This window comes from Nicotiana sylvestris, chromosome 3, assembly GCF_000393655.2.
Source record: "Nicotiana sylvestris chromosome 3, ASM39365v2, whole genome shotgun sequence".
Classification (NCBI taxonomy): domain Eukaryota; kingdom Viridiplantae; phylum Streptophyta; class Magnoliopsida; order Solanales; family Solanaceae; genus Nicotiana; species Nicotiana sylvestris.
Window position 1 is genome coordinate 10,515,522 of NC_091059.1, and position 72,089 is coordinate 10,587,610.

At 38.0% G+C, this 72,089-nt stretch overlaps 3 protein-coding genes across 3 annotated transcripts; 1 reads left to right on the forward strand and 2 right to left on the reverse strand.

The window, feature by feature from the left end:
* Nucleotides 1-1,767: 1,767 nt before the first annotated feature.
* Nucleotides 1,768-7,038, forward strand: LOC104213647 (GDSL esterase/lipase At1g71691-like). The gene is made up of 5 exons (XM_009763176.2): nt 1,768-2,305; nt 3,701-3,825; nt 4,557-4,796; nt 5,477-5,729; nt 6,693-7,038. The coding sequence occupies exons 1-5, from the start codon at nt 1,924-1,926 to the stop codon at nt 6,911-6,913; spliced, it is 1,221 nt and encodes a 406-aa protein (XP_009761478.1). The 5' UTR covers nt 1,768-1,923; the 3' UTR covers nt 6,914-7,038.
* A 2,927-nt stretch (nt 7,039-9,965) lies between these two features.
* LOC138887035 (uncharacterized) lies at nt 9,966-11,301 on the reverse strand. Its single transcript, XM_070168747.1, has 2 exons — nt 11,137-11,301; nt 9,966-10,397 (listed from the first exon to the last, which is right to left on the reverse strand). Exons 1-2 carry the CDS (start codon nt 11,299-11,301, stop codon nt 9,966-9,968), a joined length of 597 nt encoding a protein of 198 aa, XP_070024848.1.
* Nucleotides 11,302-32,731: 21,430 nt separating this feature from the next.
* On the reverse strand, nt 32,732-33,091 carry LOC104213648 (uncharacterized). Its single transcript, XM_009763177.1, has one exon. The coding sequence runs from the start codon at nt 33,089-33,091 to the stop codon at nt 32,732-32,734; it is 360 nt and encodes a 119-aa protein (XP_009761479.1).
* Nucleotides 33,092-72,089: the final 38,998 nt, after the last annotated feature.

Below are 72,089 nucleotides of genomic sequence, written 5' to 3' on the forward strand. Positions count from 1 at the left end.
ATCTTATTTCTTTATCATTTTTGGATCAAATCATTTCGCTTATCTATAAACTACGTAACAATTTTAACTGTACCGTTTTATGGGTAAACATTATATAAATTACGATTTAATTAATATGTTTTTTATTTTATTGAAATTTTTATACTTATAATACTTATAAATTATACACATTCAAACCACGTGTGCAAAACTTGTCTTAATTATTCAAAATTCAAATTTAGACATATCTTGATAATTAAATATGTATTTTCATATTCAAACTGTTTAATCTAAAAAAAACAACCGATCCCAGCTAAGTCTGACAATAAATTTCGTTTGAGTCGAAAAAAAATGTTAAAATTGGTAGAAAAAGAAAAAGAAATATTAAAAAAGTTAACAGCATAGAGGGTCACACTTTCCTCACTATTGTGCCTAATCAATGGCTACTAGTTGTGTTTGTTGCTTTGTGCCGCATGCGGTGCACGTGTTCTTGATTAGTCTTTTGCTAATAGCCATTAATAAGAATCTAGAAATATATATATAAAATTAAATGAATAATTTCCATAGATTCTATCCAGTTACTTGGGCTATTCTAATCAAGAAGATATCTATATACTGAAAAACACGTACATTCGAACTTTCTATAACATCATCCCTATATAATAATATTTCATTATAAAAGTCAAGCTTTTTCGAAACTAATTTTCATGCTATGTTATAATATATGTTCTATATAACAGCACTTTGCTATAACGTCCAAAAATATTCGGAACAAACGAGGCTGTTATAAAGAGATTTGACCGTACTAATAAGTTTTAAATATGCGTAACGAACTTACGTTATATATGGTGGGATGATGATTTTGTTGTAAATGACAATCTAATGAAGCTGAAGTTTATATATAAATAATATGTGTGTGCGCGCGTGTAAGAAATTCTATTAAAGTTTTAATAAATATTAGATTTAAACCCATAGTTTTAACAGTATAATGAAGTTAGTGTAAGTTTGAACACATTAAATTTAAATTCTGAATTCGCATGTATCCCCGTATATAAACTTAGACTCTAAAAATGATTCACTCAATATTCAAATTCCTTGATGAGTATGAACTTAGATATTTTCTTCTAAGATATTAAATTCAATGTCATCCTTTGCTTAGCAACTAATAAACCTCTAATTGAACAATAATTACTCCACCTGGCATATTTTTCCTTAAATCCTGTAGCAGAGCAAGCAAAATGTGAATGCAATTCAAAATGTTCTACATGACCAAGATTATTGGAATCCAAGCTCATTAACTGAACACAAGAGAACAGACCACGAAAAATAATTCTTCTCTGCTCCCAAATATTGCTTTGGCAAATTAAATTTATTTCAAAATATTTGACTTTAAAAATAAATGAAGAAGTCATTTATTATTGTTTTTTCAAATATATCCTGCTGCTCCATTAGTAAAATGTTAATAAAAATAGGACATTTAAAAGAGATATAAAGGATAATTTAGACAAATGCTATAACAGTTATAAAAAAAAAGCAGCTCGGTACACAAAGCAGGATAATTTAGACAAATGCTATAACAGTTATAAAAAAAAGACAGCTCGGTACACAAAGCATTACGTGTTCATGTAAGATCCGAGAGAGGACCACACTCCAGAGATTTAATGTAGGTAGTCTACCTTGATGCAACATCAGTACTAGAATTAGCAGTTATAAATATATTTATTAAGAAGTGTGCAATACTTGCATTCTTGCAAAACCTTTGGCATATCTTTCAAATAAGCATGTTTTCTCCTCTATAAATTGGGTATCCAAGCCCAAACTCCTGAAACTATCACTCCTCCACCCCCTCCCCCCACAACAACCCCTAGCACCCTACATACAAAGCAAAAAAAAAAAAAAAAAAAAGAAACACTTTAGGACACAAAAACACACACACACACTAACATGGCTAGTTTAAGTGTTTCTTGGTTTTGCATGATGTTATTCTTGTTGACAAGCTCAGCTCTAGCACAAACACAAGGCGATGATGATGATTACGATGATGCATTTGCTCCTGAGTCAAGTCCATCAGATGATGGATCTCCGGCTCCAGTAGCAAACGATATGGAGGCTCCGGCACCAGCACCGGTGCCGGAGGCTCCATCAAGTGGCGAGGAGAGGAGAGCTTTGGTGCCAGCTTTATTTGCCTTTGGAGATTCTTTGATTGACAGTGGAAATAATAATCGCCTATTTTCATTTGCAAAAGCAAATTATTTGCCTTATGGCATTGATTTTGGTGGCCCTACTGGACGTTTCTCTAATGCTTACACCATCCTTGATCAGATTGGTAACTCATTTCATTCCTCACTTCTTCTTTTTCTTTTCTTTTGTTAAATAGATTTAATTTTGCCTGATGTTTTTTTCTTGTTATTATTATTATTATTATTATTATTATTATTATTATTATTATTATTATTATTATTATTATTATTATTATTATTATTATTATTGTTGATGTTATTGTATGTCTCTTAAATCTTTTTGATTCTATGATTTAATATATATGTTTTGACATTTATGATTCACTCTTTCTTTCATTTCTCAGTTGTTTCTTACTGTTTGGCCATAAAAAATTTCACACGTTTCTGGAAAATATTTTCACTTTTATTCGGAATCAGTGTTTGGCCTTAAAATTTTCAAATTGAATTTGAAGATGAATTCTGAAATTTTTCAAAATTTTAAAAAATTTTAAAAAGCTATTTTTAATTTTTTTTGTTTTTCACAATTTTCACTCCAAATAACTCACAAAATTTAAAAATAACTTCGAATTGAATTCATATCCAAACACAATTCCAATTCAACTTGAATTTATCATAATTAAATAATTAATTAATTTGAAGATATAATTAGTTAACTTGGTTGGTAAATGTTTATATATGTGAAAACAAATGTCATGCATTTATTGTTTGATTACACTGACTTAGGGAGCATAAGGCCAATATAAGATTCAAATTCACAACGTATTGACTATTTTGTTTTCACTTTATTTAAGACAAATAGTAATTAATGCATAATCCAAGTCTTTGTAAATCAATAGTGTCAGATTTCACAAAAGAGCTCTCTCATTTACAATTACTAATGGACCAGAGACGGGCGAGCCGTGCCTGAATTTAGACCGGACCAGACTCTTCTTTATTTGAGCTGCTCACAGGCATGCAGACCGAAGATCTCACTTGTCCGGGGCACGTCAGCTTCATTTTATTCTTTTAATAATTAGGAACTAGAATATCATTTTCACAATTTTAAGTATGTTCCATGATAGTCATGTTATAAGTGTAATGCATCTTTACGTCTTTCACTTTTTCAAGTAAAAATATTCTTTTGTAAGGTTAGAGCTCATGTAGCTTGTTTATAGAAAATTTTCCTACTAATTTTATATTTTTCTTATTTTCTTTATAATTTTAAGATATTTTTTTATTTATATGTTTACACTATTTATTTATAAAATATTAATAACTAAATACCTAGGGGCTTACATCCCGCACTTCAAAGCTTGTGCCTCGCTTCACGCTTCTCGCCTTTTAAAACACTGGTCTCAAGTACTCATGATCTTGGTCATGCAATTTTAATCGTTAGGAGAGCTTGATCAAAATTTTAAATTAGTGCTTAAATATAGTGATGTTTTTTGTGAAAATAAGTTTAAACGTACTTTAATTACTTTTTATATTATGTAAAAATGCAGGTGACCTTCTGGGATTGCCACTGCTTCCACCATATTCGGAGATATTCAACGTCGACAAAATGCGTTTCGGAGTTAATTATGCCTCTGCTGCTGCTGGTATTCTTGATATTACCGGCTTTCACTTTGTAAGTATATATAATTAATCAACTCTCTCTTTTATATATATATATATATATATATATATATATATATATATATATATATATATATAGATTTACTTCACACAATTAGTCTAGTTAGAGACAAAGTTATCAATTACTACAATGTTTTTCATAAAGATAATAGTAATTGCATTACAAGTAACCTAGTTGTTTAAATATTTTTTACACCATTAGTCAGGGACGAAGATAGTGTTCTGGCTACAAGTTCGGCGAACCCAGTATATTTGGTTTAATCCATATATTTGTTTTGAACAATTCATTGATTATTTATAATTTTTATTAATTTAGAACCCAGTAATTTAAAATACTTAAAATTTTGAACCCATAAGCTTGAAATTCTAGCTCCGCCTCTGCTATTAATGCATAGAAGAGGAACCTTGGAGCAATGGTCAAGTTGTCACCCCGTGACCTATCGGTCACAGGTTTGAACCGTGAAAATAGCCACTGATACTTGCAACAAGGTAGGTTGCCTACATCACACATTCTTGGGATGCGGCCCTTGCCTTGGATCCTGCAACTTTACATTGCTAGTGTATAAGAATTAAACCAGTAATGCCAATCAATAATCAAATATGTTTAACCAATGTGATTTATAAGTACATTGTGATAATTGGTTATTTTTTTTAAAAAAAAGTCGAATAAAAAATTAAAACCGCAAAAGGTTTTTATTTGAACTAATGATTCTTGTTTTTCAGGTGGAGCGAATCCCATTCAGTTATCAAATCAAAAACTTTGAAAACACGTTGGTGAGTTTGATAAAAAATATGAGTGCACCAATTGTGGAAGAGGCAATTCCCAAGTGCATATTCTTTGTGGGAATGGGCAGCAATGACTACCTCAACAATTACATTATGCCTGCCTACTTTACTCAAGATGAATACACTCCTCAAAAGTATGCTGAATTATTGGTTCATCAATATAAAGAGCAATTGATAGTAAGATCTCTTCATTTCTTTTAATCATTCAACTTAGGCATAGGAACGAGAGTCTCGGAGTGTTGTCTCCGTATGACATATAGGTCACAAGTTCGAGTCGTAAAAGCAGCCACTATTGCTTGCATTAGGTTATAAGGCTGTCTACATCACACCCTTTGAGTTGCAGCCAGAGGCGGGGCCAGAATTTGAAGTTCATGGGTTTTGAATTGACTCTAGATCCATAGCTGGTCATAGTTACTTGGTTCACAATTAAATATTCAGACACATTTATTGAATTTTTTAATAAAAATACAGAGTCTAAATAAAAGTTACTGGATTCGTCCGAACCCATAACTGATGCAGTCCCTCCGCCCCTAGTTGCAACCCTTTCCAGACCTTGCATGAATACATGATGGTTTGTACAGCTGGCTGCTATTGATCAACTTAGCCAATGACGGAGTCAGGATTTTTATCGAGGGGGATCAAAATTTAAAGAAATAAACTCACCAATAAGTCAAAGGGTGTCACTATAAAGTATATATACATATTTTTAAAAAATTACCTAAATATAGAGTGTAATTTTTCAATAAAGAGGTGTCGGTTAACACTCCTAGAGTGCATGTGGCTCCGCCACTGAACTTAACCATAGGTACACACTAATCACACGTAAAAATTTATCCGCGCTCAATGTTACTATGCAGAAATTATATGATCTTGGTGCTCGGAAATTTATAATTGCTGGGATTGGACAAATGGGTTGCATCCCATTCTTGCTAGCAGAAAGTTCAAATGGTGAATGCTCAGAAATGGTGAATCAAATGGTGCACCCATTCAATGCTAAATTAAAGACAATGACCATGAAACTCAACAAGAGTGAACTGCCTGGTGGCCACTTCATTTTCCTTGACATGGAAAATATGTTCAAGGATATCTTTACCAACTACAAGTCCTATGGTATGCCTCATTTATTTCCCTCTCTGTCTTAGTAAATTCCACTTTATATATATGAAAAACATATATGTTCAAGAATATCCCTTTTTTGCTAAATAAACTCCATTCCACATAAAAACGACTCTCTACAAAGGATATTTCGACTCTCGCATCTATGAAGAATGTAACAAAATGTGATATCCCGTGAACCATCGAGTCTTTGAACGTAATTTACGTCCGATGCCATTAGGCCGAGGGCATGTCTGTCTAGGCGTCACACATGCGAAAAAAAGTAAAAGAAAAACTGCATTTCATATTCTTCAACTTCTTTATGACATACTTTGGGCATCTTCACTGCATATTTATACTGCAGATTAAAATACGAAAACGTATTATTTACTTAATTTCTTTTTTCAACCCACTTTGTCCAGCATTTCTCAGCTAAGTCTTTGCCTGAAGATATCGGTCTTAATTTTAGTGCTTCCTTACTAAATTAATAAAGCAATTGATCTACCCAAGTGAAATGGAAAACTAGAGGTAGATTAAAAGAGGGAAAATAACTAACGAGTAGCATCTGTATATTTGATCGTACAAAATATTTTATACTACGGCATCATTTGAAAGATAATTACAGATAACTGCTTATAACAAGTGAAACTAATAGCTTGAAAAATAAAGCACACAATCTTTGTAGATTAGGTTACACTGATAGATAGTGTAAATTTTTTTACACGATATACATGTTAAATGCATATATGATACTCTCTATGTTTCACTTTATGTAACACATTTACTATTTGGAGAGTCAAAGAAGGTTAACTTTGATCACATTTTTTACAAATATTTTTTAAATATTATGACCGGTAGTACTTGTAAAGCTGTATTTAGATATGTAAATTTTATTTCAAAAAAATTAAAGTTTTTTGTCCAAATTCACAATCAAAATTCACAGCGAAAAGTGATTGATTGTGATTTTATTTTGGACAGGGTTTAGTGTGACAGACCGTGGGTGTTGTGGGTCAGGGAAAAACAAAGGGGAAGTAACTTGTCTTCCAATGCAAACACCATGTCCAAACAGAGATGACTACTTATTTTGGGATGCATATCACCCCACTTCTGCTGTCAACCTTTTGCTTGGGGATATGGCTTTCTATGGAGGTCCCAATTTTACTTTTCCTATGAATATTCAGCAACTTGCTACTCTCTGAAATTCAAGAATATGAATTATAATGTAGTAGTCATTTTTTTCAGAAATATAATCCTGGTCTTCCTTGTTATGGATGGTTATTTATAAGGATATTTTCTGGATTCTCTTTTGGACCCTTCTCGAATATCTTGCTTTTTAACCGTCGTTATATTTTAACTGTCGTTTTAGCTATTTTCACGCTCATTAAGAAAAACAACAAATACAAGGTATAGTTTACTAAGTACCTATTAAATACTTTTTCAATATTGAGCAGTATTTAAAAAAACTACTATTTCTTTATTATTAAGAGTATAGTTGGAAATAATTAATAAAATTAGTCTTGAATTTCTAAAGTAATAATTATTTTGGACAATATTTTGAGCTAAAAAGACATCTAAAATGAGATAGAAGAAGTAGTACTCAACGCTTTAATTACAAATTAAAATTATTACTCCCTCTATGGTCCATATTATTTGGTGTTTTTGCCTTCAACACAACCCTTAAGTAACTACCTACTCCTAGGGATTAAGAAGAATTTTGATTAAATTACCGTATTAAATTTACATAAGGAAAAGCGCATATCTTGCGTGAAAGCAGTATGGCATAATATTATGTGCATATCAAATGCCTTTGAAGTAAAGGTAGAGTACCTATTGAATGTATTCATACGAAATTGTAATTTGTAATTGAGAAAGACTTCTTGGGAACGAAGGTGCAAATAAGGGTAAATTTAGAAAAATAAACTTAATATCTTCTTGATCATGTAAAATGGTACTTAGTTAGGACCAAAATAAAAAGGTAAAAACATCAAATAATATGAACCTAGGTGTCACGACCTGGATTTTCCATCATCGGGATCATGATGGCGCCTAACTCTTGAATGTTAGGCAAGCCAACAGATACGGTTCTAACACATTAATCATTAACCAAAACAGTAATAAATATTAATTAAATAAGGGAAAATTTAGAAAAATAAACTTAATATCTTCTTATATTTTTTGGTAATTAAGTATTTTATTTACCAAGTAACAATATTTACAACTCATCTAGACTATTACAAAATTTCCTCTAGCATATCACCTACTGGACATGAAGCCCCAATTTGGTGATACCTATCATTCACTGCTTCTACCGCTTCTTCTTCTACCAATACTGTTTCATACTCTAGCTAACTTCTAGATACCAATTCAACTTAGCCATTGCTCTATCTAGATAAGGGGATTTAGTTGCCCTTATGTGTATTTCCTGGATGATAAGATGAAGTATAGTAGTGTCTGTTCTTCTTTTCTTCTAAAAAATCACATTGTTCCTCTCTTGCCAACAGTGATAGACAGCAGCTGCTAGTGTCATCCTACATATTGTTGCCCTTGCACTTTTTCCTTTGGTCACCCTTGCCAGCCATGTTACTTCTTCCTTCCATGCATGCTGTGTTCTTCGTATTCCTTTCCATTTCGGCAGATCATTCCCTATCTTCCATGTTATCTCACAGTCAATGAACATGTGTTGCACTGTCTCATTTTCCTTGTTACACAAAGAACATGTCTGTTCTGCAATTACACCCCATCTTGCTAGTCTCTCTTTAGTTGTTAGCCTTTATTGAATTGCCAACCTTAGAATGAATATACACTTGGGTTGCCCCTGATTATTGCATACTAACTTCATTCATGGTACTTTTTGAAATCCTCCTTGTATGGTCTTGTATATTTTTTTGACTGAGTATTTCACCATCCTCTGAACATCCTCTTCATTAAGACCTGCCTTAGCAAAGTAATCCTTTGCCTGAAAGATCTTTTGTACCGACCATGAAGGACTCTTTGGCTTTGTACTCCAGACTGTGCGATCCTTGATATAGTAAGTATGTACCCAATGTACCCATAACTTCTCCTTCCTAGTGCAAATACTCCATAGTAGCCTGCAGATAGCAGCTTTGTTCCACAACTCCACAACAATGAAGTTCAAGCCCACTGCAATCTTAGGTGAGCATAGTTTCTCCCAGGCTATCAAAGCCTTTTTGTTGGTTCAGCATTACCTTTCTATAGAAATCTTCTACAGATAGTTTCTATGAACTGGATAACTTTCTTTGGCAATATAAAAAACCGTGCCCAAAAGGTTTATATAGCAAATTGCGCACTTTTAACTAGTACTGCTCTACCTACATATGACAAGAATTTTGTGGTCCATCTCTGAATCTTGCTTAACATCCTCTCTATTAGGGGCTCACGTTGTATAGTAGAAAACCTCTCAGTACTCAAAGGAACCCCTAGGTATCTGAAAGAGAATTCTCCCTTTGTATAGCCTAACATATCCATAATTTGTTGTTGAATCAAGTTGCTCACCCCTCCAAAATAAATGCAACTTTATTTGGATTGGAAATCAGTTCTGATGCTGCAATGAATTGCTAGAAGTGCTTGTGCAGGATCCGTACAGACTGTACATCTCCTCTACAAAATAGTAGTAAGTCATCTGCAAATCCCAGCTGAACTAAGTTAAATCTGGCACACCTTGGGTTGAATCTAAACTTCTTATTTTTTTTCAGTGTCTTCAAAGACCTACTCAAGTATTCCATAGATAAAACAAACATGAAAGGGGAGAGTTGATCTCCCTACCTTAAACCTTTCCTTGCATCAAATGGTGCAGTTGGTCTACCATTGATAAGCACTGAGTAGGATACAGTTATGATGCAAGCCATTATCCACCTCATAAATATTTCAGGAAAGATCAGTAGCCTCAACACTTGTTCTATGTAAATCCATTCCACAAAGTCATAAGCTTTCTGCATGTCTATTTTTAGCATACATCTTTGACATATATTCTTTCTTCCATAACCTTTGACCAATTCATGGCTCATACGTTTATTATCCGTAATCAATCTTCCAGGTACAAAAGCAGCTTGACAATTGTCTATCAAATCTTCCATCACCCCTTGCATTCTTGTAGTAATCACCTTTGAGATGATCTTGTATAAAACTGTACAACATGAAATAGGTCTGAAGTCTCTTATATTTGTTGGATTCTGAATTTTTGGTATTAATGTGATTGTTGTGCAATTGATAGCTTTACACATATATGAATTCTCAAAATTGGACTGCTGCAGTAACTTCTTCTCCCACTATGTACCATGTCTTCTTAAAAAAATAGGAGTTGTACCCATCACACCCTGGTGCCTTGCTGTCATCAATGCCCATTATAGCTTGCTTCACTTCTTCTTTGCTAACAGGTCTAATTAATTGTAATTGTTGCCTCCTACTCAGTACATGCCCATTTTGCATAATCTCTGGATTGATAACTGGTAACTGTGCTGCTGCAGTACCAAGCAGCCCCATATAGAAGCTTAGGATTTCTGCATCCACCTCAGTTAGATTCTGTAGTATATGCCTAGTACTAGTGATTAATCTGCCAATGATGTTCCTTGCTTGCCTGTTTTTCATGAAGGTATCGTAGAAAGTTGTATTAGAATCCCCAAGATTAAGCCACTGTATCCTAGACTTTTGTTTCATGAAGCTTTCCTCCACCATCAATCATTTTTCCAGTTATAATTTAGTAGTTCTTTCAAGTGTAATTTGCTCATCATGTTGACCTGGGATATTCATTTGACTTTGTATATTTTCTAATCTCCCCCTAGCATCTTGTATCTTATTTTCAATTTCACTAAATTCTTCCTTATTTATTTGCTTCAGTGCCCCTTTCAGCTTCTTAAGTTTGTTCCACACAGATAGCAATGTAGGTCTACCCTCTCTAGCTCCCCAAAAATGCTATACTCTCTCTTCAAAAGAACTCAAACTTGCCAAGCAGTTAAGAAATTTGAAACGTCTCCTACCTACTTGGTTGTTGGTATCAAAACTCACATTTAAAGGGCAATGATCCGAAAACCCAGAATTCATAAATATCCTTTCCATGTTTGGCCATTTTTTGTATCCATTCAGCATTAACCAGAATTTTATCAATCCTACTATGTACATGGTTATTAGTCCATGTATATTGTCTTCCCACAGTTTTCAACTCATCTACTTTAGCATCCAATAAGAACAGTTTGAACTAACTCATCTCCACCTCTTGCACATGACTGCCATTAAACCTTTCCTCACTAGTTAGGATAGTATTAAAATCACTCATTATGAGATAGGGACTACTTATATTAAGCATAGACCTCAACAACTCCTCCCATAGATTCTTCCTATCTTGAACGGTATGCTTACCATAAACAACACAATGATAGAAACTGGTGTTTTGCTACATTATAGTTACCTTTCCCAGTATAAATTGCTCATGAGTTCTGATCAGTGCATAGTCCACCTGAGTTGAATCCCATACAATCCATATTCTGCCTCCAGGAGCTTCATTGTAATTGTCCACCCATTTCCAGTTATTTAAGGCCTTCCTTATTACAGAATCAACTTTACTTCTCTTCATTTTATGCTCTATTATGGCTATCAACACCACTTTATTTGTTCTGCAAATTTTTTTTAGTTTTTTTTTTGTTTGTACACTTTATTCAAACCCCTTACATTCCATGCTATAAAGTTCATCATGATACAATAGCTTGTTGTAGAGTTCCTTCCCTAGCCTTCTTGTTCTGCTTCTCCTTAGCTCCTTGGGCTTTAGACAGTTGAACTATCTTTTGAGCAATATCAACTAATGCTTTGAAGGCATTAGCAATGTCCACTTCCTTCTCTCGTATCACTTCTGCACTCTTCTTTGTAGCAGATTTACCTCGAGCTACTTGCCATTGTGACTTAACTTCTGGATTGCTTTGCTGCATAGTTGGAAATTCCTCCAGCTATTCAATGAATCTACCTTGGGCATCAATTTTATCAGCTACAGGTTCAAGTATTCTAACTTTCCTCCACTCTTGTTTCTGCACTCCTTCCCCATTCCTTTGCATCATTCCATCCTGTTTCTACTTCTTTTGGTCCTTACATATATGGTCTAGTTGACAATAACTCTAACAATACTGTGTGGCTTCCAATCATAATGAACCAGCTGCTCTAACACCTTGCCTCTAGGATCATACAACTTGATCTTCTCTGGTAGTGGCCTTGTAACATCCATCTCGATTAGGACCCTAGCATATGAAATTCTTTCTGCAATTGTTGTGCAAGCATCAGCATATAATGGTTTTCTCAGTCCACTTCTAATTTTGCTTAGGGCTTGGTTACTCCAAAAATTAAGTAGCAGATTTGAAAACTTGATCCACAAGGTGATAGTTCTCAGCACTTCTTAATTGAAATCAAAATTCTCTGACCATTACCTCATAATAACTGGCCTACTATTGATTGTATAAGGACCATTCATCATCACCCTCTCCTTCTCTTTATTAGTATTAAGCAGAATAATGAAGTAGCCATCGTTATGGAATAACACCTTAGGTTTCTGCACATTATCTCACTAATTAGTTATGAACCTTTCAATATCTCCAATTGATGGAGTATTCCCCACAACATAGAGTATAACAGGTCAAGTCCACTTTAGGTTTTCCTCTGCAATGTCCTCGTCCATCAATTGCACCACTACTTCACCATCCTTCATCACTAGGGGTATGTAAGTTAGATTCATACCTTTCGCTGCCAATTTGTTCTCCTGAAGTAGTCCTGCCCATGATCGTCCCTTCTCTACTGTTGGTACTGTGCTCTTCTGTTGATTCCTTCTGGTTATCCATAGCATTGGTCCTCTGTTCCTTATTGGGGCTTGCATGCATTGTTCCATCGGTTTTCACTACACTCGAGTTGGGTTGCTATAACGATCCGAACGGTCGTTTTGAGCTCTAGCGAGTCATTTAGTAATTTAAGGCCATGAGTATCTTCACTTCAGGTATTATGACTTGTGCGCACGGTCGGAATTGAATTCCGGAAAGTTCGGAGTTAATTTGGAAAGAGAATTCTCATTTCGGAAGTTTTAAGTTGAAAGAATTGACTAAGGTTGGAGTTTTGAGTAAACGACCTCAGAATCGGGGTTCAAAGGTTCAAGAAAGTTTGTATAATGATTTCAGACTTGGGCGTATGTCTGGACTGGGTTTTTGGAGGACCCAGAACGTTTCAGCGCCTATTGTGGAAGTTAGCATTTGGAAGAATCTCATAAGTTTGGGTTGAAGTGCATTTTAGTGTTACCAATGTCCGTTTGGGATTCCGAGTCTGGGAATAGCTCCATATAGTGATTCTGGTATTGGGAGCGCGATCGGAAGTGAATTCCAGGTCCGTAGGTCCTTTTGGAGTCATTTGGCTAAAAGATAAAAATTTGAAGGTTTTTGGGAAGTTTGACCTATAGTTGACTTTTTGATATCGGGGTCGGATTCCAATTCGGAAGTTGTGGTAGGTCCGTAATATTGAATGTGACTTGTGTGCAAAATTTGAGGTCAATCGGACGTGATTTGATAGGTTTCGGCATCGAGTATAGAAATTTGAAGTTCTAAGTTCATTAAGCTTGAATCGGGTTGTGATTCATGATTTCGATGTTGTTTGAGGTGATTTCAAGGCTCGACTAAGTTCGAATGAGGTATTAGGACTGATTCGTAGGTTTGGTTAAGGTCCCGTGGGCCTCGGGTGTGTTTCGGATGCTCAACAGGCCGATTCTTGCCTTGTGAGGATTGCTGATTTTCTGGTGTGAGTGCAGCAGGTTATTACTCTATGAGATCACGTGAGTGGGTCTGCAATTGCATAGTGCAAGATTGGGAGGCAGCTGGTATTGGCTTATGCGATCGCAGGGGTGTATGTGCGAACGCGCAGAGGAAGAAATTGGAGGCTGCTGGTTTTGGCTTATGCGATCACAAGGGTGTGTTTGCGATCGCATTGTGCAAGAATTTGGAGGCCCTGGGATTGGCTTATGCGATCGCAGAGCATTGTTTGTGATCGCATAGAAGGTCGCCTGGGCAGTGAAGTGTTTTAAAACGGGTTTTGGCTCATTTTTTATCTCAAATCTTTCATGGGAGCCGATTTTGAAGCAACTATGGAGTGCCATTTCATCACCAAGCATGAGGTAAGTGATTTCTACTAGTTTTGACTAAATAAAAGGTTTATATATGGATATAGACAAGGAAATTTATAGAAATTTGGGGATTTTGAGGAAGACCTAGAAATTTGATATTCTTCAATTTTGACCACGATTTTGGGCATGAAATTGAGAGCAAATTATATATTTGGGTTCGTGAGATTATAGGTAAACTTTATCTTCGAAATTTTTTGGAATCCGGGCACGTGGGCCCGAGGGCAATTTTGTCAACTTTTCGATTGGGATTAGGAATTGTTATAAATTGGATTGTAATGAGTAATTGAACATATATTAATGGATTTGCATAATTATTGGCTAGTTTTGGAGCATTTAACATCGATTCGAGTCTTCGGAAGGGCGTGAAATGTCGGTTATGGATCTTCGGAGCGAGGTGAGTCTCTTTTCTAACCTTGTAAGAGGGAATTGTCCCCATAGGTGAAATAATTGATTATGTGATTCTATTTGTGGGGGCTACATACGCACGAGGTGACGAGAGTCCATGCGTAGCTACTATTATATGTAAGTCCGGGTAGTCTAGGCCCCAAAAGCATGCTATACTTGGAATATCTGTAATCTTGTTGGCAGTTGAATTGCTTAAATCCTATCGAATCGATAAATGAATTTCTAAAAGGATTAAAACTTCATTTTCTTAAATCGCTAAAAGAGAATTGGCTTTTATTTGGATAAACGTTCCTTGATAAATTCTTAATTGGCTATTTGAGCATGTATTTCTTTGTGTACCTGCATTGCATGTATGATTCGCGAGTAGGGTAATTGTTTATTTAAAGTTGACTGCGTCACATGTATGATTCGCGAGCGGGGTAATAGATGCATCTATGGTTCGCGTCGTTCGACCCTCGGCAATGCACATTTTACATTTATGTTGGATCAGGCTATACGACCTCACATGATATGCGCACGCTTGTATTGCTTGCCTGAGAATTTTAAATGTTGATAATTGCCCCTCCGAGCCAGAGATAAATTGATAAAGATAATGAAAAGTAAATCTTTGGAAATCCTTTATTATTTGAGAAGTTGTTTACCTGCTTTCTGACTTTATTAGTTAAATTTTGCTTTATGAAATCCATGAATTTCTCACACTTTTACTATATTATCATTGGACCATTAGTAAGTGTCGAAGTCGACCGCTCGTCTCTACTTCTTCGAGATTAGACGGGATACTCATTGGGTACACGTTGTTTTCGTACTCATATACACTTGCTGTGCATTTTTGTTACACATGTTCATATGTGGCTAGTGGCTTAGTGGCATAGCGGTATGGTTGATACAGAGACTTAGTTGAGCTGCATTTATCGAGAGGACCCGCTGCCAGCAGAGTTCCCTTCAGAGTATTTTACTATGTTTTTTATTTCTGTCCACTTTGTATTCCGGACAATTACTATATTTTATTTCATTCCCTAGTAAATGCTCATGCACTTGTGACACCGGATTCTGGGATGATTATGGAGTATATTGTATTAACTTCTTAACATTCATATTTGATTTGAAACGATTATCTTTTACTGGTAAAATTAAAGGAAAATCATAGTTTTCAAAATTATTAAAATGAGATTTTAATTAAGTATTTTTGTTGGCTTGCCTGACAGCGGTGTCCGGCGCCATCACGACCCTTGGTGGAATTTGGGTCGTGACAATATGGTATCAGAGCACTAGGTTCCCTTAGGTCTCACAAGTCATGAGCGAGTCTAGTAGAGTCTTGCGGATCAGTATAGAGACGTCTGTACTTATCTTCGAGAGGCTGCAGGGCTGTTAGGAGCACTTCCCTTCTTGATTCCTCATCGTGCGATTTAATTCCTTGAGACTTATGCCTTTATTTCATTCCTATTCAATCTTATGCGACGCGGACTGCTTGTTATAAATCGAGAATTGAAGAATTGTAATGGTACTACAGATGTGGTGCGGGATGTTTCTCCCGATATAGTTGGTTGGGCTATTGTCGTCGCTTTACGAAAGGATTTTTCTATCGTTTCGGCTCGGTAGTTGTGCTTCCAAGAGCTTGGAGACTATGCACATATTGCTATGATATATTCTTTATGTAAGAGTACTTAAATAAAGGTTTTTTAGTGGAAAAGCTAAATTTTAGTAGATTTTTATCCGTGCACACACTTTTTGGGTTGGTAACTGACGACATGGCTTTTTGTGTGGTTTTCGCTACGAAAAATGAAAGTTAAAAGTACGTAGCTCACAAAGGAAAGTTGTGTAAAAGAATTTTTCATGTGTCAGGATTCGAATTTTTCATCGCCGGGATTGTGATGGCGCCTAACATCGCACTTGCTAGGCAAGCAAACGTTAAAGTTCTATTCGCCTTTTTTCCTTTACATTTTATATTTTTAATTAACTAAACTAAATCAAACTGGGATAATGCGGAAGTACATAATAAACTGATGATCTATATACTATTAAAATACTGAAACTGTTACCACCTAGAAACTGGTGTCATAACCCACGAATATTCTAGGAGTACCTACAAGTATTGGTCTGAAAGAAAAGTACATATGTCTCGAAAGAAAAAAAAATAGGAATGTAGAACATAGGAGGGGATGCCAGAGCATACGGACGCCTGCAGGACTATCTTGGGTCTCCTAGATGAATGCCTGTAACCGACCTCTCGATCAACCACAACCAGCTCTAAAATCTGCACGGAAAGTGCAGTATCAGTACAGCCGACCTCATGTATGGGTAAGTGCCGAGCCTATCCTCGATGAGGTGGGCTACGACAAAGCACCTAGAAAATATAATCTTCATACATTATATAATAAAGAAAAAAGGAAGTACGGAACGAAATGAAATAGTAACTTGCAGTAAATAAATACGGAACCCAGTTATCTTGCCAGTACTTAACTATCACCAATCCTTAAGAGAGTTACAATGCTACAGAATAAAATCACAATAGAAGAAGAATACATAAATAACAAGTTGATGCGGCACGCATCCCGTTCTCACCATATAATCAGTAACAATATGAACATTCTCCCTTATTACTCCTGTTGCGGCGTGCAACCTGATCCCACCAGTCCATCATAATTTCTCCTCAATATATCACCCTTATTCCTCCTGTTGCAGCGTGCAATCCGATCCCACTTGTCCACCCTTATTACTCCTGTTGCGGCATGCAACCCGATCCCACCAGACAATCATATTTCACCCTTATTCCTCATCAATATACCACCCTTATTCCTCCTGGTGCGGCGTGCAACCCGATCCCGCCATATCAGTACCAATCACACAATTAGAACAAGTATATCATATTTTAGCTCAAAACCCTTCACAACATTTATGCCTCAAACCAAAGCAAACGAAAATCTATACAATTATGAAACTTCATCATTTAATACTACACATCGAGACCAATCAAAATATACCACGAAACACGGATAAACCAACTTAAATCAATAATGTGATACAATGAACTATGGAACAATTAATACTTTCAGTAAAGAAGACAACATCTAACAAGAGGCAATTAAATATGGAAGCACTAAAAAGCATGTAGCAGTTAAGACAAGAAAGTAATATATTAGGAACAGGGAAAAGAACAGGCTAAACAGGTAATTTGGCGGCACATCGGTACTCGTGATCTCACCTATATGCCATACACATGGATTTTCACATATCAATTAAGTTGGGGATCCCTAATCCCTCAACTACAAGATAGACACAAAACTTACCTCAAGCCAACAATCAACTCAAAGCTCAATTACCGCTTTTCCTCTAGTATCCACCTCCAATCCACTCATATCTAGTCATAATTAACTTAATAACATCAATTATCACTAAAGAAATAAATTTCAATGCATAATTATAGGTTTCCCAACATTTTTCCCCAAAAGTCAAAAACCTACCCCGGGCCCGCTTGGTTAAAATCCTAAATGCGAACCAAAACCCGATTACACATTCACCCTTGAGCCCGAAATTACAATTGCTTTTGGAATCCGACCTCAATTTGAGGTCTAAATCCCCGAATTTTGAAATCCCTAAGTTTTACCCAAAAATCCGCAATTCCACCATGAAAAATCCTAGATTCTAGGATGAAATCTTGTAAAAACAATTAAAAGATTTAAAGAAATGAGTTAATATTCACGTACATATGATTTGGGGAAGAAATGGTCTTTGGAAAATCGCTTCTTGAGGTTTAGGTTTTGAAAAATAGGAGAATTAATGAAAAATCCCGTCCAAAATCATTTTTGAACAGTTACTGGTATCGCATTGGCGATCAGAGTTCGAAAATGTGAACTCGCAACCGGGGACATTACTTCGCAAATGCAAAGAATGGCCTGGCCTGCTAGCATCGGAAATGCGAACGAATGTTCGCAAATGCGGCATGTTCTTATCGCAATTGTGATCCTAAGCTTCGCAATTGCGAAGGTCCCCCCCCCAGCCCTTGTGATCGCAAAAGCGAAACATCTTCGCAAATGCGATACTCGCATTTGCGAGCCAGACTTCGCAAATGCAAAGTCTGCAGACCTGAAGCATACCAGCAAAATTCCTTAAGTCCAAATCACTCTGTAGCCTATGCAAAACTCACCCGAGCCCTCAGGGCTCCAAACCAAACATGCATGCAAGTCTTAAAACATCATACGAACTTGTTCGTTCGATCAAATCACCAAAATAATATCTAAAACTACGGATTTATCACCAAAACACATAAAATTTTCAAGATAGTGTCAAAACTCATATTTTCTTAACCCAAGGTCCGAAGCACGTCAAATAAACTTTGTTTTTCACCAAATTTCACAGACATAACTTAAATATCATATTAAACCTGTATCAGGCTATGGAATCAAAATACAGGCCCGATACCAACGAGATCAAACATTAATCAATTTCTTTAATTCCTTAGATTTTCAGTCTTACAATTTTCATGAAAAATTCATTTTTCGAGCTTGAGGCCTCGAAATTCGATTCCGGGTATACGCCCAGGTCCCATATTTTACTACGGACCTACCGGAACCGTCAAAACATGGGTCTGGATCCGTTTACCCAAACAAAATCAACTCTTTAGGCCAAAAATTATTATTTCATCAATTTTTCACATAAGGGCTTTCCGGATACACGCCTGGATAGCACACGAGGGATAAAATAAAATTTTAAGGCCCCTAAACACGGATTCGAGTTCTAAAACAGAAGATGACCCTTCGGGTCATCACACCATGCAAGTTAGGGGGTAAAGTATATATAAATACTTTATAATTCTTGTGCTCTTATTGAACAAGTAAATGGTGCTTAACATGATTTTAAGTTCAAAACACTTTTTACATTGTGAGAGTGTGACCATCAAATTTGACTCAACTAGGTTGAACGCTAGGTAAAATTCAGAAATAGCCCCTTTTCAGCTCATTTAGTTGAAAAATAATGATTAGCATGGAGTTTCAAATCTCAGAGGTGAAAATCTAGGACATCATCATGAAATTTCAGCTGTAAAATTTGAAACTCTATGACAGCAGTGCTATTACTACCTGAAGACCATTAATATTGTCAAAGTAAACCTGGGCCATTGACATCAGCTTCTACTATCAAGCCCAAAATGTTGATATTGGGTCTTCACGTGAATGAGTTAGGCCTAAGGGACTGTCTTTGGACCAAATTCACGTTAGAATGGAAACCTATACTTTATAGCCGCTCTAAAAAATAACAGGGAAAACCTATATATATATATATATATATATATATATATATATATATATATATATATAACATTCCCTTTAAAAACGGAACAAATTCACGTTAAGGAGATAAACGGGAATTCTCTGAAGGACTGAAATACCTCAAAGAATAAATTTAGGCACTAGTAACAACACCCTCTTTATGATGATACAAACCAAATTTGGCTACAAACAATAGAATTTCACCGGCAAACTTTGAAACTCTGCGGCATCGGCTATTTTTAATTACAGGAGCTGAAAAGTATAGTTGGGCGTGATCAGCAACGCTCTCCACAAGGCCTACTAGATGGACCAAAGCATCCGGAAGTACCGAGGTAGCTATGAACCCCTCTGGAACCTGAGCTGACCCTGCTGGAATGGTCTGGGCCGGAGCCTCCTCATCAAACTCTATCCGAGGCTCCGCCGCTGGTGCTACTGCTCTAGCTCCGAGCTTAGTCCTGCCCCTACCTCGGCCTCTAGCACGGCCTCGGCTTCGTCCTCTACCCTTCATAGGAGCTGTCACTTGGGGCTCGGGAGGCTGCTCAGCTGATGAAGCAGTACGCGTTCTAGCCATCAACGAAGGAACAAAGTAGAGAGTTCCATTAGCATTGATAGATTAAATCGCACGACAGAGAAGAATAGAAGTGAAATTGTTCCTAACTCTGTAGCCTCTAGGGGATAAGCACAGATGTCTCCGTACTGATCCCTCAGACTTTACTAATCTTGTTCGTGACTTGTGAGACCTAGGCAACCTGGCCCTGATTCCAACTTGTCACGATCCGAATTTCCCACTGTCGGGAACGTAATGGCGCCTAACATCGCACTCGCTAGGCAAGCCAATGTTAGAGTTATAATCACCTTTTTCCTTTAAATTTTCATAGTTAAGATTAACAAAAGCTAATTCAAACAGAAATAAAAGCAGAATCACATATTTAACTGATTTTCCTTATACTATTAACAAAACGAAACAGTTACCACCCAGAAACTGATGTCACAATCCACGAACATTTTTACGAATTACTACAAATACTGGTCTGAAAGAAAAGTACATTTGTCTCGAAATAAAATAAAATAGAAATGTAGAACATAGGAGGGGACGCCAGGGCCTGCAGATTCCTACAAGACTACATTGGGTCTTCTTGATGAATGCTTGCAACTGACCTCTCGATCGGCCACAACCAGCTCCAGAATTTGCACAGAAAGTGCAGAGTGCAGTATCAGTACAACCGACCCCATATACTGGTAAGTGCTGAGCCTAACCTCGACGAGGTAGTGACGAGTCTAACGCAGGGCATTTACAATATAACCTGTATACTAGTAATAATAAAGAAGTACGAAACGAAATGGAAAAGTAATTTGCAGTAAAAATAAAGACAGAACTCAATTATCTTGCTAGTACTCAGCTATAACCAACCCTTAAGAGATTTACAATGCTACAGAATAGAATCACAACAGAGTGAAAATACTTAAACAATATAATGATGTGGCGCACATCCCCATCCCACCATATAATCAGTAACAATATGAACATTCACTCTTATTAATCCTTGTTGCGGCGTGCAACCCGATCCCACTAGTCCACACTTTTTACTAATCAATATATCACCCTTATTCCTTCTGTTGCAGCGTGCAACCCGATCCCACCTGTCCACTCTTATTATTCTTTGTTGTGGCGCGCAACCCGATCACACCAGACAATCACATTTTACCTATATTCCTCCTATTGTGGAGTGCAACCCGATCCCACCATATGAGTACCAATCACACACTAAAACAAGTATTTCACAATTTAGCTCAAATCTTCCTCAACATTTATGCCTCAACCACATCAAACGAAAAGCTATACAATTATGAAATCTCATCAGTTATTACTACACAGCGAGACCAACCAAAATTTATCAAGAAATGGCAATAAACAAACTTAAGCCAATAATGTAATATAATGAAACTACGGAACAATTAATACCTTCAATAAAGAAAACTACATCTAACAAGAAGCAATTAGACATTGAAGCATCAATAAACATGTAGCAATTATGATAGAAAGCCAATATATTGGGAATGGGGAAGGAAACAAGCTGAACAAATAATTTGGCGGTGCATAGGTACTTGTCACCATACCTATATGCCACACACATGGAATTTCACATAGAACTAAGTCGAGGATCCCTAATCCATCGAGTCAAAGTTAGACCAAACACTTACCTCAATCCAATGACCAACTCAAAGCTCAATTACCGCTTTACCTCTTAATTCCACCTCCAATCCACTTTTATCTAGTCATAATTAACTTAATAACGTCAATTATTGCTAAAGAAATTAATTCTAATGCATAATTATAAGTTTCCCAATATTTTTCCCAAAAAGTCAAAACCCGACCCCGGACCCGCTTGGTCAAAACTCGAGGTTCGGGCCAAAACCCATTTACCCATTCACCCATGAGCCCAAGTATGTAATTGATTTTGGAATCCAACCTCAATTTGAGGTCTAAATTCCCAAATTTGAAATTCCTATGTTCTACCCAAAAATCCCTAATTCCACCATGAAAATCCTAGATTCTAGGATGAAATCTTGCAAAAAGAAGTAAAAGATTGAAAGAAATGATTTAAGAATCACTTACTTATGATTTGGGGAAGAAAAAGTATTTGAAAAATCGTCTCTTATGTTTTAGGATTTTTAAAAAATGAAGAATGAATGAAATATCCTATTTATATAGCACAATCTGATCCTCATTACACGGTCTGCTAAATTCCGGGCGCGGCCGCGGACCTCTACCGCGGTCAACAAAATTATGGGTGCGGCCGCGAAATTGAGCCTTATCCTACCGCGTCCGCAAAGTTTCTACCGCGGTCGCGTTATTCTACCTGTGGTCTGCAAAGTTTCCAGCGCAGTCGCGTTCTTCTACCGCGGTCCGCGAATTTCACTCCGCGGCCGCATTCCTAAGAGCTGAGACCGGCAATCTCTGCATCTATCCAACACCAAGTCTTTTTCCAAAGTCTAAACACCTTGTAGCCTATCCAAAACTCATCCGAGCCCTCAGGATCCAAACCAAACACGCACAACAAGTCTTAACACATCATATGAACTTGCTTGGGCGATTAAATCGCCAAAATAACACCTAGAACTACGAATTTAACACCAAATTGCATGAAATCTTCAAGAGAGTTTTGAAACTTCTAACTTTTCAATCAAAGGTCCGAATCATGCCAAATCAGTCCCGTTTCTCACCAAATTTCACAAACAAGGTATAAATATCCTAATGGACCTGTACCGGGTTCCGAAACCAAAATACGGGCCCGATACCAACGAGATCAAACATTAACCAATTTCTTTAAATCATTGGATTTTCAGTATTACAAATTTTCATGAAAAATTCATTTCTCAGGCTTCAGACCTTGAATTTCAATTTCGGGCATAAGCCTAGGTCCCATATTTTACTACGGACTTACCGGGAGCGTTAAAATATGGGCCCGGATCTGTTTACCCAAACATTGACCGAAGTCAACAAAAATTAACTTTTTAGGCCAAAAATCATTATTTCATCAATTTTTGACCTAAAGTCTTTGCGAAAATACGCCCGGACTGCGCATGAAAAACGAGGAGAGAAAATAAGGTTTTTAAGGCCTCCAAATATGTATTCGAGTTCTAAAACGGAAGATGACCCTTTGGGTCATCATAAATCCACTCGTATCTAGTCATAATTAACTTAATAACATCGATTATCGCTAAAGAAATCAATTTCAATGCATAATTATTGATTTTCCAATATTTTCCCCAAAAAGTAAAAAACCGACCCCGGGCCCGCTTGGTCAAAACCCGAAATTTTGACCAAAACTCGATTACCCATTCACCCCTAGCCCAGATATACAATTAATTTTGGAATCCGACCTCAATTTGAGGTCTAAATCCCCAAATTTTGAAATTGTTAAGTTCTACCCAAAAATCCCTAATTTCACCATGAAAAACCCTAGATTCTAGGATTAAATCTTATGAAAAGAAGTAAAAGATTGAAAGAAATGAGTTAAGATTCACTTACATATGATTTGGGAAAGAAATGATCTTTGGAAAATCGCCTCTTGAGGTTTTGGTTTGGAAAAATGGGAGAATGAATGAAAAATCGTGTCCAAAATCGTTTTTGAACAGTTACAAGTATCGCATTTGTGATAAGAGGTTCGCAAATGCGGACATTACTTTGCAAATGCGAAGAATGGCCTGGCCTGCTAGCATCGCAAATGCGGCCTATTCTTATCGCAATTGCGATCCTGAGCTTCACAAATTGCGAAGGTCCCATCCCAGTCCTTCTGCTCGCAAATGCAAAACATCTTCGCAAATGCGATGCGTGCATTTGCGAGCCAGACTTCGCAAATGCGAAATCTGCAGACCATCAAATTCCTTAAGTCCAAATCACTCCGTAGCCTATGCAAAACTCACCTGAACCCTTGGGGCTCCAAACCAAACATGCTCGCAAGTCTTAAAACATCATACAAACTTGTTCGTGCGATCAAATCGGCAAAATAACATCTAAAACTACAGATTTATCACCAAAATACATGAAATTTTCAAGATAGTTTCAAAATTTCTATTTTCTTAACCCAAGGTTCGAATCACGCCAAATAAACTTCGTTTTCACCAAATTTCATAGACATGACTTAAATATCATACTAAACTTGTACCGGACTCCGGAACCAAAATACGGGCCCGATACCAACGAGATCAAATATTAATCAATTTCTTTAGTTCCTTAGATTTTCAATCTTACAATTTTCTTCAAAATTTATTTTTCGGGCTTGGGACATCGGAATTCTATTTCGGACATATTCCCAGGTCCCATATTTTACTACGGATTTACTGGGACCGTCAAAATACGGGTCCAGATCCGTTTACCTAAAACATTGACCGAAGTCAACAAAAATTAACTTTTTAGGCCAAAAATTATTATTTCATCAATTTTTCACATAAGGGCTTTTCCGGATATACGACCGGACTGTGCACGCAAATTAAGGAGGAATAAAATGAGAGTTTTAAGGTCTGGGAACACGGATTCGAGTTCTAAAACAGAAGATAACCCTTTGGGTCATCACACCATGCATGTTAGGGGGGTAAAGTATATATAAATACTTTATAATTCTTGTGCTCTTATTGAACAAGTAAATGGTACTTAACATGATTTTAAGTTCAAAACACTTTTTACATTGTGAGAGTGTGACCATCAAATTTGACTCAACTAGGTTGAACGCTAGGTAAAATTCAGAAATAGCCCCTTTTCAGCTCATTTAGTTAAAAAATAATGATTAGCATGGAAATATGTAACATTCCCTTTAAAGACGGACCAAATTCACGTTAAGGAGATAAACTGAAATTCTCTGAAGGACTGAAATACCTCAAAGAATAAACTTAGGCACAAGTAAAAAAATTCAACAAAGGTATTAAAGAAATTTATCAAACTAGAAAGAGAGAACGGGGTAGGAGGCTTTTTCAGTCACAAACTCTTGAATCTCTGCACTTCAAACCTACCTCTCCACACTTTGAAAATATGTAACAACGCCCTCTTTATGATGATACAAATCAAATTTGACTACAAACAATAGAATTTCACCGGCAAACTTGAAACTCTATGGCATCGGATATTTTTTAATTACAGGGGCTGAAAAGTGGCTAGCCCATACTATTACTACCTGAAGTCCAATATTCGTGGATCGGTTTTCCATTTTTGAGGTACAAAGGAAGATCGATCTCATTAATCACTTAAATCTCCTTCATTTGAATAATATTCTCAAATTCTCAATATGCCTTCTTTTTTAGTAATTTATTATCTTGATATATTGGCTGCCTTATTTGAACTAGTACTATAGTTTTAAACTCCCCTTCAAGCCCTATATATATGAGTTAACTCTACGTATGTAGTATTAAAAGTTCATAATTTGACATCATACAAAAAGATAAGAGTTAAAAAACATGAAGAGTTACATTGTGTTTTCTTTCCTATCTTTGGCAATATTTTTCACCTTTTTTGGCCCTTTGCTAGGTATTAATATTTCTTTTCCAATGCATAAGATTTTTTTCTTCGTCAAACTTATCTTTGACAGATCTTATTTGGTTGTTTTAATACTGCCTCCACTTGTGAGATTACATTGATTTTGCTGTTATTGTTATTAACGTATATACTTGTCATGTTTTAGTGTCAGGTGACATTCAATTTTGCCCGGAAAGTTTCACTGCGGATGGGACGTGTGATGAAATTAGTTGTGGCAATTTAGCTCTATTCCAATGGCCAGCAAGTAAGATGCCTCACAGTTGCAAATGTGCTGTTGGTGGAAGTAATAAGAGCAATTGTACATGTTTAATAGTTTGCTAATAAGCAAATTCGATCATATCAAATATGTACTGAATGATTATGAATGAACTCTGATAAAATTTCTCTTTATTGTGGTTGTTTTTGAAATTTTATAAGCTTATAGTGGGGAGTGTGCAAAGTTTGATCTCAAATCGTGATGAATCAATTTTCATCAATTCTTCAATGAAATCTTTAAAAAAATAATGTAATAATTAGGGGTTTCCATCCATTCTAACCATAATTAGCCAAAATTCAAGCTTAACACTTTGTTTGGATCATTGTTCCCCATCGTTTTATACTGTATTGTATTGTATTGTATCGTATCGTGTTGTATCACATCGTTTTATGAATACAATGTTTGGATAGATTATATTGTTTGTTATTGTTAAATAATATTTTGCTGTTTGGTTTAACTATACCGTACTGTACTATAACTAATAAGTTTACTAAAATACCTTCAATTGTTTAAATATTAAATTTATCAAAAAGTATGCATAAAAATAAATTATTTTTTTAAAAAAAAGAAGAAGGCAAAACACCTTAAGAAAGCAGAAAGAAGCGTGACAGAAGAAGGCAACCAAAGGAGCACAACTAAGTAAAATTGAGTTAAAAGCAAATTAGGAGAAAAAATAAAACAGAAGGCAGCAAAACACCTTTAATGTTGGCGGCAGAAGTTCTGGAAAAAAACAAAGTAGGTCATAGGTTGGAGATTTGGAGTTAAAATAGCAAAAAAGCTAAAGGGTAAAATAGAATAGTGGAGTAATAAGTTAGGGCATAATTGGAAAGAAAAATAGGAAACAATCCTACCACACCAAATCGATTGTTTCAAAAAAGGGGACTTTTCATTGTTTCGGAACAATGGATTTAACAATACAATACAATCAATTTTAATGAAACAATCAAAACAAATATTGTTTTGGGATAACAATACAATACACTACAATGAGGAACAACCATCCAAACAAGTTGTAAGAACCACATCAGCCACTCATGATTGCTCCGATAAAGTTGAGCTTTGGAGCAAAGGTAAAGTTGTCTATGTGTCTTATATGTCATGAGTTTGAGCTGTGAAATCAGTCACTAGGGCGCTGCCTACATCAAGGCCCTTTTAATGCGATCTTCCCCGAACCCTACGTCAATACAAAATACTTCATATACTGCGCCGCCTTTTTCCCCCCCAAGCTTAAGAACTAGAATGTTCTAAATATTATTTTATTTATGGTGAATATCTATATTTTAGAGAGATTCTAGGGATTGTTACTTTGTGGCTAAATCACTCATTCCCTATAAATAGAGGGGTTCTATTCCATTGTAATTGATCCCAACTCAATAAGAGTTCTCTCTCTACTTTTCTCTGCAATACTCTTCTGCTTCTTCTTTATTGTTTCATAACACGTTATCAGCACGAGACTCTAATCAATTGAGTACAAGCTTTGGGATTGAGTATAATGATTGTCAATTGTTCCATGAACTTCCTTCATGATTAAATTCTGGATTTAAGGTAAGTATTTTACTTTATTTTTCGCTTTTAAATACTTGACCTTCTATAATTTGATTTTAAATACAAGCAAAGACGATAAACTTTGGTTGTAACTCTAATGGAGTTTGTAAGAAATTATAACCATCCAAAGTGGTAAAATTTCTATGCCTTGCCGTGATCAAATTCATGTATGTGGGCAAAGAATTGAAAACTCGTTCTATTGAATTTGCTTCATTCTCATTCCCTTAGGAGAATATGATAGCAGTGTGTGATAAGTCTGAAAGAAGACAAAATTATTACTATGAATGAATGTGGACGTGGCAATAGACGAAATTATAATCGTCGCCATGATAACAATAAGGATTCTCAAAATAATCCTTCACTTTGTGAAAGTAATGTTTGTCATCGGTTTGACATGAGATTTTGTAAATCACATATAGATGATTATGGTTCATTCATGATGTGAATGTGACAACATGTGATTTATGAGTACATATTCATTCTTGGAAGAAAATGAACGTGCTAGTGGTAGTTATACCACACTCGCCTCTAGAAAGAGGTTTGAGATGATATAAGAAAATAATGTCATTATTATGGCATGAATGATCATTAGTCACGTACCTAATACACGCCAAAATATTTTGGTAATGTGATTATTAAAGAATAACATTAATGCAAGAAACATATCTTGCATATAATTTTTACCGTAACCATAATGGCATAACTTTCTCTTTAAAAGAGATATTCACCATATGGATGCTGATGAATATGTGGTAGTACATTAATTAAGAGCTCTGGAAGAACCAATTATTACTATTTTTGAGGAATAAAATTGATTATCAATAAGGCATTGTGTTGTAGTAAGTCTCAAAGAAACTTAATTGAGTTTCTAAAGTATTCACGAAAGCGGTTGGTCGTACTGAGACTATAAATAATGGAAAGATTTAATATCTACTATTACTACAACTTGTAGCAGGGTAATATGTATGTGAAAAACTACCCGCTTTATTCTCCAGTTTGTACTACACAAACAAAAGAATACCACAATAAAGTAGAAGGTTATTGATATAAAAACTCATATCATAATAAATTTGGAATTTATTGATAATTGCACACGTCATTGTGTGAATTTGAACTTTATCAATATTGATAATTTATCCAGTTGGCATAATCAGTTTAGCCATATCAATTTTAAGCATGATGTGCAAAAATAAAAAAAAATTCACATGGGTAAATATTAAAGAGTTAGAAAGTTCTTTATGAATTCTCTTATGTTGCATTTTCTCATTAATTAATATACCAACTAAAAATGGGATTAAATCCCACGAATGCTGGAAATATCGAAGGTGAATATGGGCCCATTCACCTGCCATGTATACCACATAAGATGCATCTATGCGATGGTTACATGTGCGATTATTATTAACCCGCAACATGGTGTTTGCGAGGTAACTTGCTCAATAATTTGATTTAGAGCATAATTTCAAGATTTTTTTTTATTCAAGATAGTTCATCTTGATAAGTTGGTTTACATCACAATTGGTTTAGCAAGATGATTTATTTAGTGCCTCCACTTAATAGTTAAACTATTGCTTATGGGAACAAAGTTATATATATCAGTTTGATATACGTTATATATAAAAGTATATTATTTTCTCCCCTCACAAGTAGTTCAGGGTCAGGAACCAAATAATTCCATCTTATTATTCATAATGTATGGTGTATATTTCGATTAACACCATAACGAACAAATGTAGATTTTCAAAGTTGAGGAAGCAAGTTAGTTTTTCTAACATGAGGGGGAGATATGATAAATAGTTGAGAAAAGATTACGTGGAATGAATTATCATGTGTACATCTAGATCCCTCGAATAAAATAATATGAACTTGAAGTTCATAAAAAGATAATTCATTTGCAATATATTGCAAATCATGCCAGACGCATTTGTTGACCAAAGAAAGTAACTATATTCTCATTGCAAATGCTCCTATTAAGTCCTAGAAGGACAAAGTCTATAGTACGTTTAAAACATATAGACAAATCGGTTTCAAATAAACTTCTTGATAAAGAAGATGAGCAAATGATCATAATAAAGGAGGCAAGTGATCTAGAAGATCACATGACATAACACTTCATAAAATCTTAGGAGAGATTCAGGTACCTGAACATATGAATGGAGAGATCTCTATTTTATGTCTATATAAAAATAAGGAGGTTGGAACCGATATAAAATATTTGTCAACGACATCTATAATAGCGCTATATATATATATATATATATATATATATATATATATATATATGAGGATCTTAAGTCTAGAGAAACAATTCAAGTAGAATTGGTTTCATATGAAAACATATTGTTTTGGACCTGCAGTTTAAACACTTGAAAGTATAAAGTCAATGGTGTGTGCAATCACTTTTATTTATCTTATATGTCTAGCATGATATGAAAAGTTGATATGCATCTAAAGTCTCTTTAAATGGTTTATTTGACTATACTTATATGACAATCTCCAAAGGATTTAAACTGCTTAAAGCATATATAATTCTTGATCTTGAAATACCATATCCTAAGTATTATTTGCGCACATATGTATCTTGCTATAACTATAAGTATGATATCCTATATTAAGATCTTTTACATAGTTCAAATAAGGAATAATTTAATAGATAAAACTTTAAGTAATTTTGAAAAGGGGATAACTTTCTTAAGTATATTAAACATTATTTTTATAAAATTAGCACATTACAGTTTGTTCTAATTTTTTCCAAATAAATAAATAAATAATATTATATATTTAAAATAATAATTAATTTTTACTTCCTATTTAAAATTCTCACATGGTTCAAAGTAATGATTAGATAAACAAACTTTAGTTAATTTGGAAAAAAGGATAACTTTTTAAAGTTTTTGCCATTACTCTACGTTTAAAATTTGCACCTTTTGTACACCATACAAGTTTGCTCGGTATTATATTTTGTCGTCCTACATATTTTTACAACTTCCACAAATACTAAACATGGAAAGATAATATTACTCATTTAAAATTCTAAATATTAGGACTTCTTCCCTAGTCCAAATAAGGAAAAGTTTAATAACTAAAATTTTATTTGATTTAGAAGTTCTAAATATTAGAAAAATAATAAAAATTACAATTTTGTCCATTGTAAAATCTATTTTTAAAGGATAAAAAAGGCGAACGGCATTCGCTAAGGGGCTTCGTGCTTTTAATATAGTATAGATAGATAGATATAGATAATACTATTATTTTATTTTAGAAATATAAAAAGTTAAAGATCCATGGGACTTACGCCTCATCCTATATCAAGTAAAACGCCTCAGCTCACGCCCCCACCTTTTAAAACACCATTTGGACTTGCCATGACAAATTAATCTTTAGACTATGGGCATGATAAATTAAAAAAAGGGATAAAAGTAATTAGTTAAGAGAATATTCATAAACTTATTTATTTTTGTTCATTTCTATTGCAACAAGATGAACTTTACCGATGCTAGAACAAGGTGAATTAATGAATAACTTAAAAAAATAGATATTACTGCTATGGATTAGTTGGTCCCTTTTTCCATGAACATCTCTTTTTAAATGGCCTCCTTTCTTTAATTTTTTTTTTTGGTCAATCCTTTCTTTAATTAACATGCACAGGAGAGTAAAATTCCAGTTGCTGAATAAATTTATTTTATTTTAATTCGATCCAAGAAGAAAAAAAATTGACAATAGGTCTGAAAAAAGTATCTAAATTCCAAACCTTACTCTTTAATTTTATTAATTTGGCGAATTTTGAAAACTCAAAGTTTCTGTTCACACGAATCACAGAGTTCATGCAAATTATTTTCATTAATTGAGCATTATGCTCATAAAGTTGCTAACATAATTATATTTATTTTGGAGGTTGGCAAACTATGGAGCAGGAGCATAGGCTGCCACTCCCTTGTGAACTACAACTGCATTTTTGGGGCATCTCACTGGCTGGATAAATTTTTAAGGCTTCTAAAAAGCAATTGATATTGGCACACTGATCGTTCACTTTGAAGCTCGTCGGACATAATTTTGGTTGTTGCCCTACAATTATAAGAACAAATTAATTAATATGGAATAAATTAGCCAGTATATATCACGACGAGAGAATTTGTTGAAGACATAATTAAGTAAATAGAACTAGAAGTTTGCACTCTCTAACATATTAAGCTTTTAGATTAGATGGTCACACACTTCAACATGATATTAGAGCAGATCCTGAGTTCGAGTCTCACTGCCGCTCAATATCAAAAATAATTTCTGCGTGCTTGGCTCAACTAAAAGAATCAAGCCCGGAGGGGTGTGTTGAAGTTCTAATTAAATAAATAGAAGTATGCCCTCTCTAACAGCTTAAGCATTTAAATGAGATGATCACACACTTCAACCGAAATCATTAAATAATCAAATATAAATCTATGAATATCAAGAAGTAAAAAAATTCATACCAAGAGAAGGAGCTGATAAGCTCAAGAGAAGAACAAAAGAAAGTAGGGACAAAATAGTGAAATTCTTCATTATTTATTGGAATTGATTATCACTTTCTGTATGATCGTTGAAAGTTGTTATGAACTGCTTTGTGCTCAATCAATTGATCTTTTATAGTGCCAAAAGAAGAATATAGTCATGGTTGGAAAAAATTAATGTATAAGGTAACAAAATTATCAGTTGATATTGGACTATATTTTTGTTACAAAAGTTTTGGAATTTGAGATAATTAGTAGGGAATATGCAAAAATTTCCTATCTTATAAAGAAATATGGTAAGTTAGCTAACCAAATATTTTTTGGTAACTAATACATACGGTACTTGTAACTTGTAAGGTCATAGACTTTGGATAATTAAGCTTGTAGCTTTTCTGAAGAGAAATTTTGTTCTAAGTTTAGTTGGAAGAAGCATTTTGCCTAATTAAGGATTAAGATGAACTGGTTAATTAATAAGAAATTTAAAATAGAACACTATGAAATTAAAAGCTGGTTATTTTTTTTGGTAAAATAAATAATTTTATTTATGAAGTATAATTATGTACAAATCAACACATCACAGTTTGTTCACTTAGCATAACTCCAACTGGACATGATGCCCCAGCTTGGAGTTACCTAATTTTCACTACCTTTCTACCTCATTCTTCTCGTTCTACCTAGACAAGTTCTGGATACCAATTCAACTATTCCATTGTTCTCACTAGCCTAGGGAACAAACTAGCCCTCACATAAATTTGCTGGATGATCAGTCGTAGGATGGCTTTGGTTGACCTCTTCTTCTTCTGAAAAATGATATAGTTCCTTTTTTGCCAAACGTGGTAGACAGCCGCTACTAGAGTCATTCTGCATACGCAGCCCCTCAACTCTTGCCTTTACCAAATTGTTCTATCCATTGTAGCTCTTCATGCCAAGGTTTCTTCAGTCTCTGTATTCCTTGCCAGTAAAACAATTGTTGCCATATACTTCCAAATACTTCACATTCAAAGAAAAGATGCTGCAATGTTTCATTCTCCTTCTCACATAGGAAACATATCTGATCTGGAATGATGCCCCATTTGGCTAACCTTTCTTTTGTGGATAGCCTGTTATGCAATGCTAGTCGCAAGATGAAAATCCATTTAGGCATTCCCTGATTGTTGCATACTAGCTTCCTCCATGTCACCTTCTCGAAGTTACCTTGCATAGCTTTGCAGATTTGCCTAATTGAGAAGCTCTCCATCTGGTGAACATCCCTTTGTGTAACCAGCTGCCTCGAAGTAATGCTTAGCCTTGAATATCTTCTGCACGATCAGGAAGCACTCTTTTGATCTGTATCTCATACAGCTTGGTCTTTTATGTAATATGAATGTACCCATATCACTCATAATTTCTCCTTGTTTTGTGGGGTCTAGCCCACATTTTAAGAAGTTGTTTTCTTCCTTTCTTCTTTATTTTCAAAGTTGGCAGAAGCAGACAGTCCACGTTTTTCATTTTTCTGTCAAAAATGACTGCAGTAGTTGAAAGGTCAAGGTTGGTAGGCATATTTTGCCTATAAAATACAATCTCAGAGGAAAATATATCTGAGAGCTAGAAAGAAAGAGTGAGGTTTCATAGACAGGGTATAAGAAAATAGTCTGTGAAGAAAATAGAGAGTGTGAGCGATATTGTAGTGAGGTGAAATATCAAAAGAGAGTTATTTCTTTTAAGTATTGTAGTGGTCTTTTTAGTATTTTTACTCGGGTTTACAAAGTGTAAATTCCTTACTATAGTGATATCAGTTGCTCCTCTCGGGGTCGTGGGTTTTCCCTTATTCAGAAGGGTTTTCCACGTAAAAATCTTGGTGTCATTGTTACTCTTTTATTCTTGTTAATTACCGTATCTCGGTGCTACATTATTATTCCGCTTTTATTACCGTGAATATTATTTTGGTAGGGGGTTTATTCCCAACAACTGGTATCAGAGCACAGGTTCTGCTCGTTTACTGAAATACTATTCACTGTCGGTAGTACTATACTTGGTGAAAAATAAAAATGTCCGGAGTAAAGTACGAGGTAGCAAAATTCAACGGAGATAACGGTTTCTCAACATGGCAAAGAAGGATGAGAGATCTGCTCATCCAACAAGGATTACACAAGGTTCTAGATGTTGATTCCAAAAAGCCTGATACCATGAAAGCTGAGGATTGGGCTGACTTGGATGAAAGAGCTGCTAGTGCAATCAGGTTGCACTTATCAGATGATGTGGTAAATAACATCATTGATGAAGACACTGCACGTGGAATTTGGACAAGGTTGGAAAGCCTATACATGTCCAAAACGCTGACAAATAAATTGTACCTGAAGAAGCAGTTATACGCCCTACACATGAGTGAAGGTACGAATTTTTTGTCACATTTAAATGTGTTTAACGGACTAATCACACAGCTTGCCAACCTCGGAGTGAAAATCGAGGAAGAAGATAAAGCCATCTTGCTATTGAACTCGTTGCCATCTTCGTACGATAATTTGGCAACAACCATCCTGCACGGTAAGACTACTATTGAGTTGAAAGATGTCACATCGGCTCTTCTACTCAATGAGAAGATGAGAAAGAAGCCTGAAAATCAAGGACAGGCTCTCATCACAGAAGGTAGAGGCAGGAGTTATCAAAGGAGTTCGAACAACTATGGTAGATCCGGAGCTCGTGGGAAGTCAAAGAACCGATCCAAATCAAGAGTCAGAAATTGCTACAACTGTAATCAACCAGGTCACTTCAAAAGAGATTGCCCAAATCCAAGGAAGGGCAAAGGTGAAACCAGTGGCCAGAAGAATGACGACAACACAGCCGCCATGGTGCAAAATAATGATAATGTTGTCCTCTTTATAAATGAGGAAGAGGAATGCATGCACCTGTCAGGTCCAGAGTCGGAATGGGTGGTTGACACAGCGGCATCTCACCATGCCACACCGGTAAGAGATCTTTTTTGCAGATATGTAGCAGGTGATTTCGGCACAGTGAAAATGGGTAACACAAGTTACTCAAAGATTGCGGGGATTGGTGACATTTGTATCAAGACAAATGTCGGATGCACATTGGTTCTAAAGGATGTGCGGCATGTACCTGATTTGCGGATGAACTTGATCTCGGGAATTGCTTTAGACCGAGATGGATACGAGAGTTATTTTGCAAATCAAAAGTGGAGACTCACTAAGGGATCATTGGTGATTGCAAAGGGAGTTGCTCGTGGCACGTTGTACAGGACAAATGCAGAAATATGCCAAGGTGAATTGAACGCGGCACAAGATGAGATTTCTGTAGATTTGTGGCACAAAAGAATGGGTCATATGAGCGAGAAGGGATTGCAGATTCTTGCCAAGAAATCACTCATTTCTTATGCCAAAGGTACAACGGTAAAACCTTGTGACTACTGTTTATTTGGTAAGCAGCATAGAGTCTCATTTCAGACATCGTCTGAAAGAAAATTGAATATACTTGATTTAGTATATTCTGATGTTTGCGGCCCAATGGAAATTGAATCAATGGGCGGTAACAAATATTTTGTTACTTTTATTGATGATGCTTCACGAAAATTATGGGTTTATATTTTGAAAACCAAAGATCAGGTGTTTCAAGTTTTCCAGAAGTTTCATGCTCTAGTAGAAAGGGAGACGGGTCGAAAGCTAAAGCGTCTCCGAAGTGACAATGGAGGTGAGTACACTTCAAGGGAATTTGAAGAGTATTGTTCAAGTCATGGGATCAGACATGAAAAGACAGTTCCTGGAACCCCACAGCACAATGGCGTAGCCGAGAGGATGAACCGCACCATTGTGGAGAAGGTGAGAAGCATGCTCAGAATGGCTAAACTGCCTAAGTCATTCTGGGGTGAAGCAGTTCAGACAGCCTGTTACCTGATCAATAGGAGTCCATCAGTTCCGTTGGCGTTTGAAATCCCAGAGAGAGTTTGGACCAACAAGGAGGTGTCCTACTCGCATCTGAAGGTGTTCGGTTGCAGAGCTTTTGCACATGTACCAAAAGAGCAGAGAACAAAGCTGGATGATAAATCTGTTCCCTGCATATTTATCGGATATGGAGATGAAGAGTTCGGGTACAGACTGTGGGATCCTGTAAAGAAGAAGGTCATCAGAAGCAGAGATGTAGTCTTCCGAGAAAGTGAAGTTGGAACTGCTGCTGATATGTCAGAAAAGGCGAAGAATGGTATAATTCCTAACTTTGTTACTATTCCTTCTACTTCTAACAATCCCACAAGTGCAGAAAGTACGACCGACGAGGTTGCCGAGCAGGGGGAGCAACCTGGTGAGGTTATTGAGCAGGGGGAGCAACTTGATGAAGGTGTCGAGGAAGTGGAGCACCCCACTCAGGGAGAAGAACAACCTCAACCTCTGAGGAGATCAGAGAGGCCAAGGGTAGAGTCATGCAGGTACCCTTCCACAGAGTATGTCCTCATCAGTGATGAGGGGGAGCCAGAAAGTCTTAAGGAGGTGTTGTCCCATCCAGAAAAGAACCAGTGGATGAAAGCTATGCAAGAAGAGATGGAATCTCTACAGAAAAATGGCACATACAAGCTGGTTGAACTTCCAAAGGGTAAAAGACCACTCAAATGCAAATGGGTCTTTAAACTCAAGAAAGATGGAAATGGCAAGCTGGTCAGATACAAAGCTCGATTGGTGGTTAAAGGCTTCGAACAAAAGAAAGGTATTGATTTTGACGAAATTTTCTCACCTGTTGTCAAAATGACTTCTATTCGAACAATTTTGAGCTTAGCAGCTAGCCTAGATCTTGAAGTGGAGCAGTTGGATGTGAAAACTGCATTTCTTCATGGAGATTTGGAAGAGGAGATTTATATGGAGCAGCCAGAAGGATTTGAAGTAGCTGGAAAGAAACACATGGTGTGCAAATTGAATAAGAGTCTTTATGGATTGAAGCAGGCACCAAGGCAGTGGTACATGAAGTTTGACTCATTCATGAAAAGTCAAACATACCTAAAGACCTATTCTGATCCATGTGTATACTTCAAAAGATTTTCTGAGAATAACTTTATTATATTGTTGTTGTATGTGGATGACATGTTAATTGTAGGAAAAGACAAGGGGTTGATAGCAAAGTTGAAAGGAGATCTGTCCAAGTCATTTGATATGAAGGACTTGGGCCCAGCACAACAAATTCTAGGGATGAAGATAGTTCGAGAGAGAACAAGTAGAAAGTTGTGGCTATCTCAGGAGAAGTACATTGAACGTGTACTAGAACGCTTCAACATGAAGAATGCTAAGCCAGTCAGCACACCTCTTGCTGGTCATCTAAAGTTGAGTAAGAAGATGTGTCCTACAACAGTGGAGGAGAAAGGGAACATGGCTAAAGTTCCTTATTCTTCAGCAGTCGGAAGCTTAATGTATGCAATGGTATGCACTAGACCTGATATTGCTCACGCAGTTGGTGTTGTCAAGCAGGTTTCTTGAAAATCCTGGAAAGGAACATTGGGAAGCAGTCAAGTGGATACTCAGGTACCTGAGAGGTACCACGGGAGATTGTTTGTGCTTTGGAGGATCTGATCCAATCTTGAAGGGCTATACAGATGCTGATATGGCAGGTGACATTGACAACAGAAAATCTACTACTGGATATTTATTTACATTTTCAGGGGGAGCTATATCATGGCAGTCTAAGTTGCAGAAGTGCGTTGCACTTTCAACAACTGAAGCAGAGTACATTGCCGCTACAGAAACTGGCAAGGAGATGATATGGCTCAAGCGATTCCTTCAAGAGCTTGGATTGCATCAGAAGGAGTATGTCGTCTATTGTGACAGTCAAAGTGCAATAGACCTTAGCAAGAACTCTATGTACCATGCAAGGACCAAACACATTGATGTGAGATATCATTGGATTCGAGAAATGGTAGATGATGAATCTCTAAAAGTCTTGAAGATTTCTACAAGTGAGAATCCCGCAGATATGCTGACCAAGGTGGTACCAAGGAACAAGTTCGAGCTATGCAAAGAACTTGTCGGCATGCACTCAAACTAGAAGACAGTGCTACCTCCTCTAGATGAATGAGACTGGAGGGGGAGATTGATGATGTCCATCTCATTGAAGAAGTATTAGGCATGTGCCTAATAAGAGTTTTCTTTGGTTTGGTAGCCAACCTTGTTGACTTGGTTTGGTTGGTAGCCAACCTTGTTGAATTAGTTTGGTTTGGTTGGTAGGCATATTTTGCCTATAAAATGAGAGCTTCGGCTCTCATTCTTTCATCACAATCTCAGAGGAAAATATATCTGAGAGCTAGAAAGAAAGAGTGAGGTTTCACAGACAGGGTATAAGAAAATAGTCTGTGAAGAAAATAGAGAGTGTGAGCGATATTGTAGTGAGGTGAAATATCAAAAGAGGGTTATTTCTTTTGAGTATTGTAGTGGTCTTTGTAGTATTTTTACTCGGGCCTACAAAGTGTAAATTCCTTACTATAGTGATATCAGTTGCTCCTCTCGGGGTCGTGGTTTTTCCCTTATTCAGAAGGGTTTTCCATGTAAAAATCTTGGTGTCATTGTTACTCTTTTATTCTTGTTAATTACCGTATCTCGGTGCTACATTATTATTCCGCTTTTATTACCGTGAATATTATTTTGGTAGGGGGTTTATTCCCAACATGTTTGTACATATGTTTCATAAGAGATTACAAATTGTTGCTTTGTTCCACATCTCTACATTTATAAAGTTAAGGCCCCTTGCTACCTTAGGAGCACATAGATTTTTCCAGGTAATTAGTGCTTTTTTGGTAGGTTCGGTAGCACCTGCCCATAGAAATCTTCTGCATATAGCCTCTATGAACTGTATGATGGCAAGATGAACACCTAATCCCGAAAGGTTTGAATAGCAAACAAGACACTTTTAACTAGCATTTCTCTTCCGGCATAAGATAGTAACTTAGTTGTCCAGTTTTGAATTCTACCTAGTATCTTGTTAAGCAGTGGCTCACATGTATAGTTGTTAGCCTTTTAGTGATCAGATGTACTTTTAGATATCTAAAAGATCACATTTAGAGTATCCTAGCATCTCCATGATTTGTTGCTGGATCAGGCTACTTACTCCACCAAACTAAACATTGCTTTGTTTGAATTTTCTACTAAACTTGAGGCTGTAGAGAATGTTTGGAACTGGTTGTAGATTATGGTCACAGAATGCAGGCCTGCTCTACAAAACAGCAGGAGATCATCAGCAAATCCCAATTGCACCAGGTTGGCCTTTGCACACTTAGGATGGAATTTAAAACTCTTATTATCCGTTAGAGGGTTCAATAGCCTACTCAAGTATTCCATAGCAATCACAAATAAAAATGGAGATAAGGGGTCACGCTGTCTCAGCCCTCTCTTTGACTCAAAAGGTTCAGTTAGTTTGCTATTGATAAGTACTGAATAAGAAACCGTGCATACACATTCTAGGATTCATTTGACAAATAACTCAGGAAATCCCAGTAGCTTCATCACTTGTTCAATGTATACCAATTCAACAGAATCGTAAGAAAATATATCACCAAGATGTTAATACTTTGGATATTAGCTTGTAAAGGACTGTACAACATGAGATTAGCCTGAACTCCTTGATTCTTCACTTTTGATATCAAAGTGATGGTTGTGCAGTTGATGTCTTTGCACATTGTAGTATAGTGAAAGAATTCCATTAATGCTTCAGTGACTTCCTCTCTCAAAATATGCCATGTCTTTTTGAAGAAGAGAACATTGTATCTATCACACCTTGGTGCTTTGTTATTATTAATGTCCATCATTGCATGTTTTATTTCCTCCTTTATAACTGGTTGAATAAGCTGCAGTTGTTGGCTACGATTATGTAATGAACCGACCGGTTGTTTTGAGCTCTAGCGCCTCGTTTGGCAGTTTGAGGTCATGAGTAGCTTCACTTCAGGTATTTTGACTTGTACACGTGGTCAAGATTGAATTTCGGGAAGTTCGGAGTTGATTGGAGAGAGAAAATTCTCATTTCGGAAGATTTAAAATGGAAGAATTGACTAAGGTTGAATTTTTGAGTAAAAAACCTCGGAATAGAGATTTGAAGGTTCCAATAGGTTTGTACAATAATTTTGGACTTGGGCGTATGTCCGGATCGGGTTTTGGATAACTCGGGAGTGTTTCGGCGCCTATTGTGGAAGTTAACATTTTTGAAAGAATTTCATAAATTTGGGTTAAAGTGAATTTCAAAGTAATCAATGTCCATTTGGGATTCGGAGTCCGGAAATAGCTCCGTAAGGTAATTTTGGTATTGGGAGCGCATCCAAAAATGGATTTAGAGGTCCGTAGGTCATTTTGGGGTCGTTTGGCGAAAGTTAGAAATTCGAAGGTTTTCGAGAAGATTGACCGAAAGTGGACCTTTTGATATCGGGGTCGAATTACGATTCCGAAAGTTAGAGTAGGTCCGTAATATCCAATGTGACTTGTATGCAAAATTTGACGTCAATCGGGCGTGATTTGATGGGTTTCAGCATCGAAAGTAGAAATTGAAATTTCAAGTTCTTTAAGTTTGAATTGGAGGGTGATTCGTGATTTTAGCGTTGTTTGATATGATTTGAGGGATCGACTAAGTTCGTATGGTGTTTTAGGACTTTTTGGTATGTTTGGTTGAGGTCTAGTGGGCCTCAGGTTGATTTCGGATGGTTAACGCATCAAGGTTTGAAGTTGAAGAGCTGCTGAAGTTTGAGGATTGCTGGTGTAATCGCACCTGCGGAGTAGGCACCGTAGGTGCGAGCCCGCAGAAGCGGGCAACGGCCAGGAGGAGCAGGGGTTCGTAGGTGCGAAGGTTTTCCTCTACCTGCGAGACTGCAGGTGCGGCTTAGGGGTCATAAAAGCGGAATTGGACTCGGCTTGGCTAGGGCGCAGGTGTGACACAGCTCCCGCAGAAGCGAGATCGTAGGATTTATACATGTAAAGTTTTGAAATTTGGGGTTTTGGTAGAAAACCTAGAAATATGTATTTTTGGATTTTAACCACGAGTTTGGAATAAATGGTATATTTGAGTTCATAATGTAATGGGTAAAGTTTATCTTCGAAAATTTTCGAAATCCGGGCACGTGGGCCCGGGGGTGATTTTATCAACTTTTCGAGCGGAATTGGGAATTTTTTTAAATAGAATTATAAGGAGTATTTGAGTATATATTTATGGGTTTGCACAAATTTTGACTATTCTTGGAGCGTTGGGCATCGGTTGGAGTCGCCGGAAGGGCTTGGGAGCTGAATATGGAACTTTAGAGCGAGGTAAGTCTCCTTTCTAATCTTGTAAGAGGGAATTTACCCCATAGGTGTAATAATTCAATATGTGCTTCTATTTGTGGGGGATACATATACATGAGGTGACAAGAGTTCGTACGTAGCTGCTATTCTTGTTTATGTCCGGGTAGTTTTAGATTTACACCATGCTTTGTGGACACCGTTACTTGATTATATTTGTTAATTGTATCAAATGGAACTAAGTTGAGGATTTTTAAGGATTTAAAAGCTTTAAGTTGAATTGTCTTTATTTTGAAAATAATCAAGAAAGGGTTATGGTTTAATAATAAAATTTATATTTGATCCTATCACAAGTATGATCCGTGAGCGAGGTAATTCCTTAAATTTATAGTTGACCGCATCAAAAGTATGATCCGCGATCGGGGTCATTCCTTAAATTTATGTTTGACCTCATTGCATGTATGATTCGCAAGCGGGGTAATTAGATGCATCTATGGTTCACGTCGTTCAACTCTCGGCAGTGCATAGTTTAAATATTATGTTGGATTGGATCTTACGTCCTCGACATGATTTGCGCATGACTTAATTGATTGTTTTGGATTTTTTGATAATTGATGTGGCCTCATTGGCCGGAGATATAAATTGTTAAAAGATGAAAATAAATTTAGAAATCTCCTATTGACAAAAAAATTGTTTACCTACTTCGTGTTATTGAGTTTACAGTCACCTTATAAAATCCATAATTTATCATATTATCGGTATATTTGTTGGCCATAGTAAGTGTCAGAGTCAAATTCTCGTCACTACTTCTTCGAGATTATGGGATACTTACTGGGCATGCGTTGTTTTCGTACTCATACTACACTTGCTATACATTTTGTTGTACATACACATGTATGTCTAGTGGCCTTGTGGGCACAACGACGTGGTTGATATGAGGACTTAGGTGAGCTGCATCTTATGAGATGATCCGCAGCCAACAGAGTCTCCTTCAGAGTACTTGTATTTTCTTTTCTGTCCAAATTTGTATTCCGAACAGTTACTGTATTGTATTTTAATTCCTAGTAAATGCTCATTTAGCAGCTGGTTATTATTATACCTTCCATCTAATTCGTATTTCTTATATTGTTGTTATTTTATTATGATTATATTGATGGTACTAATATATTGTCTCTTGTTGCTTTCTTGAGCCGAGGGTCTCCTGGAAACAGCCTCTCTTCCCCTCGGGGTAGAGGTAAGGTTTGCGTACATATTACCCTTCCCAGACCCACTTATGGGATTATACTGGGCCGTTGTTGTTGTTATTGTTGATGATGTAAATGCTCATACACTTATGACACCGGGTTCTGGGAATGACTATGGGATATTCAGTATTGAATTTTGGAAAACATTATTATTTATTCTATAAATTTCATCTTTTTACTAATTAAATTGAAGGAAATTTTTGATTTTGAAAATACTAAAATGAGAATTTAATTAACTATTTAGTGTTGGCTTGCCTGATAATGGTGTCCGGCGCCATCACGACCTTTATCAAATTTTGGATCGTGACAATATGGTATCAGAGCACTAGGTTCACTTGGGTCTCACGAGTCATGGTCAATTCTAGTAGAGTCTTGCGGATCGGTACGGAGACGTCTGTACTTATTTTTGAGAGGCTACAGGGCTGTTAGGAGCACTTCCTTTCTTGATTACTCATCGTGCGATTTGATTCTTTTAAGGCTTATGCCCTTTATTTCTTTCCCATTCAATCTTATGCGACGTGAATCGCTTGTTATAGATTGGGAATCAAGGGATTATCATGGTACTACAGATATGGTGCAGGATGTTTCTACTTGCGTATTTGATTGGGCTATTGTCGTCGCCTTGCGGAAGGTCGTCCTGTCATTTTAGCTCAGTATCAGTATTACCTAAGGTTTTGAGATTTAGTATTGATTTGTATGACAATTCGTGTGTTGCTATCGCATAGTGTTTGTGTAATGGTAGTATGCTTGTCTATGCATCAGTACCGTGAATGACTTGAAAGGAGGTTTTACTCAATGTATGATTCAAAGATTCGATATTTTATTTTTGGCGGAAGAAAAGCAATCGGATTACAAATTTTCAGGTTGAGGTTGATAGAGTAATGAGACTTGGTATTTTCGAGTGTGGCGAAATTTTCATTAGTGATGTGGTGCCCTTGTCCTTGTTGAATACGTTAAGTTTGCCGATTTTATTGTTTTTTTCAATTCTCCTTTGAGGCAGAGTAGCATGAAATAGTGCCGAAGAAATGGTCATCAGAGATCGTGGTATACGGTGGTTCAGAATCGAATCGGCGTTCCTAGTGTTGATGGCTCGAAAAAGATGATTCTCTAGGAAAGGTTTAAAGTTAGTAGCAATCTATTGGTTCAAGTGATACAGAGATAGATTTTGATTTAAGGCAACATCTGGGTGGTGAAGAATGAGGAAGGACATGTGGGAGGTGTCTTGCGGCGGTTAAATTTCTAAAAGGCAGGTGGAAGAAGCAGAAGTCGAGTTGTTGCTTAAAGGAGAGGGTTTAACCAAAGTAGGAGAGTGGCAGAGTAGCATGTGTGTTTTGTGATAGGATAGCTACACGCCTTGAGAATAAATTAGAGTGATTTAGGATTATGGTGGACAGTGACTAGGTTTACAGACTTAATTTGGAATATTGGCTATTATATGGTGGGAGATTTGGATACGACAGAAAGGAGTTGCCTGATATAAAGAAGGATACAACATGACTTTGGATTGGAATGTATTGTCTCACCTTTAGTTGATGTCCATAAGGAGTGAACGGGCTTGTACAGCTGGTGAATAGGCACATACCCAGGATGGTTTATTGGTTTCGTAGTAATTATACTCTATGCAACATTGTTGGAAGATTTCGAGGAATTTGGCGGGTCGAGAGCGCGGGGTCATGTCATAGAGGAAGAAAGAATCTTGGTGGGTTCCAGAGTTATGCAATAGTAGCTTCAAGCTAAGTGGGAGAACTCCACCATCTACGAATTTGGATTTGCATGGTTGTTTACTTGTGAGGTTTATGGATATCGGCATATTGATGGTTTATTACGACTAAAGAAAGAGAATATCAATGTTAATTTGAGAAAAGGATTTGAGGAATGTGCGCCATAATTGGCCTTATCAATCCATGTTCAGGCTTTGGGAAGGTTCAGGATTTATGCTTCGTGTAGAGGTGATTTACAAGGAAAGTAATTCAACCGAGTGCTTCTTTGAGAGGGTGTTCATGTGCTAGAAGAGCCTTGGAGTTTGATTATATTCGGGACCAAGTCAAAGTGGGTGACTCTCAACAACGTTCCTAGTGGATTCAAAGGCTAAAATGTGATGCCTAAGGATTTCAAGTCCATAGTATGGTTGAGTCTCGAGTTTTTGCAGGAGAGTGTTCTATGTTATCTTTGGTCTACGGTGTATCATGAGATGAATGGGAGCATATAACTTTGGATTCATAGAAGAATTATTAGAGTAGGTATACCAGTTGAAGATGCGAATATGCACATAAGGAGGGTATGAGACAGTTCGTGGGTTTTGAGATGATGTGATCTCGTGGAATGGGGTCACTTCGGATGAATGTGGATTGAGTTTGTTATGTGTTGAATGAAGCTATCATTATTCCTAAGGCAAGTCTAGGGTAAATTAGAAGAAGTCAGACCGGTTAGCAACGGTTGATCGGTATGATGATGGCAATGATCAGCTCTTTCAGCGTATTGAGTTACCCATGTGATTTGTGACGGTACGTGCGTGGTTTGACGGTTGCTGTAATTTATTTTATTTGGAGGATTTCAAGTATTATGGACTGTTATGTTCAGATGGATTCCGGAAGAGTTATGCTGGTTTAGACCACTACTTGAGGTTGGTATTTTCTACGGATATGAGAATTCAGCCATGTGTTGCAATGACTCTTCTGAAAAGAGTTAAGCAAAAGGTTGCTATATGATGAAGTGTTTAATTCTATTAGTGGTTTGAGAGTTTTGAGGAAATTCCTGTATTGTCGCGTATTGGCATATTACGCACAATGAGTGGCATGAGGATTGGAAGTTGAGGATCAAGGTCACCATTTGGGACTGGCAAGAATAGCACGAGCTCGGATAAGCGAGAAAGGACTCAGATGGTTAGAGTCAGCTGGTATTGTTTTTGGCGTCACCTGAGATCGGTGTCTGGTGTGAAAGGCTTTGCATTCTGATTGCGGATTCTTGAATTGCTTTATAGCGTTCGTGTGGCCGGTGGTATGAGCCTGTCCCACAGAAAGATTGTATAAGTGTGACAGATAGTTGATTGCTGCCGACTCGACACTACACTATGGTAGGAAGAGCGGATCGCAATAGCTTTTACCCGAATAAAGGTCCAGGATCGAATTTCCACAGGGAGCTAGTAGTGGAGTTGTATTTTCTGTCTAGCCTAGAGTTGCGGTTGTGCTTCTAATGTCACTTCAAGCATCTTTTGAGTTTTTGTATTTATAACTACTATTATAAAACTACGGATTAAAGCTAGATTATGCTAGGAGAATATTGCTAAGTTGTAATTAATGGGAAGGAAGAGCACTAGGGTCGTGGCATTACCTTGGTGGCTAATTGACGGGTAGATGTTACTTAGGTTCGATTGACTTATTTGGGGCTTATGCTATAACCGTTGCACAATTTTACCCACTCTCACACCTCTCGGTAGAGAGAGTGATTTTGCCCAATTGACTCTCTCGAGACCAATTGGGTTGGCAAATTAGACCAAGAAACTAGGGTTCAAGTAGGGTGATTACTCTCTCGAGATTTAACCCGTTAATTGGGACTATCATTTCTCATGAGTCCATCCCAATTCCTTGTTGGGTGAATTTTGAGGTCATAGACTCTCTTTCTCAAGAAGAGTTAAACCCACAAAGCTTGAATCGGTGTTTGCAACCACAATTTCTAAATTAAATCATAAAATTAACCCAAATAACAAACACCCATAGTCAATCTAACCCTAGATGGCAACACCTATCAATTACCCACACTAGGGTTGAGCCACAACCCTATCTAATGGGTTTAGCTACACATAATTAAAGAAGAACTTGAAGAAATAGATGAAGAACTACACATATTAATTAATTACTAAGAAGAAACTACAATAATCAATTGTTAATGGGAAGCAAATATGCCAAAAATGGCTACAACACCAAGTGCAGCTGTTCTTCTTTTCTCAGATTTGACCTCCTTACTAAAAAAATAGTAAAATGTTCTATTTATACTAGGCTGGAAAAATTGGATAAAAATACCCTTGTGGGGTCAGTGCGGGCCGCACAAAAAGGACCATGGCCGCACTGGCTCTTGGGCTTCAGTTGTTTGATGACTTGAACTGGGGGATGCGAACCGCGTGGGAGTGTACCGCGGCCGCGAAGGCAACTAGCGCGGTCCGCGCAGACGTGAGCGCGGACCGCATGAGGACAAATGCCCTTTGTTGAACCCTATGAATGCGGACCGCACAGAGTAGGAGTGCAGCCACGAAGCTTCTCCGCGGGCCGCGTGAATCCTACCGCGACCGCGTGACCTTATGCTTGAAAATGTCCAGTGTGTGAACCTCCTAGTGCGGCCGCGGTCATTGTTACGCGGTCCGCCCTAGGCCCCTTTTTCTTCACTTCTCTTGGTCTTTGATACTTGAGCAGGTTTCACTCCTTTTTGAGCCGATCTTTGACATTTTGTCACTTTATCAATCAACCCTGCAATCAAGCACAACTTGTGAGCATTTTGGGACTGTTTTTGTATCAATTTATACACAAAGCATAGGCAAGTAGGGACATAAACACTTTAAAATCCTAACTATCAACTCCCCCAAACTTAAACCTTTGCTTGTCCTCAAGCAAACAAAATAAGACTCACCCCTTAAAAAAACATCCAAGTAATTCCAGCTATCCTAAAATAACCTCAACAAGCATCAATTGAGACTAACAATTGCCCTCAATACAAATGCATCATTAACACATTTAAAACTTTGAAAACTATGGATCAAGTGTGACACAAGAGCATCAAGAGTTGACACATTTCATCAAAGAGCTTTTCTCACTTACTTTGGTCATTGTGGAACCCAAACTCTCACATCCTCAACTCTCCCTAAGCGAACCTCACCTTTTAAATATTGACACAAAAATCGAAGCAAATGAAATTTCACTCATCTCTCTCAAAAAGGAAGGTCACAAGTCCGGCTCTAAGTACCATATGCTTGCCCCTTATGTAAGTATCCACTAATGTAAGCTCCCTTCAACTTGAGATCAAATAGAGCTTTTGTGGAGTCATTGTGAAGGCTTTTAGGCAAGGGTAAGACATATTTTTGTTCACGTGGGTTCAATCTTCCCTTAAGCACTTCTTTTGATTCATTTCGACGCAACTTTCTTGGCTCTTTTTGAGGATTTCACTTCTTCACAAGAGGTTAGAGAGACACATTGTCACTCTTTCTTATACAATTCAAAACATTTCTCCTTTTTCTACTTTCTCCACACCTTTTTCACTTTTGTTTTCCTTGAATCCCTTTTTATTCTTGTTCACATGGGACTTTCTTTTTGTCCTTTTTCTTTTCTTGCTTTTTCATTGCCTTCTTTTCTTTCTTTTGTACCTTACTGCTTTGCTTCCTTTCTTATCTCTCCCCCCAAACTTATATTTATGCCATTACTCAAGGAAAGATTTGGGTGCCGAGAGAGGGTAATCGTTTAGAACGAGTATAGGCTTGTAGCATTGGTTCTTGAAAGAAAAAGGTTTAAGGCTCAAAAGGGTTAACTAGGGATTATTTCATTGGAAGGCTATGAAATTGTTCAACTTAGCATTTGGATCAAGGAGATCCTATAATCATTTCTCAAGTCAAATTTCACCTAGGATTTCGCCTCAACAGACATTCAGGGCAAGTTCTAGACCATTGGCTCGGGACTTGGACTCAAATTTCAATTCCTCACCATACACGCTAGGGATTTGCTAAAGACATCGAGTCGAGGGCCCACAACGACTTTAGTTATGATTTAAACACACAATGGTCCAAAAAGACCACATGATGATCGTTTGGTCAACGCAAGAGTCTCAAAGCCACGACTTTCACCATCATGAACACAACATTATGTCTTTGACCATGGGATCAAAGGCAAATGTGCTAGACCCAAGTGAAGCTTTGCTTGAGGTGCCTATGACTACACTATCAAAAACAAAAGAAAAATCAAAGAAACGGACTCAAACCCTTAAGAAGGTTGTCACGCCATCTATCATTGGGAAGAGCCACCAGGTTCGCACAATACTCCACCCTTGGAAAGAACCGTGACATTAAGAAAACTAAGGGCTTATTGGAAATGCCAAAATTAAAACAAGCGACTATGATCCTAACTACAAAGCTAAAAATGAAAATTTTGCGAAAATAGAAAATAGAATGAATATGTACAATAAGGGAGTGGAATATAACGAGGATGAATATATACAGAAATGTAAAGTTATATATAGCCCAAAGTAAAAAAAAAGCACAAGATCAATAAAAATAGACTAAGAATCTATATATATATATATATACAGTCATCCAGAAAAAAGTAGGGCGCACCCCCATGAATAAAAGCTGACATTGTCCTCAATGCCAACTATCAAATAAATATCAAAACAAAAGAAAGGATATAGGATCTCCCTATGCCTTGTCCGTCTGCATAGGATCATCAGTGGTCCCTAAGTCCTCTGTATGTACGGGAACCTCAGACTGGTTCCCCATCTCCTGATGCTCAGCTGCTGGGACTGGGGTCTGCTCCTGAACCGGCTGACTGATAGGTGCATCACTGGAGGGGGTCTCTTGTGGGTCTGGTAGCTCAATAACTGCACCAACTGAATTGGGGAGCTTCCTCTTCTTTCTTGGGGCCCTGCTTCTGCTGTAGCTGTGGCACTGGTGCTGCTGCTGGGGCTGGTTCTGCTGCTGGGGCTGGATCCCCGAATAACAAATCTAAAGGCATCTGGTCTGTCAATAGCCTGTCCATATCAGTCCGTAGCACTCTCACCGACTCCTTAGACGCCCTTGACTTCCTCATCTTCTTGTGCTCCTTGGCAAGCTCCCTCAAAGCCTTGCCATGTGAATCCACCGCCATAGTCAAGGCGTCCTGAGTCCTCATAATCTTCTCCTAATTTTCTAGGAGCTTCTTCAGTGTGTCCTCAATGGACTGAGGAAACTGAGTAGCGGAAGGTGCTAAATGGGCCTCAACTGTAGCAGACAATTTAGACAACTTGGATGTCGCAGCTGACATCCAGTTGTTCAAACTGGCTAGTGTTCGGCTCAACTGCTGGGCCGTGAAAAGATGAGTCCCGGAAGAAGGGACCCCCGCGTCAACTGAAGTACTGGGGCCATCAGAGGAGGAGGGTCGCGAAGGCAAATCATCTTCAGTGGTGACAGTAAGCATGGTGGAAGGCTCTGTGGGGGGCTCAACCGAAGACACTACAGCCACTAGCTCCTTAGACTGGCCAGCTGGAGTAGAGGAAGGCGGCTTGTAACCTTTGTCTTTGGGGTTGTCTGGCCCCTTCAAACTGTACCAGGAGAATGGAGCCACATGTTTTACCTTGATGTCAAACAGTCTCTTCTCCACCTCCAAGTCCTGGAAATACATAGTAAGGGTGCTGGGAAAAGGGTAGTTCCGGTCATGCTCGACCCCTACTGCAGAAATGGTGCGGGACATCACATTGCCCACGATAGGATAACCTGCCATAATAGAAGCAATAAGAACCGCCCGAGCAAGTGGAATAGTCTGATCATGAGTAGTCGGGTCGAGCCGACTGCATACAAAGGTCAACCACCCTCTAGCCTCGAAGTTGAAAGTTCTCTGAAGTATTTTTGTCCCTGCTTGTAACCATTCTGGAACCGTACCCAGGATTGCCAGGTACGAAGCTAACCATGGACGAACCTCCTTGCCCATTGATAACTTTTCATTGTATAGGGACTCATCTTCGTCAATGAACCCCAAATACTCATTCAACGCCTTCCCGGTGAAAACCACATTTTTGTTTCTCACTTTCGTCACTTTAGTGCCTTTCATGATATGAGCCACGTTGCTGTAAAACTCCTTGACCATATGCTCATTTGCCTTCAAATAATTGTCTTTAAAGAACTCCCAACCCGCTCAAGCCTGGAACTGTCTATGCACATTGGGGTTTAGGGGTAGAAGGTCTTTGTCAATAAAGCTCCGCTCAAGTATCAACTTCCGTGCCGGCCACCATTCTCTAAATTTGTGGAACGACACCTAGCTGACAAATTGATCTTTCCAAACATCAGGTTTTCTAGTTCTCTCAACACCCCCAACCTGGGGCACCCCACTGTCCGGTACCTCATTTTCACTATTAGTCCCGCCTTCTGCACTCTCCCCAGATACTGAAGCTGTGGGGGAGGTGAAGTATTCACCACTGCCTGCTGCTGAGCCATCAAATAACTCAGAAAATATACGTTGTGGGGCTTGGGCAGTATGTGAAGCCGGGACTACAGTAGCTGGCCTTGAATCAGAAGAGATGTCCTGAGAGGGTACGTACTCACTCCCCGATTGGTCGTCTATAACAATTTGTTTCCTTGTTTTCAGTTTAGGTCGGGAAGTGAGTTTAACTTGTTTCCCTTTTCCTCCCCGGTAGGAGTCACCTCGGCCGGGTTGTTTAGCACATCTTCCTCGTTGTTTTACCATTGTCTGCAAACAAACACATCTAACAATGTTAGTTGAAGCACAGGCAGTGAAACATGTGACTGAATTAAAATTGCAGAAGCAAAATGAAAGTTGCATACACTGCTGCAGAACCAGGCACCGTGGATTGCACCATCAGGAATGCGGCCGTGTTGGAGGCACCGCGGACCGGGCTAAGGCGATCGTGGTCCGCACAAAATGGGGTCGCAGCCGTGGTGGGCCAGCGCAGACCGCACAAAACTTACCACGGCCGCACTGAACACAAGTTATTTCTCAGTCATTCAAGCATCGCGGACCGCGTGGAAGCATAACGTGGACCGCGTTAGGGCACCACGGACCGCGGGCCGCACTGGGTTAGGTTAAGTGAGTAAGATAGGGATTGCATGCTTTTGTTCTATTTTTCTTCAACTTTTTACCCCTACTTGTCCCTACTCATGTACCCAATCCTTAGTTATTTCAAACTAACATGGAAACTACCCTAGACTAACAATTCAAAGAGAATTGTGAAGGAAAAGAAGTGACAGACTACTGGCATGCAATTAAAATAAAAAATAAAAGAGTAATAAAAAAAATGCATGAAATGTTACCAGGATTATGAAGAATGAATGAAATCTATTTACACAAGCAAGAATCTCAGTCTTGGACGGGGATGAACAGTAGAATTACGGTTCTGGGTTTCCAATTTGCAAAAAGGGTAAAATGAGACCCTTTGTTTCTATTTATAGAGCCCCAGTAGGACCCGTACTTACCTACCAGCGCGGCAGCATAAAAGTGACCGCGGACCGCGCTGGGTTTATTTGTGTGACCCCTCATGATGAAACCTACGCGGACCGCACAAATGTATACCGCGGCCGTGTCAGCCCACTGCAGACCGCACTAACTTGACCACGGCTACGGTGAAGAACTTCAGAGAGTCCCCCTTTTGACTCATGCCAGTGCGGACTGCACAAAATGCACCGCGGCCGCGCTGGCAATCTTCAGAGACTATGCCATTTTCCAACTTTGTTTTGCACTGCTTCAACACAATCCTTGCAACATCTCATAAATAGTTAGCTCAAAAATCCTAAGATACACATGGGTTGCCTCCCAAGAAGCGCCTGATTTAATATCGTGGCACGATGCATGTTACCACCACATCACTTTAGATGAAGAAGCGCCACTACGTGGCTGCCATCAAACTTTCCGAGATAATGCTTGAAATGGTGATCATTGACTCTGAAGACTTCACCATTTTTGTTTTTAGATCAAGAGCACCAAACGGGGTCACGAACACAACTTCAAATGGCCCACTCCACTTTGACTTGAGGTTACCCAGAAATAGGCGTAACCGGAAATTAAACAAGAGAACCATATCCCCAATTTTGAACTCCTTGCCCTAAGCATATTTGTCGTGAAGGTACTTCGTTTTGTCCTTATACAAGGACGAGCTGGAATATGCATGAAATCTAAACTCATCCAGCTCATTAAGTTGTTCAACCCTCAGATTTGCAGCAACATCCCAATTTAAGTTCAACTTCCTCAAGGCCCACATAGCCTTATGCTCCAATTCCACCAAAAGATGGCAAGCTTTCCCAAACACCAACCGGTATGGAGACATACCAATTGGAGTCTTGTAAGCTGTCCGATAGGCCCAAGGAACATCATCCAATTTTTTTGACCAATCGGTCCTATTTGCATTTACAGTTTTAGACAAGATACTCTTAATTTCTCGGTTGGAGACTTCCACTTGACCGCTAGCTTGAGGATGATAGGGGGTTACTTTGTGATTAACTCCATATTTGGATAGCAATGAATCAAAAGCTTTGTTGCAAAAGTGAGATCCCCCGTCACTAATGATAGCACGGGGAGTGCCAAACCTCGTGAAGATACTCTTTTTAAGAAATGCCACAACACTCCGGGCTTCATTTTTGGGCAAAGCCACGGCTTCAACCCACTTGGAGACATAATCTACCGCCACCAGAATGTAAGTGTTTCCACAAGAGCTCACGAAAGGAACCATGAAGTCGATGCCCCAAACATAAAAAATGTCTACCTCGAGAATTGTATTGAGGGGCATTTTATCCCTTTTTGAAATTCCACCGGCTCGTTGGCTTTCATCACATCTTTTGACCACATCACCTGAATCTTTAAACAAAGTAGGCCAATAAAATCCACAACTAAGCACTTTAGAAGCCGTTCTCGCCCTGCCATGATGGCCATCATAGGGTGAGGAATGGCAAGCTTCCAAAATACCTAATTGCTCCTCTTCCGGGACACATCATCGAATCACACCATCGGTGCAAATCTTAAACAAATAGGGCTCTTCCCAATAGTAATCGAAGCTATCCCGTTTGAGCTTCTTCCTTTGGTTAGAAGAGAGCTCACACGGGATGATTCCGGTAACAAGATAGTTTGCAATATCGGCGAACCACGGTATTCCACTCATTGACACCGCAAGGAGTTGCTCATCGGGAAATGTATTATTGATCTCAAGGCCGTCACAAGTCCTCCCCTCCTCCTCCAAACGGGACAAGTGGTCCGCCACTTGATTCTCGCTACCCTTCCGGTCAACAATTTCTAAATCAAACTCTTGAAGGAGAAGAACCCATCTCATAAATCATGCCTTTGAATCTTTCTTGGTCATCAAATACCTAAGGGCGGCATGGTCGGTGTGCACAATAACTTTAGCCCCATAAGGTAAGGACGGAACTTTTCCATAGCAAAAACAATAGCCAACAACTCCTTTTCGGTGACTGTGTAGTTCCTTTCAGCCTCATTCATGGTCTTGCTTGAGTAGTACACCGGATGGAACATCTTGTTGATCCTTTAGCCTAAAACCGCCCCCACCGCAACGTCACTCGCGTCGCACATGAGCTCGAATGGTAAGCTCCAATTTGGTACGGTGATGATGGGGGTAGTTGTCAACTTTTGTTTAAGGAGCTCAAAAGCCTCCATGCATTTCTCATCAAAAAGAAACTTGGCATCTTTCTCTAGAAATTTGCACAACGGGTTAACTACCTTAGAAAAATCTTTGATGAACCTCCGGTAGAAACCCGCGTGCCCAAGAAAAATCGCTCACTTTATCTTTGCACGAAAACCCTTCGTGTCTTCGGGCAAAGAGGGGCAGCTGTAAGCACGTGATTTTTGCCCTATATGAGAATTACTCCCAAAAAATTCAAAATAAAATGATTTTCCTTGGTGTGCAATTTTGTGAGATTTTGTGATATTTTTGGATAATTATTTGTATTTGTCTGTGCATATTTATTTGTTAAATTAATAAAAAATATAAAAATATGTCGCATTTTGCATTTAAGATTTAATTCTACAATTGTTAGTAATTAAATTTGTTTTACAAAAATTAAAAATCACAAAAATAGGCATCTTTTGCATTTTTAGCACTTAATGTCCAAATGTACAATTTTATGCTTAATTATTACTTAATTGTGCGTTAATTGTTATTGGGAGTTAATTTGCGCTTTTATAACTTAATTTGGTTCTTAATAATAATTTAAGTATTTTTAGAATTTAGTTTTAGGAAAATAAAAGAAGAAAAGAGAGCAAAAATACAAAGAAAAATCGGATTGGGCCACTTCTTCAATTGTAAGCCACAGGCCCAAAAAATTGTCCAATCTTCCCCATGACCCGGGCCACTTCAAACTGGGTCGACCCGGTCCGGCCCATTAACCCAAATACCCAACACCCTTTTTCATTTTTTTTCAAAGCACAAAACACAAAACAAAAGAAAACCCCAAAACCCTAAAACACTAACTCATCCACCCCCCCTCATTTTTCGTCTTCTTCTCCAAACACCAACCTCCCCATCAATGGCTACCCTCCTCTTCATCACACAACCATGGGCTGCCCGCTGCTTCCGTCTCCGACCAAGCGACCACCATCGCGACTTCATCTCCGTCGTTCGACCAAGCTCAAGTTTGAGCTTGACGTCCATGGCTGCCATGGCTAAGCTCCATACTGCTTCATCCCCTTCGTGCTCCGTCAAGCTCGAGCTTGAGCTCGACATCTATGGTTGTGCTACTGCGTTGCCTGCTTCTTTAGTCCATGTTGCTGCTATTTCCAGCTCCTACATGATGCCCTCCTATGGCTGACCCTTTCTTCATCGACGACCACTCATCACCATGGTCGCCTTCTTCTTCGACGAGCAGCTGCTCCCAGCCAAACAACCCCACTGTGCACGTCGAACAGCTGAGGCTAAAACAAATCTCCGCTGGTTGCGTCGTCTACCTCGCCGCTGCTGCTGCCCGTCGAGCAGCCGGTTCGAGGCCACCTCATCGCCGCTGCTTCGTCGTCAACCAAACAGGTCACGCCATTGTGGCTGCTTTCAGCTTCTTCGCGCAAACAAACCAAACGCACCCCCCAGCTGCTTCTGTTTCATCACTTCTGCCGCGTCAACTGCTGCTACTGCTTCGGCGTTGCTTCAGTTGCTTCTTAGGTTCGTGTTCGTCATCGTTTGTTCGAGTTTTGGTCGAGGTTCGTCAAAACAGTCCGTACATATTTCGTTCAATCCGGTTAGTTAGATTTTGAGTTTTATTTTATCCGTATTTCGTTTTGATATTCTCGAATCTAAAATCGGCAAATGTTTGTTTTGTTCATTACTTGGTAAATTTTTCAGTTCGTTTCATGTTTGTTTTATTGTTCTTGTTTATTGTTTAGGTAAAAATTTGTTAGTTAAATGTTTGTTATTTAATTAATTATTTCTTCAATTTGTTTCATGTGTTTTATGTATTTTTCAGAAATTGTTAATGTTGGTTAAATCATTTAATTCGTCATGTTTGTTGTTTAAAAATAGATTTAATTCACGTTCATCTTTGTTTGAAGTTCATTTTTAATCCAGTGATTTAATGTGAGTTTATGTTTTTGATTTGTTGATTTAGTTTGAATCATATATTTTGTTGTTTGTATTATTGTCTCTTTGCTCATTCATTTTTGGTCTAAGTTAACCAGGATTGGTTCCCGATATGGTTAATTTATTTCCATTAATTTAGAGTTGTGTTGTTCATCGTGTTCATGTGATTTGTTGTTCGAATTGGTGTAGAAATTGGTCATGTTGACTATATTTTGGTTAAGTTTGATTAATTGTTTGTTTAGAGCTGATGGGGGTAGTTTGGTAAATTGTAGTACATTCAGGGGTAAATTGGTAATTGCATTAAGGTCGGAGGGGTAGTTTGGTAATTGAAAATTTTGTATAATTTTTTATGTTAAGCATGGGGGATAAGATGTAATGGGGTGTGGGTGATATAATTGTTTAACATAATGGGAGACAAGACATAATGTAGTGGAGAGGAATATTGTAATTGTTTATGTTAGGCATGAGGGACAAGATATAATGGGTTGAAGTTGATGTATTTATTTAATGTAGTGGGGGACAAAGCTTGCCATGAGGGAATATTTGGGGTTGTGGATTCAAGACTAGGGTCTTGTTATAAATAGAGTCATTTGACACATTCTTGAGACCTGAACATTGAAAGAAAAGTAAGACTTGAGAGAAAAAAAAAACTTAGACTAAAACTTGAAAGATTTTTGAGGAGTATTTTGAGAGAGGAACACATTTTGAAAATCTGAAGAGAGTGTGATAGAGTTTAAAAAGAGAAAACAAAAACAAAGTGAGAAACGAGTTTAGTTTTGGGTTTTAATAAACGCGTGGTTTGTTGCTGTTTAGTTGGTTTACAAACTTTGGGTTTGTTCTATTTGAGTTGTTCGTTTTTTCTTCAAAGTTTTCTGGGCCTTGAATCTGATTCGAATTGCTGCTGTTGGGTTGCTGTTGTTGCTGTGTATTTACACTACTGCTGCTTCTACTGATCTTCATCTTCTTTCCTTGCTTTCTAAATACCAGGTACACAAACTAATACACTGGTTCATCTTGTAAGCCACTCGAAGCATGAATGCAAAATGAGAAAGATTTGAAGTTGTAATTTAATGTAGCCTTTTCTTTCTTTTCTGTCTGTATGTAGAATATTCTATGCATTGCCATGCAAACTCCTTAAACAACTCACTTTTGGAACTTAACCATAATAACTCGAAAGTATGTAAATAAAGTAGGACCTTATCTTCATTTATTTTAGAAAACAAAAAATAGAAAATGTAGTCGTGCTAAGATTATCCTTTTAAAAAAAATAATGAGACGAGCCTCGCCAAATAAAAATGCAAATTGCGGGGCCCTCAATAATTGATCATAATAAATACTTAGAATTTGGGATGGACTGTTTAGTGAATTTCACTGCCTTCCCCAAAGATAATAACACGTTAGACTCTTTAGGCGCGACTTAATTAAATTACATTCTTAAATTCGGGTGCGCATTTATGTGACCCAAATTCAAATCTCAACGGAGTCGAAATGTGTTAACAACTACGGGTGCATTGATTGTGACGTGGTTCGAGATGCATTTTCACGACGTTGCAATTCTATAAAAATAAATGATAATAATAAAAGCGGTTTAAACTTAATAAAAGCACATAAGTCACAACATGTATTTAAATCAGATATTTAGCCATTATAACAATTTAAGCGACCGTGCTAGAACCACGGGATTCGAGGGTGCCTAACACCTTCCCTCGGGTCAACAGAATTCCTTACTTAGAATTTCTGGTTCGCAGACTTCATTTGGAAAAGTCGAATATTTTCCTCGATTCGGGATTCAAGATAAACCGGTGACTTGGGACACCAAAAGCCAAACCTTTCCCAAGTGGCGACTCTGAATTAAATAAATAATCCCATTTCGAATATTGTCACTTAAATTGGAAAAACTCCCTCGCGCATTTAACCCTTCAGGGCGGGCGCGCAAAAAGGAGATGTGACAGCTCTAGCGACTCCGCTGGGGATTTAGAACCCAGAAAGTTTGTTCAGAGTTCAGAATTCGAGCTTAGAATAATTGTTATATTTGGCTTTATTATCTGATCTTTTACTATATGTTTGGGCATAACGTGCTAAATGTTGTCTTTTACCGCTTTGATATTATCTGAACTGTATATAAACTGTACCGAAACCCTTCTCTTCTTACCTCCGGGGAGAAGCTCGCTGGTCGAGACTCCCTATTCTGTTAGTGTCAATACCTGAAATAAGAAAGAGGCCGGACAAGTTACAAAGCCGGACGATCTCGCGGGTCCCCGGTACGTAGCCCCCTCCTCGACTCGAGTTGTCCGCTCGGGTACACAGTCTAGAACATATACCCAGGTTATAAACCTAGTATAACGAAACCTCATGCCGGATCCCTAGTAGGAACGCTTATTTGCATCATGTTGCATTTGACATAGGGGACTCAACACAGGGGTTGTGTCCGTCTAGGACAGGCAACCTGAAATGAAAAGACCATCCTGCTGCATCCCGTTTGTTTTGCGCATTTATTTGCTTCAGATCTGCGTGCTGACTGGTTTCTAAAAAAAAAACTTAAAAAAAAAGTAGAAAATAACAATGTAGGGAGATAATTACTTATTTTTGAAAAAATAAAACCAATTTCCAAGTAGTGTCAAAACCTCGCCGAAATTTTCTTAAAAAAAAAAAGGAAAACAAAATTTGTCTTTTAGTTTGATTTATTAAAAAAAAACATATAAATTTTTTTTTTCTTTAATCACTTTCAAAATCCAAAAATATATATATATTTATTTAAAAGTAAAAAAAAAGGAAAGTCAAAATTAAAAAAAAATTTATTTTCTTTTGTAGTATCTCTTTTATACATTCACACTAATAGTCCAAATACTTCCTTAGAAGATTTTGCGAAATTTAAAAAAAAAAAGAGTGAAAAGAAGTTAAAATTCAAAGACAAAATGTTTCTTTAGTCATCGTCTCTTTTCAAAAGATAATAATAAAAAAAAAACAAAAAAAATCGAAATCCAAAAATATTTTCTCCTTTTCCGTGTAAGTATTTTATTCAGAAAAAAGGTTAGTTTATTTCCTCTACGCCTGATCGGACCGAACTACGCGGGTCTGATTCTCACCGGATGTGAGATACGAGGCAAACCTCATCGGTTCCGACCCCAATTTTCAAAAAATCCAAAAAAATAATTTTATTTAATTCATTCGTTAGAAATTAGAAAATTAAAAAAAAAAAAAAGAAGAAGTTTTCAAAACTCAAAAAAAGGTAGTTTCCTTCTTTCTGAAGTATTTCATACGGAAAAAGAGATAAAAGAAAAAAAAAATAAAATCTAAAAGAAAAAATCAAAATCCAAAATACGGGTTCCTTTATTTTGAAGTATTTTTCCCAAAAAAAAATAAAATTAAAAAACCAGAAAAAAAGAGAATCAGTATATATATATATATATATATATATATATATATATTAGTTCTTTTAAAGACTTTCCTTCTTTAAAAGTCTTTCTTTCATAAATGTCATAGAATTAAAAATTAAAAGTCTAAAAATATTTTCATTTTTTCTCCAGAAGTACTTTTGTAAATTCAAAAAAAAAAAAACCCTCAAAAATCCAAAATATTTTCCTAAAAGTGCCTCTTTCGAAAATTAAGAGACGACAGCCAAAATCCAAAGAAAATATTTTCTTTCTTATTTAGAAAAAGAAAGAACAAATGAAAATTCAAACAAAAATATTTTTTTTACTTCTAAAATTATTAAAGTTCCAATCAAAAGAAAAAGATTTTTAGAAGTCTTTCTTTCAAAAATAAAAATGGAGTCAAATTCAAAAATCCAAAAAAAAATATTCTTTTCTTCTTTTAAAGCATTTTTTTTAGAAAAATCCAAAAGAAGCAAAAATCAAAAAAAAAAAACCTTTATTCTTTTTAAGCATTTTAAAAAAAAAAAATATATTCCAAAAAGAAAAAAAAGAGTTTACTTACTCTATTCACGATGGCCCGAACTACGCCGGTTTGATTCTCACAAGGTGTGAGATACGTAGACAACCCTCATCAGGTCCAACTTCCCCTTTTTCAGAAATAGCCAAAATGTCAGAATTTTAATTTATGAGTCAGGGATGCCGTTTTGTCAAGAATAGCCGAATGTTCCCGAAAGGGACGCCGGAAGGCTGACTTTGCATAAACAACTATTTTTGGTCATTTTTTAAAATTTTGACCAAATTGCCCAATGGCCTTAGGATCCTCGTCCCCGAGGCTCTGCGAGGCCATGTTCTCAATGTCGGGTCACCATTCTGAAGAAAGAGTCATAAATAAATCAAGTGAGGCTGTTTTGTCAAAAACAGCGAAATATTCCCGAAAGGGACGGCGGAAGGCTGACTTTGCATAAACGACCACTTTCGATCATCTTTTAGAGTTTTGATCGGTTGACCCTCACAACCTTAAAATCTTCATCCCCGAAGTGCTGAAAGGCCGTGTTCGAAAATCAGGTCTTTCTTTCTAAAATAATAGTCAGGTCATTTTTAGTCAAATCATTTTTGCTTAAATCACTTTAATAAATGTGCAGGATGAGCACAATGCAAAATAAACACTTGTTTCTTTATTTTTGCACTTGTTAGTCCCGAACTACGCAAGATCTGATTCATGCGGGGTCATGATACGTAGGCAATCTCCATCGAATTCGATCATAGCTATAAAATAAATTGAGTGAAAAAAATAAACTGAAAAAAAGAGAAGGAAGAAAATTGAGTGAAAAAGAGAAAAGAAAAAATGAAAAAAAGAAGGAAAAAGAGTGACAAAATAATAATAAAAAAAAAGAGGGTGCAAAAAATAAAAGAGCGGCAAAAACAAGATCAAGAGTGGTTAAAGAGAGGTAGGAATAAAAGAAAAGAGGTACATAGTGAAGAGGGCTAGTTTAAGGCCGGGATGAAATATGTTACCCGTTCAAACACATGGTAAAAACGTTTAACTGTTTAGGTATATTGCATCCCATCGTGAGATTTCCTATATGTTAAATGCCTCAAAACTAACAAGGTTGTGTGTGTGAGTAAATTAGCCAGGTTCTGTTCAGGTGATTGGTTTTGTTGGTATGCGGTGATGAGCATGCAGCCCTGCACGCGGCCACAACATTATACACAAAACTGAGCTCCACCTCCCAGAAACGCCCATCCTTACCAAGCTCCATATAGTCCCCAATCAAATGTCCCTCAATACAATCCTCACCCAAGAGAGTCTTTCAAAAGGAATCAGTTCACCTCTATTGGTGAATCATACTCAGGCTTGTTCCAAAAGCTAGTCAGGCGAAGTCTGCTGCAGCCAGTGGCCCCAAATCAGCCAAACACCGAGTCCCCCCGCATCAAGCTGATACTAGATGTGAATACCACTCTGGAGAAGTGGGACACAGTACAAAGGACTGTTGGTCATTTGGACCCTCAAAATGGCAGTTGAAGGCTATCACGTCCATTGTCGAGACAGAAAAAAGAATCGTTCTCCGGGACGAAAAGGTTCCTAAGATGATGAACATTCCCCTGCCAACTCTCACAAATGGGCCAATAGACGGAATGATCTGTGAAGCAGAGCAATTTGATCCGGTACTGAAGGCTATCGCGTCCATTGCCGAGACAGAAGAAAAGCTAAAAAAAAAATGATTGCCAAGCCTGAAAGTTCCCCATCAGACGGGAGTCTCGGTAGCTAGTCTTGCTATCTTTTCTGCATCTGGATTGTCTCAGGGTGTGATCCAGATGTTTTACTTTATTGTCTTACTTTCCGATGTAAACCCTTCTATCTTCAAAAATTAAAAAAAAATAAAAATAAAAAATCAAAAAAAAAATCAAATGAAGTGATATTTCATTTTCCTGGAATGTCTCTTTTCTTAAATCTTGTCAATTTTCTCATTCTTTTTTAGTTCTGTTAAATGCAGATTTCAATAATATGACATGCATGCGGACTTCATGCCCGGATCTTAAAACTCTGTCAAACCTCGAAATAATGAATCAAGAATTGGGTCGCAATGAAGAATAGCTTAAGGAAACGAGACAAAGATTTGGAAAAGCTGAAAGAAAATTGGGTCCAGATTGGAAAGGTACATACACTGAAACAAGAGTACTGCCAAAATAGTGTGTTGTACTTGGGACACATCGAAGGAAACGCCCTTGAAATAACTGTCAATGCAAATGCAGTCAAAAGGTACTATGTTAGATCCTTTATATAATAAAATCTTTTCTGGTTGAGATGACGAAGGCTTTAATTCTCGCTACCCAAACACTATCAACCCTTTGCAAACCCATTTGAGCTGGTTACTCTTCTTTGATTACCCTCTTTGGAACCTAAAAATATTATTGAAAATAAAATGAAAAAAAAGAAAAGAAATTGAAATGAAAAAAGAAGAAGAAGAAGAAAGAATTGAAAAATAAGAAAATATATATAAAAAAAAAAAGACAATGAAAATGAAAAAAGGGAAGGGAAGTGAAAAACAAAGCAAATCAGAAAAAAAAATCCAAAAAAGAGAGTTGCCTGAACTACGTTTGACTTGATTCCGAAAGGATACGTAGGCAACCTCTCTTTAGGGTTCAGTCAGACCAAAACAAGAATCCAAGAAGTCCCCCAAAAGTGAAACTGTGGCAGAAGTTATAACGGTTCAGCAATGATCCCGCCCAAAAGGTTCCAAAGTTGTATTTCAATCCAAATTCTTTTCACCCCAAACCTTGTTCAAGTCCTTCTGATCAATCAGCAATACGGTTCAAAATGGGAGGATGGATTTATTTGGGTCTGATACAACAAAATGAGAGGAATGAAATGAGAGAGCCTTATTGGTGAAAACCCACACGGGCACCGTAAGGCGACAGTAAGCAAAGGAAATCAAATGAGAGCCTTTTTAGTGCAAACCCAAACGAGCACTATAAGGAGATGGCCAGAAATAAAATAAAAATGCCAGCTTGCGAAAACCCACAAAGGGCGCCCATGATCGAAAATAAGATCCTCACAGCCATCGGCATAAACGGAGTCCTAGCAAGGTTCCTCGGTGTTCAAGGCAAGTTGTGATGAATTTTTGAGAGTCAGACGGTTTGCACAGATCAAGCATCCAGTCCAAAAGGCATGTCATGTTCATTGAAGTCCGCATGTACTCCGGATAAGTCCTTCTTTCCTTTCCCCGAGAGGGACACTTCTAGTTTTAAACTCATTCTCCATTCAATTATTTGTTTCTCTTTGAATCCCTTTTGGTCTAACACTGTTCCAAAACCAAGACAAAGAAAGGATGGCAAGACTGATTTACAGGGCTTTCGTTTGATACACGCTAATGTGCAAAAGGCACCCAGCCTCAGCAGGGGCATCAAGATGACCTCGACTGGCCATGGCAGCCTATAAAGGCAATTGAAGTTGAAAGGGTTGAGTTTCACATGGTTAATCGCCTCAGCGAAGTTGAAAAAAAAAAAACCAAAGTACCCCCAAATGCTCTAAAATTGAAGTTGGAAGAAAGAAGACAGAAAAGAAGGCCTACAAAGGTAAAATAAAGTTGGAAAGGTTAAGTCTCACGCGATTAACCACTGCAGTATAGGTTTGAGGATCAAAAAATCCCTGACACACACATACAAAAAAAAAAAAAAACGACAAATCCCCACAGGGTCTCCCTTTGTAAAAATCCCCACAGAGTCTCCCCTTGTACAATCCCCCAAAGAGTCTGCCCCAGCAAATCCCCAACGAGTCTGCCTTGTACAAATCCCCACAAAGTCTCCCCATTTAAAATCCCCACTGAGTTGGTCTCGTAAAAATCCACAAGCAGAATGGGATGAAAGAACCAAAGCCTTACACGGGCGAATCATCACAAAATCCGGAAATGCGAGTCTGATCAATTTAAAAAGGGTTCTCCTGTGAATCAAATCAATGGCAGAGTTTCTCAACAGGAATTAGGCTGAGACCAAGCAATTGGAACGATCAAGGCCACCGAACCAATCACTGTTTTCAAACTGACAATTTTTCTTTGTTTAGGAAAATTGAGACAGGTGCGATCCAAAGCAACCGTGCAAGAAGCAGGTGTAGCCCAAAAGAAATGAAGTGCGCGAGCGTTGAAACAACTTTGCAGAGGGAAAACGACCAAAAGGAAGTTTCCCCAGAATTCTTTCAAGTATTTTGATAAATAAAAGGAAATATAAAAGGAAAACCAAAAAAAAAAAATTAAAATAAAAATCCCAAAAGAAAAGAAAATCATGGTAGCATAGGACCTCATTCCTCAACTATCCCGATATAAACCATGGATCTCCCTGGCATAACCCAAGGAGCTTTTTCTATACAAATCCTAGGCATAACCCGATGACTCTTTTCCTTTTAGGGCATAACCTGATGATTTCCCCGGCATAACCCGAGGACTCTTTCCCTTTCCCGGCATAACCCGTGGACCTCCCTAGCATAACCCAAGGACCTCTTTCCCTTTTCCGGCATAACCCGATGACTTCCCCGGCATAACCCGAGGACTCTTTCCCCTTTCCGGCATAACCCGAGGACTTTTCCGACATAACCCGATGACTTCCCCGGCATAACCCGAGGACTTTTCCCCTTTTCGGCATAACCCGAGGACTTTTCCGGCATAACCCGATTACTTCCCCGGCATAACTCGAGGACTCTCTCCCTTTTCCGGCATAACCCGATGACTTTCCCGGCATAACCCGTGGACCTCCCTGGCATAACCTAGGGACCTCTTTCCTTTTTCCGGCATAACCCGATGACTTCCCCGGCATAACCTGAGGACCTCTTTCCCTTTTTCGGCATAACCCGATAACTTCCCCGGCATAACCCGAGGACTCTTTTCCTTCTCCAGCATAACCCGATGAATCTTCCGGCATAACCCGATGAATCTTCTGACATAACCCGTGAATCTTCCTGAGCTTTTTCCATTTAGCCAGCATTAGGGCTCCAACCCTGAACTGAGCATTTGTCTGTTAGCCAGCATTAGGGCCCCAAACCTGAACTGAGCTTTTTCCATTTAGCCAGCATTAGAGCTCCAACCCTGAACTGAGCATTGTCTGATAGCCAGCATTAGGGCCCCAACCCTGAATTGAGCTTTTTCCATTTAGCCAACATTAGGGCTCCAACCCTGAACTGAGCATTATCTGTTAGCCAGTATTAAGGCTCCAACCCTGAACTGAGCTTTTTCCATTTAGCCAGCATTAGGGCTCCAACCCTGAACTGAGCATTGTCTGTTAGTCATCATTAGGGCTCCAACCCTGAACTAAGTTTTTTCCATTTAGCCAGCATTAGGGCTCCAACCCTGAACTGAGCTTTTTCCATTTAGCCAGCATTAGGGCTCCAACCCTGAACTGAGCATTTTTCTGTTAGCCAGCATTAGGGCTCCAACCCTGAACTGAGCTTTTTCCATTTAGCCAGCATTAGGGCTCCAACCCTGAACTGAGCTTTTTCCATTTAGCCAGCATTAGGGCTCCAACCCTGAACTGAGCATCTGTCTGTTAGCCAGCATTAGGGCTCCAACCCTGAACTGAGCTTTTTCCATTTAGCCAGCATTAGGGCTCCAACCCTGAACTGAGCTTTTTCCATTTAGCCAGCATTAGGGCTCCAACCCTGAACTGAGCATTGTCTGTTAGCCAGCATTAGGGCTCCAACCTTGAACTGAGCTTTTTCCATTTAGCCAGCATTAGGGCTCCAACCCTGAACTGAGCATTGTCTGTTAGCCAGCATTAGGGCTTCAACCCTGAAATGAGCTTTTTCCACTTAGCCAGCATTAGGGCTCCAACCCTGAACTGAGCATTGTCTGTTAGCCAGCATTAGGGCTCCAACCCTGAATTGAGCTTTTTCCATTTAACCAGCATTAGGACTCCAACCCTGAACTGAGCATCTGTTTGTTAGCCAGAATTAGGGCCCCAACCCTGAACTGAGCATTTTCCGTTTAGCCAGTATTAGGGCCCCAACCCTGAACTGAGTTTTTTTCATTTAGCCAGCATTAGGGCTCCAACCTTGAACTGAGCATTGTCTGTTAGCCAGCATTAGGGCTCCAACCCTGAACTAAGCTTTTTCCATTTAGCCAGCATTAGGGCTCCAACCCTGAACTGAGCATTTGTCTGTTAGCCAGCATTAGGGCTCCAACCCTGAACTGAGCTTTTTCCATTTAGCCAGCATTAGGGCTCCAACCCTGAACTGAGCATTTGTCTGTTAGCCAGCATTAGGGCTCCATGAACTGAGCTTTTTCCATTTAGCCAGCACTAGGGCTCCAACCCTGAACTGAGCATCTGTCTGTTAGCCAGCATTAGGGCTCCAACCTTGAACTGAGCATTTTCCATTTATCCAGCATTAGGGCTCCAATCCTGAACTATGCATTTTCCGTTTAGCCAGCATTAGGGCCCCAACCCTGAACTGAGCATTTTCCGTTTAGCCAGCATTAGGGCCCCAACCCTGAACTGAGTTTTTTTCATTTAGCCAGCATTAGGGCTCCAACCTTGAACTGAGCATTGTCTGTTAGCCAGCATTAGGGCTCCAACCCTGAACTGAGCTTTTTCCATTTAGCCAGCATTAGGGCTCCAACCTTGAACTGAGCATTTGTCTGTTAGCCAGCATTAGGGCTCCAACCCTGAACTGAGCTTTTTCCATTTAGCCAGCATTAGGGCTCCAACCCTGAACTGAGCATCTGTCTCTTAGCCAGCATTAGGGCTCCAACCCTGAACTGAGCATTTTCCATTTAGCCAGCATTAGGGCTCCAACCCTGAACTGAACTTTTTCCATTTAGCCAGCATTAGGGCTCCAACCCTGAACTGAGCATTTTCATTTTAGCCAGCATTAGGGCCCCAACTCTGAACTGAGCATTTTTACCTTTGGCGACATTAGGGCTCCAGCCTTTGAGTTGCGTTTTGTAGAATAGTTTTTTCCAATCCCCTCATCAGTGTTGTAAATTTTCATGACAATTAACTCACGAAATTTTCCTAGTGAAACTGGGGCAGAAAATTTCGTTCGTTTGTTTTGTTGTTTCAGCAGGTCTGACCCTGAGGTGCATGGATCGAGACGACCTACGGGATGAGTCTCAATCCAGAATAAAGAAAAAAAAAGAACAAAAGAAAAAAAAAGATGTTCCCACATATTGGAACAAACAAAGGGCAGGTCGTTCTAAAATTGGATCAAATTCCCTAGCTCCGCCAATCCCGTTTCATTCAATACTGCAGAAATAAACAAGCGCCTACAACTTGCAAGCATCAAGATTCGGATCGAAGTCTACAAGCAGAATCAGCTAAGACCCAAGATCAAGTTGCAAAAGAATTATAGATAGGAATCTTGTAACTAGCGGTTGACAAGCATAAGTAGTTAGATCAGTTTCAATTTCCTTTGGTTGTAATAAAGAGGTCAGTAAAGCGGTAGTAGCAACAACAACAACAGTAACAGCAAGCATTGCAATCCCATGGTAGTCCCAGCTACCAAAACTTCCCGAACTACATTAACCTGATTCCCCTTTAGCCAGGGATATGTAGGAAACCTTTGAAGCAAAGGTTCGGTTAAATCTTTTTCAAAAAATGCTTCACACGGAGTACTCGGATGGGCAAAAATCGCTCACTTTATCTTTGCACGAAAACCCTTCGTGTCTTCGGGCAAAGAGGGGCAGCTGTAAGCACGTGATTTTTGCCCTATATGAGAATTACTCCCAAAAAATTCAAAATAAAATGATTTTCCTTGGTGTGCAATTTTGTGAGATTTTGTGATAATTTTGGATAATTATTTGTATTTGTCTGTGCATGTTTATTTGTTAAATTAATAAAAAATATAAAACTATGTCGCATTTTGCATGTAAGATTTAATTCTACAATTGTTAGTAATTAAATTTGTTTTATAAAAATTAAAAATCACAAAAATAGGCATCTTTTGCATTTTTAGCACTTAATTTCCAAATGTACAATTTTATGCTTAATTATTACTTAATTGTGCATTAATTATTATTGGGAGTTAATTTGCGCTTTTATAACTTAATTTGGTTCTTAATAATAATTTAAGTTTTTTTAGAATTTAGTTTTAGGAAAATAAAAAAAGAAAAGAGAGCAAAAATACAAAGAAAAATCGGATTGGGCCACTTCTTCAATTGTAAGCCACAGGCCCAAAAAATTGTCCAATCTTCCCCATGACCCGGGCGTCTTCAAACTGGGTCGACCCGGTCAGCCCCATTAACCCAAATACCCAACACCCTTTTTCATTTTTTTTCAAAGCACAAAACACAAAACAAAAGAAAACCCCAAAACCCTAAAACACTAACTCATCCCCCCCCTCATTTTTCGCCTTCTTCTCCAAACACCAACCTGCCCATCAATGGCTACCCTCATCTTCATCACACAGCCATGGGCTGCCCGCTGCTTCCGTCTCCGACCAAGCGACCACCATCGCGACTTCATCTCCGTCGTTCGACGTCAAGCTCAAGTTTGAGCTCGACGTCCATGGCTGCCATGGCTAAGCTCCATACTGCTTCATCCCCTTCGTGCTCCGTCAAGCTCGAGCTTGAGCTCGACATCTATGGTTGTGCTGCTGCATCGCCTGCTTCTTCAGTCCATGCTGCTGCTATTTCCAGCTCCTCTATGATGCCCTCCCATGGCTGACCCTTTCTTCATCGACGACCACTCATCACCATGGTCGCCTTCTGCTTCGACGAGCAGCTGCTCCCAGCCAAACGACCCCACTGTGCACGTCGAACAGCTGAGGCTAAAACAAATCTCCGCTGGTTGCGTCGTCTGCCTCACCGCTGCTGCTGCCCGTCGAGCAGCCGGTTCGAAGCCACCCCGTCGCCGCTGCTTCGTCGTCAACCAAGCAGGCCACGCCATTGTCGCTGCTTTCAGCTTTCTCGCGCAAACAAACCAAACGCACCCCCAGCTGCTTCTGTTTCATCACTTCTGCCGCGTCAACTGCTGCTACTGCTTCGGTGTTGCTTCAGTTGCTTCTTAGGTTCGTGTTCGTCATCGTTTGTTCGAGTTTTGGTCGAGGTTCGTCAAAACAGTCCGTACATATTTCGTTCAATCCGGTTAGTTAGATTTTGAGTTTTATTTTGTCCGTATTTCGTTTTGATATTCTCGAATCTAAAATCGGCAAATGTTTGTTTTGTTCATTATTTGGTGAATTTTTCAGTTCGTTTCATGTTTGTTTTATTGTTCTTGTTTATTGTTTAGGTAAAAAATTGTTATTTAAATGTTTGTTATTTAATTAATTATTTCTTCAATTTGTTTCATGTGTTTTATGTATTTTTCAGAAATTGTTAATGTTGGTTAAATCATTTAATCCGTCATGTTTGTTGTTTAAAAATAGATTTAATTCATGTTCATCTTTGTTTGAAGTTCATTTTTAATCCAGTGATTTAATGTGAGTTTATGTTTTTGATTTGTTGATTTAGTTTGAATCATGTATTTTGTTGTTTGTATTATTGTCTCTTTGCTCATTCATTTTTGGTCTAAGTTAACCAGGATTGGTTCCCGATATGGTTAATTTATTTCCATTAATTTAGAGTTGTGTTGTTCATCGTGTTCATGTGATTTGTTGTTCGAATTGATGTAGAAATTGGTCATATTGACTATATATTTGTTAAGTTTGATTAATTGTTTGTTTAGAGCTGATGGGGGTAGTTTGGTAAATTGCAGTACATTCAGGGGTAAATTGGTAAATGCATTAAGGTCGGAGGGGTAGTTTGGTAATTGAAAATTTTGTATAATTTTTTATGTTAAGCATGGGGGATAAGATGTAATGGGGTGTGGGTGATATAATTGTTTAACATAATGGGAGACAAGACATAATGTAGTGGAGGGGAATATTGTAATTGTTTATGTTAGGCATGAGGGACAAGATATAATGGGTTGAGGTTGATGTATTTATTTAATGTAGTGGGGGACAAAACATGCCATGAGGGAATATTTGGGGTTGGGGATTCAAGACTAGGGTCTTGTTATAAATAGAGTCATTTGACACATTCTTGAGACTTGAACATTGAAAGAAAAGTAAGACTTGAGAGAAAAAAAAAACTTAGACTAAAACTTGAAAGATTTTTGAGGATTATTTTGAGAGAGGAACACATTCTGAAAATCTGAAGAGAGTGTGATAGAGTTTAAAAAAAGAAAACAAAAACAAAGTGAGAAACGAGTTTAGTTTCGGGTTTTAATAAACGCGTGGTTTGTTGCTGTTTAGTTGGTTTACAAACTTTGGGTTTGTTCTATTTGAGTTGTTCGGTTTTTCTTCAAAGTTTTCTGGGCCTTGAATCTGATTCGAATTACTGCTGATGGGTTGCTGTTGTTGCTGTGTATTTACACTACTGCTGCTTCTACTGATCTTCATCTTCTTTCCTTGCTTTCCAAATACCAGGTACACAAACTGATACACTGGTTCATCTTGTAAGCCACTCGAAGCATGAATGCAAAAATGAGAAAGATTTGAAGTTGTAATTTAATGTAGCCTTTTCTTTCTTTTCTGTCTGTATGTAGAATATTCTATGCATTGCCATGCAAACTCCTTAAACAACTCACTTTTGGAACTTAACCATAATAACTCGAAAGTATGTAAATAAAGTAGGACCTTATCTTCATTTATTTTAGAAAACAAAAAATAGAAAATGTAGTCGTGCTAAGATTATCCTTTAAAAGAAATAATGAGACGAGCCTCGCCAAATAAAAATGCAAATTGCGGGGCCCTCAATAATTGATCATAATAAATACTTAGAATTTGGGATGGACTGTTTAGTGAATTTCACTGCCTTCCCCAAAGATAATAACGCGTTAGACTCTTTAGGCGCGACTTAATTAAATTACATTCTTAAATTCGGGTGCGCATTTATGTGACCCAAATTCAAATCTCAACGGAGTCGAAATGTGTTAACAACTACGGGTGCATTGATTGTGACGTGGTTCGAGATGCATTTTCACGACGTTGCAATTCTATAAAAATAAATGATAATAATAAAAGCGGTTTAAACTTAATAAAAGCACATAAGTCACAACATGTATTTAAATCAGATATTTAGCCATTATAACAATTTAAGCGACCGTGCTAGAACCACGGGATTCGAGGGTGCCTAACACCTTCCCTCGGGTCAACAGAATTCCTTACTTAGAATTTCTAGTTCGCAAACTTCATTTGGAAAAGTCGAATATTTTCCTCGATTCGGGATTCAAGATAAACCGGTGACTTGGGACACCAAAAGCCAAACCTTTCCCAAGTGGCGACTCTGAATTAAATAAATAATCCCATTTCGAATATTGTCACTTAAATTGGAAAAACTCCCTCGCGCATTTAACCCTTCGGGGCGGGAGCGCAAAAAGGAGGTGTGACATCAACTTCAATTCCTCGCTTCGAGATCTTGTGACCCAACACTATACCCTCTTCTACCATAAAATGACACTTTTCCCAGTTTAGAACAAGGTTGGTATCTTCACACCGGGCCAACACTCTATCCAAGTTTACCAAGCACTCCTCAAAAGAACCCCCAACCATGCTAAAATCATCCATGAAGACCTCCAAGATATCCTCCACCATGTCAGTGAAAATAGCCATCATGTAATGTTGGAAGGTCACCGGAGCATTACATAATCCAAATGGCATTCTGGAGAAAGCGAATGTGCCATAAGGACATGTGAAAGTCGTCTTCTCTTGGTGTTCTGGGGCAATGAGAATTTTATTGTACCCCAAGTAACCATCCAAAAAACAATAGAAAGCCCGGCCCGTAAGACAATCAAGCATTTGGTCAAGGAATAGCAATGAGAAATGATCTTTTCCAGTCACCTTGTTCAGCTTCCGGTAATCCATGCAAACTCTCCAACCCTTCACTGTCCGAGTCAGAATAAGCTCATTGTTGTCGTTGGTCACCACAATCATTCCACCTTTTTTCGGTACACATTGCACCGGAGAAGTCCATGAACTGTCAGAAATGGGCTAAACCACACCTGCGTCAAGCCACTTGATAACCTCTTTCTTTACTACTTCTTGCATAGCCTCATTTAGTCTTCTTTGATGCTCAAGTGAAGGCCTTGCATCCTCCTCCAATATGATTTTATGCATGCAAAAGGCGGGACTTATACCACGAATATCAGCTAGAGTCCATCCGATTGCCCTCTTTCGCCTTTGAAGAACCGCCAAGGTGGCCTTAACCTGCATGTTAGTAAGACAAGAAGAAAGAATGATAGGTAAAGTAGAATTTGAACCCAAGAATTCATACCTGAGGTGTGGAGGAAGTGGCTTCAACTCCAATACCGGTGGCTCCTCAATCGATGGCTTAATTGGTGGAGTTTTGCAATTTTCAAGATCCAAAGATAGCCTTCTAGGCTCATAAGAATATGAACCCATACCATGTAATGCATTCACGCACTCCACTCTACTAGAATCATCATTGACATCCATGTTAAGAACCACGACCTCAAGAGGCTCTTCAACATTGATCATGGAACTTGTGTCATCCACTATCACGACTGTGACAATGTCCACAAAAGAACACACCTCCGTGCTATTTGGTTGTCTCATTGATTTGCAAATATGGAATACCACCTTCTCATCTCCAACTCGGAATGTCAACTCACACGCTTCAACATCAACTAATTCCTTCCCCGTAGATAGGAAAGGTCTTCCA

Excerpts from the sequence above, each read along its gene's own strand:
- LOC104213647 (XM_009763176.2), top strand. The coding sequence starts at position 1,924 with ATGGCTAGTTTAAGTGTTTCTTGGTTTTGCATGATGTTATTCTTGTTG. Across the intron at positions 3,826-4,556 it reads ATATTACCGGCTTTCACTTT|GTGGAGCGAATCCCATTCAG; the intron begins GTAAGTATATAT and ends CTTGTTTTTCAG. Across the intron at positions 5,730-6,692 it reads TACCAACTACAAGTCCTATG|GGTTTAGTGTGACAGACCGT; the intron begins GTATGCCTCATT and ends TATTTTGGACAG.
- LOC138887035 (XM_070168747.1), bottom strand. The coding sequence starts at position 11,301 with ATGAAGAGAAGTAAAGTTGATTCTGTAATAAGGAAGGCCTTAAATAAC. Across the intron at positions 10,398-11,136 it reads AGCAATTTATACTGGGAAAG|GAAAGCTTCATGAAACAAAA; the intron begins GTAACTATAATG and ends TTGATGGTGGAG.
- LOC104213648 (XM_009763177.1), bottom strand. The coding sequence starts at position 33,091 with ATGGAGAGCTTCTCAATTAGGCAAATCTGCAAAGCTATGCAAGGTAAC.